The following is a 71522-nucleotide window of genomic DNA, read 5'->3' on the forward strand; positions in this document are numbered from 1 at the left end:
AACAGTTCGCTAACAACGTGCCGGGACCGTAATAAAAACGTCACAACTTTGGCCAAATACTTCAAAATTGATGACTGAATGCTATGACAGAATCCCAAATCACACTAATTTGATATCTTGTTTATCAGCCATATTTTTGTAATGTTCTACTTTTTTAAAAGCACCCAGTTTTGTTTTGGATGATTTCCCTGTTAGCGAAAATGCTAACAAAAGTGCTGGGACCATGTCTTTGAATCCCATCTCGTATGTCAACTCACTCATTTTGATACTTTGTCAAATTCAATGTATGACCTTTTTACAACTTAATTTGATTCATTTGCTACTTTTGAGCATTTTTTTGAAATCTTGAGAGTATTTAGTTGCCGGTTAGCATCAATGCTAACACAAATGCTCTCTGTCGTCTACATGAGGCTCGCCATCTTGTCCCTCAGTCCGCTAATGAAAGACTTGTGTCCTGCTGATGTATTTATAAACACTATTAAAGATGGACGGGATGTTTTTTGTGCTCTTTTAAACAGAAATGTAACCGTGAAACCCGGCTATCGCTACACGGATCAGCCGTGACATAATATAGACTCCCATGTTGCACAACTTTCTCTTTGTTTTAAAGACATTTCCGTATTGCTATTATTTTAATGGTGATGTAACATCCTTTTTGATGGCCTTTTAACTGGAATGCTTGACTGGCATGTCCCATTTTATTGTTTGTGTGTGTGTGTGTGTGTGTGTGTGTGTGTGTATGTGTGTATTGTACAGAGATTTTGTAAATAGTAATAATGATCTATTCGACACCAGCAAGCGATCCCGTCGAGTCGCTCGTTTGAATGATGAATTCCAAACATGTTCGCAAAGTAAGTTGACCACACGCTTTTGTTGGTGGAGATTTGACGACCTTTTTATGAGGTTATTTCCTGAACTGTAATTGAAAAAAAATGTGATCTCTGGTGTAAGATATTCAATTAAAAGTTCATTTTAGTGATTTTTTTGGAGTATGAAGACTTATTTAAAGTGTTGACTTATTTAAAGTTGTTGTTTTTAACTTGTAAAAAAAAAAAAAAAAGTTAACCACGCTACATCAAATTCAAGCTTCTTCCTCTGACAATTATTAGTACGCCATTATGGAATATGGTAAATTAATGTACGGTTCATAGACGACTATGAGGATGAGTAAAACGAAACAACAGGAGTAATATATAACATATATAACAATCTAAATAATCATGTATTATGTATTTATAATAGTTTAACAAGGATACAGAAACGCTACAGCCAAAGTCAGAGGAATGAAAGTCACTTAATTTCTTAGGTCCAAGAGGTTGATCATTAATATTCAAACAAAATTTGAACTTTGAGTGTTTAAACAATGTGAAAAAAGTGTACAAAATGTATGGTGAGGGGGTTTACATCCTTTAAACATAACAATTGCAAACATATGTGTCTAGACATGTCTAGACATTATCAAACCTGCCATTGTGTTCTGCGGTCTGATTGGCTGTAGACCATTGTCAATCAATCGCCTTCAGTGCACCACTGTTGTGTTTCCTCTTGAGTGCTAGGACGCCGTTATGGGATACCGTAAAGGAATACGTGGTTCATGAAGGACTATGAGTATGAGTAGAACGTTACAACAGCAGCAATATATAATACATATATAAATTGTGGAACCTATCCCTGCTATAAAGGATGGAATACTGTACTTAAGTGAATTTTGTCGTGTCACATTTGCACTTTAGACCAGTTTCAGCGCATATAAGACTCTGGCTTCCGGAAGAATGAAACGTATATCTGTCTGTCCATTCACTTTGAGCATTCAATTTTAAATTAAATATGAATCAAGTTTATTTGTAGTTCTTAAAATAATGGAACTATTTTTACTACTGACATTTTTAGCCTGGTGACCAGTCCAGGGTGTACCCCACCCTGTGCCTGAAAGTCAGCTGGGATAGGCTCCAGCATACTTGCGACCCTAGTGAGGATAAGCGCCATAGAATATATACTGTATATCCTAATATCTAGTGTTTATCTTGTATTTGTATTTCCTTCAGTATAGATTTGGGCATATTTTAAGCTCTGTCAACCAGTTTCAGGATACAGTTTAATAACTGTACACTAGTACTATTAGATATTACGTTGGGGTGGTTGTGTAATTGGCAATTTTAACACTCCATGTACCATTGGACCAAGCTGTTGAATGGGTCATAGTCTCCATAGTACACACTAAAATATGAATACAATATAATAAAATAAAATTTTTAAAAAAGACGAATAAAAAGAATACAAGGAACAGTATTCCAATATCATGACATGTTAAAGTCTTTCATCATGCCTGGAACATGTCACGTATAAAATGAGGGAACTCACTTCCCAGGTCCGTGTGACGCTTTCCCCTGTGGTGTGTGTGTGTATGGGGGGGGGGGGAGAAGGGATTCTCCTCCCCCCTTCCTCACTCCCTCAGCTCATTTATGTTGTTTGCTGACCCACATGTGTTGCAGATCGAGCACCTTCAGGGTGTTGACGGAAGGCGCTGCAACAGGAACAGTAGACCGGCTTAGGAGACATGGCCAGGTGACACCACAAACAGGTGAGTATTTTTTGTTTTATTATTACAATAATAACAATTCTTATTAGTAGTATCTGCTTTATCACTGTAATGCTAGGATGTTTTTTTATTGCTTTTAATTTTTTTTTTTTTTAAACATAAAAAAATATGTGGGCAAGCATTTTTGGCGACAGAGGCAAGGAAAAACTCTCTTTAAGGAAAAAACTGGAGAGAACCAATACATATTTTTTTGTTTGAAATGCACTATTTCAAAGACTTTTCTGTCTTTAATTTATTTTAATGTAAACATGCTATATATGTGTTTTTTTTTTAAATCATTGTGATGCCGCCATGTCGTCCAGCAGGCATTCTGACGGGCAACATCTGTGCAAACAGGGGTGTTCATTTAGCCTTTTTTTTTTTTGCTGCTGTCATTCAAACTTTACGACATTTTGCTTTTGCCTCAATAACCTCTTGTGGCGAGCAACAGATGACAAAGCAAAAAGGGGAAAGAAAAAAAAAAACATAGACCTTTGACCCTGCTGCTGGAGTTTCATCTACACACGCTTACATGTGTTTTTGTACACTTGTTAGTGGCTTTAAGTACATTTAGTTTTCGTTAAAGCAGGGGGGGGTCACTGCCCTCCCTGACCTTCTTATCAACACACACACACATGCGGACACATGCACGTGTGCGCTACCTGTTTGTCCAGGTTCTGGGAGCCCATCATGCATGATGGACTCGCTCTAAAATGAGAGTGGCTAGCTTTGAATGCAAACAGTGCACAGCTGGTGGGCTTTTTTTTTTTTTTTTTGCAAATGTAAACAACACAAACTTTAATTCATTTAAAGGGCATGAGTGCAGGAGGTGGAGCTTCCTCAGCTAATTAACATATCACCCAGACACCACCATTTTACCGGAACATTTCTGTTTATCTTCTAGAACATTATACTATAAAAACAAGGCCTCTTTCACACAGAGATCCTGTCAAACTTGTGCACCAGAGCAAAGATTGTCCACCAATTCCGAGACTAAAGTAGCCTTTCTGACAGAGAACCAACAAAATAGGTTGCCATAACAGTAACTCATCTGTGCATTTCACACAGAATCCAGATAATTTTCACCAGTTAGTCAGTCAGTCTCTTGACGTATAAAATACCTGTCAAAGTGACACACTTTGTGACAGGTTCTACTGGGTTTGAAGAAAACCTCTTCAATATTCCAGGAGGTTGTAACAGTGGTGGGACCTTTTGTGAAAGTGTATCCAGCTATTTCAGGACCTAGGTGTGAAGTTTAACGCCTGACGTTAGTATCACTGCTGTAGCAGAGGCAGGACAGTATAGCCTGTGTTGCCTTTTCTCCTTCAGAATTGTCACACGAGATCCGTAACAGTCAATACTGCATTGATTCATCTTTGCCTTTCACACAGAATACAGCAAAATGGGACCCTGTTGTGAATGTGTGCATATTAAAAATTCTGCAGTCAGAATATTTGATGATACAAGCATCTGGAACAACAGGATGAGAGAACAGGCATTTTGGGGTTAAAGTAGGCCCACCATGTTTTTTTTTGGATAGTATCAGTGTTGTAACAAAGGCGGGACACAGTTCTGGGACTGACATGTCACATTTCAACACCTGAGACCCATATTGTACAGTATTACCACATTCCGGCAAAATGCTGCAACATCATCCATAACAGTAAATACCTCCATTAACACATCTGTGCATTTCACACAGAATCTAAGAAAGTCGCACATTGAGAACCCTGGAACCAAACATTAAATGCATGAGGCGTAACATATTGTTTTCAATGTTTAATTTCAACCCGGCGGGAGAATTGAGTGGGGTACGCTTTCACACAGAATCCAGAAAACTCTCATCCCCTTAAATCTTATTCTCCTGTGCTGTTTTGCTGCTTTGCTGAGTATTTTATACTCCACATAGGCTCCACATATGCCATTCACTTATCTGATTGCGGGACTCTGACAGTGCACACACATTTACGGCCTGTTCTGGGTTCTGTGTGAAATGCGTTTCTTATGCACCTTTTTTGCTGAATTTTTGTGTGGAAAAAATATGTACACATTGATGAAGTGTGTTTCTACTGTGGATATGCAATTTATTTATTTGAATATGCAATTTTCTATATAATATGCAATCTTTTTATCAAGTTTAAGTGCTTCAGTTTGGATTTTTGAAGTAACAAAGTCAAAGAATCCCTGCTGTAAACAATGATAAGACTAGCGTCAGGTGTTCAGTTAAGAAAAAGAGTTATTGAGCGTGTTTTTTCAGATGGAAATAAGCAGGCGGAGGAACGCGGTGTCAAGCTTTGCATTGCCTACAGTCACGTGTCTCATTCTTTATTGACAGCCCATTGTGTTTGTATCGGTCACAAACAGGCAAATTGCCGTCACTGAGAACTTTATCCTGTTCGGGCTTGTTGCTCAGCTGGTGGACACGCTGTTGCATAAGCACAGGTCACATGACTGACGCAACTTGTGTATGCATACGGTATATTGTTACAGTGATAAGAGTAAACAACACCTTGACCTCTGTGGCCTGTCTGGCAGCGGCTGTATCAGATATTATACACCTACAACAAGATAATAACGCTTATTCTAAGTGTTTAGAAAAAAAGCGCTGGGGTCTTTTATTAGCACTCTGTCAAAAAGCTTTATTTGTGGCTGTAGGCAACTTCCCAATGTAATTTTCTTCAATGAACTCCATCCTTACTGCTCTTTACGGGTATTACAACATTGGTTCTGTTACTGCTGTGTCTCATGCACTCCAAATCATTATTAAAGTTTAAAAAAATAAGTGGTTATATTTCGCATTTTCGGAAATATCAGATGCTTCCAATTAACACCCTGTTTTCACTTTTAAGTAATGAAATCAACTTAAGTTGCATGGTGTCTTTGAACGCAACCCCTCATTGGTCATATTAATGTTCTGCTATTGTTTTTAAAGAGACTAGTTTTGGGCAAATAGTTTTTCAAACGTGTGTGTGTGTGTGTGTGTGTGTGTGTGGCATCTTTTGGGTTGACTTAATGCATGGGTGGTGTTTTTTAAAATATATACTTATAACATAAGGGTTTAAATACATATAACTTGTACAATACATAGCGGCTATATAACAACATATAACGTCTATATATGGTATATTTAAAAATTGTAATATAGAAGTGGCACCTGGATCCTTGGATTGACGGATGACTTAAAATTGTTCCCGACTTGACTCCCAAATGACTGCAATCTGCTGGTGTGTGTTTCTCATCAGTCCAAGAGGAAGAGGAGGAGAGAAGCTCACAACTTCATGGAGCCAATCCACTTCCTTCTGACTCAACAAAGCTGCTGTATGTTTAGACTACAGTGAGCTCTTCTGACCTGCACCTGAAGCATAAGGCGGTGGGGGCTGCAAAAGGAGGGAGGGGCACCACCGATGCTTGCTGATCGGCTGGAACCACAAATTTCATCATGCAGGAGAAGATGGAGAAAGGCAAGAGGACGCCCGAGGTCAACGCCCCTCCAGAGGGTGGCTGGGGCTGGATGATCGTGTTTGGCTGCTTCCTCGCCACCATCTGCACACGGGCTGTCACCAGGTGTGTATAGTCTGTACTTGACCACACAATATGAAAATGAGTGTGTGTGTGTGTTTCACGTTCGTTTAATCCACAAGTTCTCAAATGCTGTCAACCTGGGCCCCACGTTTTCCAACAGTCAATTCAATCCCAGACATTTTTCAAAAGCCGTCCCTTAGTTTATGGCGTCCACTGCCCAGTCAGATGTCCGTCCCGTGTAGCCGTGTGACACGGCAAGATGCCTTTTCACTTCCTGGTTGCTGCAGAGTATGGATTTCTATTGGATAAAATGCATGCCAACCACTTATAAAACAAACTTCTGCCACTGTGTGGCCGTTTCTTCGGCTTAAAACTGCACCAAACTTGATCTCTTCTATTGTGCAGTTGCATCATCTCCTCTTTGCGCACAAAAAATGTAAACATAAGGGACGCATAAATACGTCTTTGCTAGTGATTCCACTAAATAATTACACTAAATAAGATGTGTATCGGCTGCACAGTGATTGAGTGGTTAGCACACAGGCCTCACAGCTAGGAGACCGGAGTTCAATTCCACCCTCGGCCATCTCTGAGTAGAGCTTGCATGTTCTCCCCGGGTACTCCGGTTTCCTCCCACATTCCAAAAACATGCTAGGTTAATTAGCGACTCCATAGGTATGAATGTGAGTGTGAATGGTTGTTTGTCTATATGTGCCCTGTGATTGGCTGGCAACCAGTTCAGGGTGTACCCCGCCTCTCGCCCGAAGACAGCTGGGATAGGCTCCAGCACCCCTCTGCGACCCTCATGAGGATAAGTGGTAGAAAATGAATGAATGAAGTTTATTTGCAGTTCTTAACATAATGGAATTATTTTTACTACTGACATTTTTAGCCCGTGTTTGTCTATATGTGCCCTGTGATTGGCTGTCCACCAGTTCAAGGTGTACCCCGCCTCTCTCCCAAAAACAGCTGGGATAGGCTCCAGCACCCCCCACGACCCTCGTGAGGATAAGCGGTAGAAAATGGATGAATGAATGAATGAATGAAGATGTGTATCAAGGAAGATGATATACCCACGGTGATGACAGTTTTGCTTCCAAATAAAAAAACTTGGACATTGGTACTATATTACATAACTTAATGTAATTTTCTGTCTGCGACCCACCCAGGATAGAGCTGTAACCCACTTTTGGGTCCCGACCCACCAGGTAACAATGAGTCTTTTAGTCTACAATAACAACAAGTCTAGATGTGTGTCTGTGTTTCCCACATTGCATAGTCTGCACCTGTTAACCCCACACTGCGGAAAAGACAAGGAAAGGTGTGTGTGCACGGTAAGAGTAATTAAGACAACGATGTGTGTCTTTGGAATCCAACGTGACATAGACAAGAATACATGTGTTCCAAAGTCGCCATCATTATTATTCCTATTAAAACAGCCAAGCGGGAGATGTTTCAAAACAACAAGAAACTGCTGACAAGTGAAGAGCCAACATGTATATGGTACAGTGACAATGTCGTACAGTTTCAAAACGTTGCTCAGTTGGTCAGCTCATGTTAAAGACAAAGATAAAGGAGTGAATGAGTGTCAGATGTGAGGTGATAAAAGAATGAGAGGAGGTGTTTATCACCCCAGACTGGGAAGTGGACGCCATAAGGTTGGAATTATATAAGTGCGGTTACGCAAGGCTCAAGATGTAAGAAATGCACTTCATGACCTGACACTCTGTCCAATCAAAACATGTCACACTGTATATACTGTACATGGACTGTCAATTCTGATGTATAAGCCACACCCACTAAATTTTGAAGAAAAAACAGATTTATACATATTGTGTGGCACACAGGCAGCTCTTTATTTGACAGGAGCCAATCATGATATATGATAAATAAATAAAGCTCACGATGAGCTTGTCAATCCATTGGAAATTACAAGCGGCCATTACTCAATTTAACAGTCTGACTCCATTTTACAAAACATTAAATTCATCACACAGCAACCCATAAGGTATACCAGAGGGAGGCTGACGACATTGCAGCACTCCAACCTTTTGAGATTTGTTGTGTGATGAGGTTAGTGTTGTTAGTGAAGTGTTCTTAGTACGATGACGCCATGAGTCAGATTGTTATGTTGTCATACTGTTATATGCATACATATAATGACTTCCTGTGTTTTCCACTGGGTTAACAAGCGCCATGCAAATGCACCCATAGATCCTGATTCGCTCATGCCAAAATAAGAGCTATTGTTCCCTCAGTGACGTGCGAGCAGCACAGTATTTAAACAATCAATAGCCATTATGGCTAATGTAGCCATTAATTAGCTGTACCGCTATATAAGCCGCAAAAAGTTGTAGCATATACATTTTCATTTATGGTACTTATATTTTCATCTATTTTATGGTCACCACAAGTTAAAATGTTTTTTCCTCCTATGCAGATGCTTTTCCGTGTTCTTTGTGGAACTCCAGCTGCACTTTGAGAGGGATTATTCCACCACGGCTTGGATCAACAGTCTCATAGATTGCACTACCATGTTCTGTGGTAAGCCCACCCCCCATGCTATAGTACAATAAAGTACTATAAGTACTATAAATTTGCATATGTTGGTAGGTCTGCATTAAAATGAAAGCCTATGGTGTGTCCCCGACAGTTCCCCGCGTCCCCTCCAGGGGGTCCCGCCCCACTATTTGAGAAGCACTGCTTTAAAGCAATGACTTAAGTGGGGTAAATAAGACTATATGTTTTCCAGCTCCTCTGGGCAGTTTCCTCGCCAAACGTCTCTCATGCAGAGTGACGGTGATGCTCGGCGGGTTCTTGTCTTCTGTCGGTCTCATCCTCAGCTGCTTTGCCACCAGCCTGGAACACCTCTACGCCACTCTTGGGGTCCTCTCAGGTGTGTTGATATCAGTTCATTGATTCTGGACCCGAAAACGATAACGGTACAATGCATGGAAACAAGCATCGATACTGGACTGTGAGCGATGCAATGCATCAAGATTTGATACGAGTTTAATGATGCTGTACTGTACAGTATATTGATATTTGGTACCAAAAGTGATACAATACTAATACATCACAAAATCAATATGGGTTACTGGTGTATTGATACCATACTATAATGTGAGCAGTTACTGTACAACAAAATATTGATACGGCCATTTATTTTCAGGCATAGGCTTTGCTCTCAGCTACACGCCCCCCATCGCCATGGTAGGGAGGTACTTCAATGAGAAGAAAGCCATGGCCTATGGCATCGCCCTGTCTGGTATCATCTCATGTTCTTTTCTCCCGTACTGTCATTCCTATCAACATGCCACTTATGTTCCTCCTCGATATCCAAGGCACCGGCATCGGCACTTTCATCCTGGCCCCGGTGGCACAGCTGCTCATAGATCAGTACTCCTGGAGAGGAGCCATGCTCGTCCTGGGGGCCTTTGTGTCAAACTTGTGTGTTTGTGGCGCTTTGATGAGGCCCGTGCCGCCCACCCCTGGTCAAAGGTCAGATCTCTGCTGCTTTTTAAAGGCTTGAATGTGTGATACGGCAAATCAGCATATCAATATTTGGAACTGGTGTGCCGATACAGGACAGAAAGCAAGAACGATACGTCAATTTATCACAATATTATCATAATATTCATGCTGGGTACTGGTTTGTTGCGTGACATAACATTGTTGTAATTAGTGTATTGATACTGTACTGTGAATGGGTAATGATCAGTGATGTGAATAATGTCGTTTAAAATAACATTACTAACGTCAAAATAGCGTTATTAACGCCGTTACTTTTTTCAGTAACGGGTAATCTAACTAATTACTTTTACTGTCAGCATAACGCCGTTACCATTTTCGACACCCCGTTACTGCACGTTACTAAAAATAAAACTATATCACCGACTTAGTCTGAAGCGCTGCGAGAGTGTGAGTGTTTACAAGTGAGGGGGTGGGATAACCACATAAGCAATGAGGATTGGCTCAGCTTTTAGTAAAATTGCTTCTTCAGCCAATCAGAGGACTTAAGTGGGCGGGTGTTTTAGGCACATAAGCAATGAGGATTGGCTAAGGTTCAGTAAAATTACGTCTTCGGCCAATCAGAGAACTTGACTGGGCGGGTGTTTAGACCACATAAGCAATGAGGATTGGCTAAGGTTTATTAAAATTACGTCTTCGGCCAATCAGAGAACTTAGGTGGGCGGGTGTTTTAGAGCACGTCCAAAGTCAGAGGAAGTAGATACAGCATAGAGAGATGAGTGAGGAGGACTCTAGTGAGAAGACAGCGTTTGCTAAATGGAGGTACAGACACTACTTTAACCTCGTTGATGTCAAGGGTAAAATGTACATTATGTCCCCGAAAAAAAACTTTGTCCACGTTTTGTGTGAGCAACTCAAACCCACAGAAACACCTGTCGACTGCAATAAATGCACACCTCTGTAATGGTACCCGTAACTCAGTTACTTTTTTTGAGAACTAGTAACTATAACTAATTACTTTTTTAAAGTAACGTGCCCAACACTGATAATGATAAAACACGATATTGATATTTGACACTGATGTATTGATACTACTACTAAAAACACAAAATACTGTAACACAATACCAAAGCCTCATGCTTATAATGGCGTATTGATACAAAATGTCTGCCATAGCAAAACAATACATCCACATATTGACATTTGATATCTTTGTATTGATACTGTGCTGTGAGCAACAACGTTAAGAGCAAACGTTAGTTCATGTACAAAACTATATTTCCTTTGTGCTTTCCCATTTCCAAGGACAGGGGAGAGCAATGTGGACAAAGGTGACGCCAAAGAAGACCCATGCAGTCATTGCGAAGAGTCATTGGAAATCGGCAGCATCGGCTACACCCAGTATCCACTCATATCCAATGGAGCGCTCCAAAGCTGTGACCTTCAGAAAAACCAACAAGTACCGGGAAATATGGGGATGCTGCCAAGCAAGCCCTGTGCCAGGTTGACGAACATGAAGCTAGGAGGATGCATTTTATCCAGCGACAAGCTAAAAGCGGCAGTGCTTGTTGAGATGCAAGTCTCAGACACTAAGCCAGCCAATCGAGCGCAGGGCTTGGTAGAGAGCAATAACCTCAACAACAAGATTGTCCGCACAAAGAGTGAAGACGGCAAAACCACAAATTGGGATGAAGAAGTTGTCCCGCTTACTGAACCTTCAGCAAACACCAAAACCTCATCACCAGGTTGTTGTTACTGCCTCCAGCCAGGGCAAGACTTTGGCTTCCTTCTTATTCCTGACTTCATCATTTGGGCGGTGTGCTTCCTGTTTATGGCATACGCCTGCAGCGCACCGATGGTTTACCTGGTTCCTTACGCCATCAGTAAAGGGGTGGAGAACAAACAGGCCGCTTTTCTTGTGTCCATATTTGGAATCAGCGTCATCGTGGGAAACATCACCTTTGGGTGGATCACGGACAGGAAGTAAGTAGAAGTTAGGGTACAGCTATTGTTTTACAGAGAGGTAATGATAGAACCCCTTTCGCTGCAGGTGCCTGAACAAGAATCGGATGCTAAGCTTCATGCTCATGTTAGCAGTGGAGGGCATCAGCTGTTTATTCGTCCCCATCCTGCAATCCTTCACCCCGCTAGTGGTGTTTGCAGTCGTCTACGGCTACGTCGAAGGTGCATACGTGGCACTCATTCCCGTGGTGACCTCTGATGTGGTGAGCCCAGACGACCTCAACTCTGCCCTGGGCGTGGTCTACTTCCTGCACAGCATCCCTTACCTTATCAGCCCACCAATCGGCGGTAAGACATTTGTTTGCAAAACTGTGTGATAAAATCTTAACCGACATTCTTTCGCTCTGTCTCCAGGTTGGTTAGTCGACGTGACGCAAAACTATACGGGGACCTTCTTCCTCAGCGCTGCTTCCTTTATATGCAGCGCAGCAATTCTAGCCACCACCATGGTGGTCAGACACTCCTGGAAGACAAACATGTCTTCTCCCAAACATGTTGTTGTTGAATGTCAACAAGGCATTATCTGATGCTGCACAATGCTTATTTATGTTTTAAATATATATGTAATATATATATTTTCTTTATGGTACCCTGTCATTTCTATTTGGATTCATGTCTTATGAATATGTAAGAAATAAACGATATGACTAAACATGTGTTACATTATCTATTGTACGTATAATGTCTTGTTTTCGGCATTATTAAACCTTATATTATGACGTAATTTTTTTTATTAATTATAATACAGTATAATACTGTATAGTACATTTCACTAGAATCATTCATTTTATTTATGAAATCCCAAATCAAGGCACAATTTGTATATTGTCACAATAGCGTAACAATAGCATGAAGTGCTTGTAGTTGTCTTCTTGTACAGAAGAGGGCAGTGTACAGCCAAAGGCACTGTTTAGCGAACAAGTTGGGCTTCAACGAAGATCGTCTATTAACAAGCTACTGTTGACTTTGAGCAAAATAGAAGCCGCTGTAGATGCGCCTTCTTGGCACATGGAAAACATGTACAAGAGAGAGCTCTAACTGAATTCCAAGAGCGATTTGGGTGGTTGATGATGGCCGATGCTTGCGAATCTGCTCAGTTCAACAACATCAATAGATGGATCGACGTCAACAACTAAAGGTATATACATTAATATGTTATAATTAATGTCAGTTTCTTGTGTGGCTACTAGTAATACGCTCTAGTTTGTAGCGCGATAGTAACCGGCTAACCTAGCTAGATAGCTAACGTTAGCTAATCTCCCTGCAAAACGAAAATTAGCTAGTTTCCGTGTGTTTTATGTTTTCTGTTAAAGTCTTAACTTCACAACAATTAGTCTCCTTTTTTACTGTCCTGTTTTTGATGGATTCACATTCAGGGCACCTGTGACACCTGTCATTCTAGAGCTACGTAATAATCCTTATCCACTTAATATTAGCATGGTTTGTTATTGAGCTTGTAGTTAGCTGTCCTAAATAATTAGGAAAAACAACAATATTGTTCCCACTAATAGCCTGGTAATGTGTTGGTAACCATCAGTAGTTTTATTTTCCAATCTATTAACTCTGTATGTAACTTTTATCCTCCTTAAAGTGAATGAAGTCTTCAAGTAGAAGCAATGGAGCCAGACATTCTGCCCTATCAGCACTCATCAGCTCCCCCTCCATTGGACGATGACATGGGGGAGGCAGGATCAGAGGAGGATGAGTTCAGGGGATTTGTATTTGACCTTCCCGCTTCCACCGAGCCACCGTTCCTCAAGTCCAGCTTTAATCTCCAAACTGAACACTCCAGCAGGGAGACTGAGGAAGGAGGGCGGCCATCTTTGGACCTATGCACCACCAACGGTTTCTGCGGCTCTGCAGAGGAAACGGGCTTCGCTGACTTCTCTGTGTTTACAGAGCAGGCGGCTCACCCGTGGTGCTGCGGCTTCGCTCCACTGGGTGGCGCTGCAGTGGGCACGAAGCCCTCCAGCAGTTTGAGAGAAAGTCGCCAAGTCGTTATGGACGCCGAGCCCAGATCCCGTTGCGCATGTACGCCTCACCAAACATCTCAGGACAAAACCAAGAAGTTGCAGAAGGAACACATTCTTAACAAGTCCACCACAGAAGACCTGGACTCCTTCTGCGATGATGTCTCCTTTGAGGGTACGTCTGAGGACTTGGAACCAAACGTGTCCTCTCTCGCTTCCCAGGGGGATCAGACCGGTGATGAAGACGAGTCTCTGTTTGAGTGGGACACGTATTGTCACCGTGGCGACCAAGCTGCATCTCAGGGAACCTGCGCTACCTCCCACGTGTCCTCGAAGTTCAACGATGAAAGGTTTGACAACTGCGTTGATGGAGAGACCCCGGGTCTCCCACCGAGTGACAGCTTTGCAGATTTCTGTTCGGCAGTCCCACAGGAGGATGGCGGCAGGATGTGGGTGGAGTTTAAAGACACTCAGATGAAGCTTGTAGAACAAGTCAGCAGCCTCCAGGTGGTCACGGACCTTGAGGAAGACCATAGCTAAGCAGAACATGTCATATGATAACTTTTTTTTTTTTTTTTACCTTGTCCATCAGCTCTTACAGGTTTCTTTCCCAGCGGAGGCGGTCCCACCTGAGGAGGAGAACGTGCCCAGTCTGGGTGCTCTGCTTCATCCTCAGGAGGAGGAGAAGAAGACCACAATTCAGAGGTACTCAAAAATCACCATATATTTTTGAGCCCTCACATTTCAGCAAACAGTTGATCTTACCAAGGGTAAACGTTTTTTTGGAACCTATATTGTACTACTATACAAGCTTTGCATGGACTACTCTTTTTTATATAGTATTATGGCTTTTACAGGTTGCTGAAATTCTGATGCTTTCTATCAATAGATACACTTTACAATCTGGTTCATTATTTCATCAGGGTTCAACGAGGCTTATGGCGACCCCATCAGGACATCCACGGTGCTGCAGGCCTCATGTTTCAGTGGGGAGCTTCCCATGCTAACAGGACACTCCTGAGGTGTCTCGGTGTCAACACGAAGGACACTGTGAGTTTATCAATGTGTTTTTGATTTATTTATATATAATTACAAATATTATCCTATTGGGCGGCACGGTGGTCGAGTGGTTAGCGCGCAGACCTCACAGCTAGGAGACCAGGGTTCAATTCCACCCTCGGCCATCTCTGTGTGGAGTTTGCATGTTCTCCCCGTGCATGCGTGGGTTTTCTCCGGTTTCCGCCCACATTCCAAAAACATGCTAGGTTAATTGGCAACTCCAAATTGTCCATTAACTCAAAATTGCCTTTTCACTTCCTGGTTGCTGCAGAGTATGGATTTCTATTGGATAAAATACATAATACAAAATACAAAAAAAAAATTCTGCCACTTTGTGGTCGTTTCTTCGGCTTAAAACTGCACCAAACTTGATCTCTTCTATTGTGGAGTTGCATCATCTCCTCTTTGCGCACAAAAAATGTAAACTTAAAGTACGCATATATATGTCTTTGGCAGCGATCAAAATTACACTAAATAAGATGTGTATTGGCTGCACAGTGATTGAGTGGGTAGCACACAGGCCTCACAGCTAGGAGATCGGAGTTCAATTCCACCCTCGGCCATCTCTGTGTAGAGCTTGCATGTTCTCATTGGGTATTCCGGTTTCCTCCCACATTCCAAAAACATGCTAGGTTAATTGGCGACTCCAAATTGTCCATAGGTATGAATGTGAGTGTGAATGGTTGTTTGTCTATATGTGCCCTGTGATTGGCTGGCCACCAGTCCAGGGTGTACCCCGCCTCTCGCCCAAAGACAGCTGGGATAGGCTCCAGCACCCAGCAAAAAGCGGTAGAAAATGAATTATCCATTTATTTTAACATTGTTCTTTTAGCAGCTGGGCCCCATCAAGGACTGTTACCCAGGACAAACACCAGCGACCAACTCCGGAGCCCAAACACACACTTAATGAATTCAATGCAAGTATGTTCAACCTCACCTTTCAGAGCACGACTCTAATATGAATATTAAAAGTTCATATATTTTTTTTCTAACATCAGCTCATCACCAGCCTGTTGGATGAGAGTCCTCAGTTCTCAGGGCGGTCCGTCTCCTGCTTTGGGGTCAATTCAACCTGCCACGCAGTACGTGGACTCTTCTAATGAGTGCTATACCTTGTTAGTTTGTGCTCTACCCTCTGTAGGATGTGTTTTCTCCTTCCGAGTATTCACTCTGTGTACTCGCTTCCAGGCAATGGATGAGAAACGTATTTTTGAAAAACCACAATCCCAAAATGTGCAGTCAAAACAATCAACGACCTTTATGAGTAAAACACTGTGCCCACCTACCAACGCTCCCACTTCTGAAGCTCATTTGCACTTTTATCTTTTGTGTCATCTTATTTTATTTATGTATTAATAAGACTTCTATATTTATTAACTATTACAGTATTTATTCACTTGGCTGTCGACTGAAACATCAACTGCATGAGCTTAACTCACTTTAATCAGTGTAGTACTTGTCATTTAGTGTTTCCATACAAATCTGTGCCTTTATGCCACCAGTTATCAACTATAAAAAGTATTTCACTCATAGATTTATTCATTTTTTCATAACCCGATATTCAAATTAGGTATTATTCCTTTTGAAACATCTTCAGGTTTACCGCTGGAATCCAAATGAATGCACTGCTGTAAGGTGTTATATGCTTGTAAATACCACAATAAACCAGATACATGATCCTTATGACTTGTTATGCATTTTTATTTTTACTTTTGAAAGGTGACAATACAAGAGACATGCATTTTCACATAATCAAAAGGCAAATTAACTCAATTTACTGGTCATCTATATTCCTAACCTCACCTGGGCGGCTCTACAGAGGGGCAAGGGGAGGGCAACGTCCCCCTAAATAAATGGCTTGAAAACTCAGCAATAAAAAAGCACAAGACAGCTCCACAAATCTCAACCTGGTCTCTCTACATACTTAGGAACCTCTGCACTATAATCATTAACGTTATCTCAGGTTGTTGCTCTTTTTGACCCGTTCGGGTTACCGTATTTTCAGTAACTGTAATGCGGAAGTGAGGCATATAATAACAAATAAATCAAAACACGTTTGTGTGTGCTATTGTGCATCATTAATCTGCACATGTATATCAACATTTTATGCAAATGCTTCAACTCAAGGTTTTTTTTGTCGCTTTTTGACAAGTTACTCCTTGACGGGGTGAATATACACAATACAGCTTGTTGTTGTTTGTGTCGCCATTCGTTATTTGGGGATTAAACTCTTGACTTCCACATTTAGTTAGTCATGCTGTGATGTTGTGTCTCGCTGTGTCTCTCTCGGGATCGCATACTGACAAACGGAAAAAAAACACACCCACACCGGATGACCACCCTTCTTTTCCTCCGCCTCTCGTCCGGGCTGTCGTGTCTTCCTTCCGGCTTGCAGAAGAAAGTTGCGGGGAGGTTCAGAGGCAACAGGGCTTAGACAGAATGGACAGCCAGGGAAGGAAAGTGGTGGTATGCGACAACGGGACCGGGGTGAGTCTTTAACGGCGTGTTAGGTTTCATACTCACCTTGTTTTAGTCGTCGTCTGCTGGCCAAGAAACAGGAAGTGGGATCTGCTTATGCTAGCGTCAACTGGGCGTGTTGCTAGCTGGCGAGTTAGCTAGCTAATGTTCATTCATCCAGACCTGGCACGGGAAAAGGCGCTTTGATGCGTCGCGGTCGTTTTCACACAAACTGGACACACTTCTTTAGATACAGTGACCCACTATTGCTTAACAAAGTGAAACAATTACACACGGGAAGTTTAACACCACTTGGGTGACTGTTGATAGCATGCTAACTAGCTAGCCTGCTAGCTTACAGCTGTCTGGTGTTTTCCGACTGACTGCTGTGCTCTTTCATGTTCCAACGTCATGGCTACGCTGTCTTGTAACGCTTACAGTGCCTTTTATGTATTTAAAAAATAAATTCGATTTATGATGAAGATTTAACACTCAATGTGATTGTAGTTATATGTAGGCCGTACCAGGTCAATTGTAGTTTAATCATTTTTCCATCCAGCTACTGACTTCCTGTTGTTAGAACTGCTGACTCAGGCGTTGTGATTATTTTTACATTTTGTGCATATAATTTCTCCACTAGGGTATTTTTCTTGGTGATGCGAGACGTGTCTACAAAGCCACCAGGAAGTGGCAGACACGCCGCATTGTCGCCTGTTCCACACTAGTCTTATTAGCATTAGCACGTATTAGTACCGTACACATTATAGTGTTGTATATGAACATGTGCAAGCAATAAATACTGTAGATGACCAGCTACTTTTGTTGTGCCACATACATTGCAGGCCTTTGCAGGAATGTCATTGCACATACACATTTTTTTTGTCAAGAGCGACTTCCTCTCTCAAAACAGGAAGTTGGCTCAGCAAGATGATGCTGTCTCACACAAGCACACAGAACGTGTCACCCTTTCACCTTTAGAGGAGTCTTTATTCAGCTATCTTAATAGTCAAGTTTCCCATAGGAAATGGAAATAGCCTGTTCCGGGGTCAAACTGTGGCCACCATATATGAACTTCATAAACTGCAAGTCACACAAACTATATTGGTAAATGCCATACAATTGTAAATAGAAGTGAACCAGTATTAATGGTATGAAATTGTCCATGTTATGATAATCAAGATGCATATGTTGACTCTGGATATTTCAATGTAAGTCACATTACTTACTGTCTATATTCATCTTTAATCACCAAAAGGCACCAAATGATGGTCCTGTTTTTTTGTGTTTTCAAGTTTTGTGCCACTTTTGTGCAGCATATTTTACACGATGTCCAAATTGTTGTCCACCTGAGAGGTAATGTATTATATTACACTCGCCGTCCACATCATTAGGCACAACTGACCCATGTAATTAGATTATTAATACACAAATTTGTCCTTTACAATGATAATAATGCTCAATTTTCAAGTTACTTCTATATGTTTACATTCTATCCAGCAGGTGTGTAACTTCTGCTTTGTATGAAATGTCTTCATCGCTGTTGTTGTTGTAATTTTAGTTTGTCAAGTGCGGCTATGCTGGCTCCAACTTCCCAGAGCACATCTTTCCCGCCCTCGTTGGCAGGCCCATCATCCGCTCCACGGCCAAAGTGGGAAACATTGAGATCAAGGTACAAAACGTCTACATTTATTTACAGTATTTTTGTAAAATACAAACACACTGTATTAGGGCTGCAGATATGAAATATTTTAGTAATAATTTCTTTTGCGTGATTGTATAACATAGATTTTTGCTTTGTTAAAAGCAATAATAAATACACATGAATAAGTAAAACATTTCATTAAACAAATGACCAATTTGTTTAATTTTTTGAGATGAACCGTTTTATTTCTTAAAATTACTTTCTACATAGTAACTAACTATTTTCTTGGGGCTAATGGGCTGGATAAGGTTTCTATGTAGGCAAATGTATCCATCTAAGATGGTTGCTGGTTGTGTGTTTATAAACCCTAAACTTAAAGGGGAGCTGCACTTTTTTTTGGAATTTTGCCCATCATTCACAATCCTACAGGGGAAACATGAGCATATATTTCTTTCCCTTTTCTGCAAATTATTGCACGAGAAAACAAGTTTATATCAGCTTGCTAGCAACGGGTGTTTGACGGTAAAGCCCTCACAAAGAAAACAAAAAATGGCAACACTTCCATTTATATAACTGACCTGTATATTAACCGAGTTACGAGTTACTATATTTATGGCGGAATAATGCAACGCCTCGCTTGAGCTGTGTTGCCAAAAGTCGGCCCCTTAACCATCGTAACTGACGTTAGCTGCCTCGTTGGCATCAACTGACGCCGGTGTTCCCTTGTACAGTTTTTGCATTAGTCTGTTTTTCTGTCTAACAGATGAATTTGTCTTTTTTACAATAGATATTTCAAAATAACACATTTTAGAGCTGTAATGATAATACAGTGAAACTGTGATATTTTTGGCCAAGGTTATCATGCCGTCAGAGTCAATGTCTTGCGCCTTTCTATGCGTTCTCAATATTGAAAAAGTAATAATAAGTAAGGCGCTGTGTCAGTTGAAAAATGTGCTTTATTGGCCTAGCTAGTGATCCAGTGACAGGTGGGGGCTGAAGTCCACAAACACGATCCTTGCATGGGTCCCTGGGGAGTCGAGGTGTTGCAGGATGTAGTGCAGTCGCACATCCGCCCAACCTTTTTACCCTGTAGGCAAACTGCAGGGGACCCGTGATGGCCTTCAGGTGGATTTCATGACCGCAGACGTCAGGGCCACGGGTTTATAGTCATTTAATCCTGAGGTGGAGGCTTTCTTGGGGACTGGGATGATGGTGGAGCGTTTGAAGCAGGACGGCACTTCACACAGCTCCACTGAAGGGTTGAAGGTTCAGGTGAAGATGGGGTCAGTTGGTCCTGGATCTTTTGTTTCTGAAACATCTGATGCACATAACCTTCAAAGATCTCCAATGCCGGCAGGGGGTCAGGGGAAACTGGCCGGGGGTTAGTTCTTCTGTGTTAGCTCCTACAATAAAAATGTCACTGTAGCTTGGTTAATATGCGGGTCAGTTTATGTCAATGGAGTACAATCTTTTCCCTTTTTTGAGGTTTTTATAGAGGGCTTTATAGGTGTAATAGGTGCTTCTCATTATGTGCATGGTTAACTGCTTTGTGCTCGCGGGTTTTCTCTATTTAGAACGTACAGGTGTGAACGTTTTTAAGGAGAAACCATTGTAATGAGCTAGCCACACATTTGACAGCAGTCATGAATCCAGCACCGCACAATCATCTCTAATGTCATTGATTTGCACTACGTCAATTCTTCGCTCCATTCCTGGTGTCTGTGGGGATGCTGCAACATCCAAAGTGTGTTGTTGCTGTCTAGCCTGAAATGTTTCCACGCCTTTTTTATGCTACACCGTCTTTTTTCGTATTGTTTTCCTTCCTTTTCTTCATCATTAATGGTCAATATTAGAAAGTAAAGTTGGAGCAGTTTTTGCCGGGGCTATCCATGTCAGCTCCCTCTTGCCGTTTCCAAATCTTTTTTTTTTTTTTTTTACTGCTACTGCATTCATAGATACATGTACGCCTTCCTCTTCCTCCATGTTTTGTTGTTCCACGCTGAAGTAGAAATCCCGCAAGATGGTAAGTAATGATGGCGTGTGCTCTCTTCTTGCCTGCCATGACGGCTTGTTTGGATTTCAATGCCTTTGTTTTCTTTTAGGAGTTTTACTCACACGTAAAAATCCATTGTTGCCTGCTTTTGAGTGTTTTGAGGGTTCACAAAATAAACACCTCGCCACTATCATGGGATAAAAGCCATTAATCACTAACCTTTTTTTTTAATGTCCTTGAAGGATTGTTTGAATTTGTAGCCTCTGATGTTCTTGCATCACACGGCTTTCATCCAAAGTTAAATGTATGAGGGAGTGCCAGACTGACGTTACGCTACGTTATGTTTTTGCTGTTAATCTTCCACAATTCCGGCCATGTGAGACAACCACCGGACATAAGTTTTTAAAAATGCAATAAAAATCAAAACTTTACACACAACCTCTTTGATGCAACACATGTGTTTTATCAATGATGTCTTTGATATTTCCCATAACTTCAAACACATCTAGATGTCATGCTGTCTAGTATAAAGCACTTAAGTACACATTGTTTAGTCGAAACACAAAGAAAACAATTATCATTGATATTTAGAATACAATTTCTATACTGTTTGCTTATTATATTTGTACCCACCAACATATGTACTTCAAGAGAATACAAACGTTTTTGCAGTTGTTCCAATTTTAATCGAATAGAATGGTTGTAGCCCAGCAGTGCACCGCATTTTCACTGCATCGCTTCAGTCCATTCCACACAATAAACTGAGTTCTTAGCAATGAACTGGTTATATTTCAACATAACAGAATGCCCAACAAAAGAACATGCGCAGGAACACATAGTGTATAAGTAACAGGTGGCCCTATAGATGCCTGATGGCGTAAAAAGCAAATGAGTAAATATTAGTCTTTTATCTTGTAGAAGAGGTGAACCTAAAAACAGATGTCTCCAGTTTAACCGCCACATTTCCCCCCCCCCTTTTTACCTTTTGTCTTTCCTTATTGAGACCACATGGACGCCACATTAATGCCAAAAGCGCACAGGATGAAGCCATAAAATGACCGCCGGCCCGTCTTGTCGGCTTTTTGATGTCTCCTAACGGAATGTTGAGACTGTGCCGTGCGCTGAGTTTACATTGCACACAGCTGAGTCCTGGCGCTTAAACCGCCAGTGTAACCCGAGGGGGAACATGAGTGCATGCGGGTTTGCGGTGCATGCTGGGTAACGCAGTTTCAAAAGCTGCGTTTGAAAGATGAGTTAATGGTATAGTAGTTTAACATACTCACTGCTCGACTGGTTAATGAGTTAGGAATTCAAACTGCTGCTCTGAAGTGTTCACGTGTGTGTCGATGTCACCAGGACCTGATGGTGGGCGACGAGGCCAGCGAGCTGCGCTCCATGCTGGAGGTCAACTACCCCATGGAGAACGGCATTGTGAGGAACTGGGACGACATGAAGCACCTGTGGGACTACACCTTCGGTCCGGAAAAGCTCAACATCGATTCCCGCAATTGCAAGATTCTGCTGACCGAGCCCCCCATGAATCCCACCAAGAACAGGGAGAAAATCATAGAGGTACAGAAGTAAACTTTTCATTTATTTATTAATAGCTGCTCTTTATATCTGAAGTGTTGTAGATCCCACGGTGGCCTTAATACTGCATTTTAGACTACATCGAGGTGCTAGGGGACGCTATGACGGCTTACTCCTCCCCGTCTAAATCCTCCTGCGTAGCGTAATGTGCAGTGGACGTCCAGCCCCCCTTCACGAATGCCGACTTCTCACATTTCGGATCAATATTTGCAATAAAAGTGACAGTTAGTGACTGTAACACATCGATTAGTTCCCGCTCTAATAAAAGTCTCCATCTGTCTTTAATTGCCATTGTTTGCTCGCGACGGAAGAAACTAACAAGCTAATACATAGTCGGCAATGGCCGTGGTTTCTAAGAAAAACACCATCCAGACAAAGAAATGTAAAATACATAACAGGATCAAGATGGTGTTGAATGGGACGGTGTAGTGACTAAGCAGAAGCATAATGCCTACCGGGAACGCACCATTGGGGCACCAGTCTTTTGCTTTAAAGGGGTCCCTGAAACGATTCAACTTTTGCTTTTGCTCGTCGACTTGGTTCAGTATATTTTTTCATTGTGTTGTATGTTTGTTTTCCAAACGATGAAGGTTTAAGACAACAACGGACGAAGCAGGTACCGAGAACGAGAAATGGATGGACGCCCACCTTGAGTTCTGTTCTTTGCAGTGATCAGTTCACATGTCTTAAGGCTTAAGGCACTATTTCATCCCGACCCAAACTATTGACACATTGCTCAAATCTTCATTATAATCACTGGAAACATCTCTGTGTTTTACATGTTTGTTTACCTGAGCAATAGTATCCCGATGGCATCAGTTACAGAAGTGAGGCTCAAGTGCGAGAGCTAGTTTGTCATGGCTGGCAACATTAACTGTCTCGGACTGTGTGTGTTCTCTGAGAAGCACTATTGTGCACTTTATCCACTTTTCATACACACCCTAACTCTGCATTTGTCCAATGGAAACGATGCAATGTATGACATACCTCAATGCAGCATTAAGGAGCGGGACAGGTGGATACAAACATTAGTATCGCTAGCGTAGTTGAGCAAAGTGCTAGCTAGCATTAGCCAAATGCTATGTTAGCCCATTTGTTGAAGATAGCAAACAAAGCTTTGTGTTTAATGACGCGGTGGTTGTATACATGCTGCACGCCTCTCTAGCACGAAGTTGCAAAAAGATGTAATTTCAAACGTGCACAAACATATCCATTTTTTGGGGTTTGGCACTCATAAACAGTAAATAGAAACACACATTTCTATAAGAGCATCAAGAAAAAGGAACTTATGCATAGTAGGTCATCTTTTAAGTAACATTTTGCTCATGTTTTGCAGGTGATGTTCGAGACTTACCAGTTTGCAGGAGTCTACATCGCCATTCAAGCCGTGCTGACGCTCTACGCTCAAGGTGGGGCCTCAGGGTTAATTAAAAGTATTTAACAAGCACATATCAGACTTAATTAGCACACCTCGTGAGATGAAGTATTTTGGGGGGTTGAAAAGCATGCACAATTTAGAGTCTGTGTGTGTGTGTGTGTGTGTGAACAGGCCTTCTGACAGGCGTGGTGGTAGACTCTGGCGATGGCGTGACCCACATTTGCCCAGTGTATGAAGGCTTCAGCCTGCCCCACCTGACCAGACGCCTGGATATTGCGGGCCGGGACATTACCCGCTACCTCATCAAGGTGTCTAATGAAACTTTCAAACTTAACAAAACTAAATCTATGGTTATCGTCATCTTCGTAATGATGATTTTTACTGTGCGATTACGTCTGAAAGCTGACTTTTTCGGGCTGCCGTGTTTTGTGCAGTTGCTGCTGCTGAGAGGCTACGCCTTCAACCACTCTGCAGACTTTGAGACGGTGCGCATGATGAAGGAGAAGCTGTGCTATGTGGGCTACAACATCGAGCAAGAGCAGAAGCTGGCGCTGGAGACCACCGTGCTGGTGGAGTCCTACACGGTAAAAAGCCTCACACTGTGGAGCTACTGTTGGTACCTGGTAGATAATAGTGATGAACCACATGCAAGTCTCTGGAGGACGCTTCTATGTGTTGTGGTGTCATTTTGAGGCGACTTTTTTGAGGCTTTTCAAAAATTAAATAATGTCAAATAATAAATTATTTAAAAAAATGCTAAACTCAAGCTTTTAACTTGGTTTGACAGCACAGAGACCATCTAAAATATTTATTTCTGCTAATAAACAGGGCCATTAATGTGTAAATGTGTTTAACTGGGTTTTTATGCACTGGTTTATACCAACAGCATATTTGTAGCCTGCTGGGGATTTTTGGTGTTTCTAAAATCACTAGCGCCATGCAACGATGACATGGGTCCTTATGCCCAAGTCCAAACCGGTCCACATTTGCATTTGAAAATAAGATACATTTTCCCAGCAAATAAGGGAAGTTTTGGGATTGGAGTGAGGGGGGGTGAGAGGCTCATTTTCCCTTGAAAGTTAAAATACAGACAATTAATAAAACTGGAGGGCGTCAATGATGGACAAAATGAGTTTCCTGCGGAAAACAGGAGGGTTGATGGGTAATGAAGTATAAATCGACGGTGTTTGTTAGCGACCGGTGCTACTGACCGACTTCACATTCAAACATCTGGTTTGAAGGGTGGGGGGCGGGGCTTCTTCACTCTCCTTGCTTTTCTTTCCGACCCCCCCCCCCAACCCATTTTTTCCCTCACATGCGGAGAGAACCACAGAACCCAAACGCAGCTTCCCGCTGTCTGCGTCACTTGCACGCCTTGGCGAGCTGCTGTTGTGTCTCTGAGCTCACTGTGACCGTGTATGTTTGGGTTCATGCTGGCGCGCTAGCGTAAGCGACCGTGCGAAACAAGGAGGGCAATGTGAGTGCGGCCACGGGGCCTTGGACCGAGTGTGATATCATTTCCTGTGCAGCCACTTTGCGGCCGTGGCGGGGCTCCACTTCCTCTTGGTGCTAACGTCTGAATGAAGCCTTTCTATACTCGCACACGCGCATGCTGTCATGCTTTAACTCACATGTTGAACAAAATGCCTCCTTCAAGCTGACATTCTTTTTATCTCGTGCTTTAAACCCAACTGTTTTTCCCCCCTTCCCTTTTCATCTCCAACCTCCCACATATCTCCAGCTGCCAGATGGCCGTGTGATCAAGGTGGGCGGAGAGCGCTTTGAGGCCCCGGAGGCTCTGTTCCAGCCCCACCTCATCAACGTGGAGGGCGTAGGCGTGGCCGAGCTTCTCTTCAACACCATCCAAGCGGCCGACATCGACACCAGGTGAGCGCCATGCCATGTCTGGCCCCCGAATGTTCAGCCTGCAAACATGCTGGAATAGAAAACATCAAGTCTCCTTCTTTGCCTGTCATGATGTCCAGGCCTGAGTTCTACAAACACATTGTGCTCTCGGGCGGTTCCACCATGTATCCGGGTCTACCCTCAAGGCTGGAGAGGGAACTTAAGCAGCTTTACCTGGAGCGTGTGCTGAAGGGAGATGTGGACAAGCTCTCGGTGAGAAACCAAAGCAGAATATCAGCTTACCTGGTCTTATTGCAAATGTTTGATTGGTACAATATGTCATTTAAATCAATTAAGTCTGTAGTATTAGTTTTCCCATCACCAATCATCTTCCCTTACCTGCTCATTAAGACCCATTTGTCAGAAAACACAATACAGTACATTGGATGTGCTTCAGAGTGGTGGTAATGTACCACATTGCCACTAGGTGGTGCTAGTGGTATTATATTGTTTTTGTTTTTGTTTTTTTTTTCCCCACAAAATGGCAAATTTAGTGTTTATGTGGTCATCAAGAGGTTTTGTTCAGCTGTCAAGACCTTTGCTATGATGGGACTCAATTTTAAGTTGTCTCATTTAGGGTTGGACCTCATTACAGCAAACACAAATTAACCAAATTACAGTTCCAAGGTCAAACACAACCTCCTTTGTGTTTTTTGAAACACTTTCCCCCCCATAGGGAATAACAGTAATAAAAATAATCTGTTCCAGGGTCAAACAGGCACTGTTTTAAAGTGATATTTTAACATGCTTGGCGTCATACAAAGGGTAGAAGTTGAGCACTGTGAATTGATGACTAAGTCCGAATGCAAAAAATTGCTGTGCATGCAACACTTCATGTGGTGTTCTTCTCTGAACACTCATAGTAGAATCTGGTCCATAAGTGGTGCAAAAAAAGCAAAAGAAAACCCAAATTGCAATGTGAAGAATTAGTTTTTCGGTAAGTCTCCTGCGTGGCAGCAATTCAAACAACAAAGATTTGCGGGACTTTTGTGCAAAATGGCTTCCAATGAAGAAGCACTGCCTGGGCGACTCCATGTTGGGCTCTCGTATCTTTGGGGCTGAGGTTGGCGAGGTGGTCAAAAAGGTCCTCAGTGCTGGGGTTGGGGATGACATCCTGCCCCAGGTGGTGGAGGAGTTTAAGAACACGAGATCGACAGGTGGATTAGTGCGGTGGACTAGTCAATCTACTGTATGTTCCATCCTCACCTCACCTGTGGTTATGATCTTCGAGTGGTGACCACAAGCACAAGATCTCGGCTACAAGCAGATGAAATGAGTTTTCTCCATTGGGTTGCTGAGCTTGTCTCCCTTAGAGATGAGATGTTAGAAGGACTGTCATCAGGGAGAAACTCGGAGGAGCCAGTTGAGGTGGCTCGGGCATCTGGTCAGAATGCATCCCTGCACATCCGACCGGTAGGAGAAAACCCAAACACACTGGGAAGACCATGTCTTTCAACTGGCCTGGGAATACCTCGGGATCCGCTTGAAGTAGCTGGAAAGAGGGAAGTCTGGGTTTCCCCGCTTTGGCCTTGGATAAGCAGAAGATGGATGGATAGTGTAGGCAAATTCACAATTTAGTGACTTCAGGCGCCTGTACAAAGAATATTCAAGATGGCAGACAGTGGTGACTCTTTCAGCTTTCTACAAATGCTCCAAGAAAACATCCCCAGAAGGGAAATGTAACCATTAAAACCATTTAAAGGCGCCCCATTCAGTCCGTCTGATCTTCCACATGTTTGTCGTGCCCGCTTGCTTGACTCTAGGCAGCCATGTTTAGTCACACACGGGCCTCCTCTATTAAAACATGAATTAACTTGCACGCTTATAATCCCAGCCTCTTAAGATTTTTATGCAGCTTTTTTTCTACATGAGAAAGTATTTCAACCCCCCCACCATCTGACTATCAGCTCCACACAGACGACATGGCGGAGTGCTGGTGAACACAGAAGAACGTTTAGTGACTAATGAGCCAGATATTTTTCTCCTGAGTCTGCGGATATTTTTGTTAGCTCGTAAACAACTTGCCCATGTCGCGCTTTGTGTGTGTTTGGCTTATCGGGCCCCCAAATGTCAAATCATGTCCAAATGTCCTGTTTTATAGTATTTTTCACTATTTTAAATAAGTGTCAGAAGTACCACAATAGTGGATTTGGAAAATGTTTTGTCTAAAATATTGACTTGATGCTGGAATTTAGACAATTTGACAGTTCCTTTAGTAAACCCGACTGGCAACATGCTGTTAATGTGCAATGTACTGTATGTTCACTGTTTATGACGCAGTGTCTTTTAGTCCACTTTCATACTGTATACACAACTCTACAATTGTCCAGGATGGGAAAAAAATCATCAAACTTACAGAATTATTTTGCCCGTTACCCACAATCCTTATGTAAGACATTAACACGTCGCTTGTGTGTGCGTTCTAAAGATATAAAAACAGACTTGGCTAAGAATCTTCTTCATGGAAAACACTTTAAAAAAACTTCCAAAAATCACTTCATTTGCATTTCATTTGCATAAGATGCAAGCTACAGCAAAATTTGTATTCATTCATTTTCTACCGCTTTTCCTCACGAGGGTCATGGGGGGTGCTGGAGCCTATCCCAGCTGTCTTCGGGCGAGAGGCGGGGTACACCCTGGACTGGTGGCCAGCCAATCACAGGGCACATATAGACAAACAACCATTCACACTCACATTCATACCTATGGACAATTTGGAGTCGCTAATTAACCTAGCATGTTTTTGGAATGCGGAGTACCCGGAGAGAACATGCAAACTCCACACAGAGATGGCCAAGAGTGGAATTAAACCCTGGTCTCCTAGCTGCGAGGTCTGCGCGCTAACCACTCATCCACTGTGTAGCCCCCAATTTTTTATTGTTATTATTATTCTTAACATTGTTACGCAGATCGAGCTGCGTTACTGGCGCATTGGCACCTTGACGCACCACAGCGGCTAGCGACTACCGCTAACGCTACTGCTGCGTAGGCCTCTGTTTCAATGTTGTTATGAACAAAATCAGTGCGACAGTTCTGGTAAATGGTCCAAAATGCGACAAAATACTAAAAGTATTAGATGTAACACTAAAAATATTAGATGTTATCATGAATGTGTACCTGTTACCGCATGGATAGAGAACCATAAAACCTTGTTGGAGCTTTTAGGAGGTGTCTTTCAGCGGTCTTTGTAGACGTACAGTAGGTGTGTTACATGCGGTCCCTTTTTATCTGTTTTTATATCTTTAGAACGCACAAAAGAGACAGTGTTGTACGTACCGTATATATACATCCTGCTAGGGGTGGTGTCACGTACATGAGGAAGTAGGGTTTTCTTTCATATCATGAAAGACTCAACTTCAAAAGTGAGGGATTTTTCCTCACACTCGGCGCTCATTAAGAGGCTCGAGGACAGGGGTGGGCAAACTATGGCTCCCGGGGGCTACATCGGCACCCGCCAGATGCTTTCAAAGTATTTCATGTAAAATCCACAAGCTGGCAACATGACTTGGAAGTAGTCAGTCAGTCTGAGGAAACTTTTGATGGTTTAAGTAGCTTCTCACAAGTCAACACATACTGTATGTTCTTTGTAGGCTTCTTATGGAATATGTGGAGAAATAAAAGCTCAAGAAAAAGCAGATTTAACACTGATGCTGTGAAATTTGTCCACAAGGAAGCGGTGGAGGAACACTTCTTAGTTAGTCATGATGTGAACTTCCTGTTCTTCCTGTCCCTTCACCGTCTCTTTTTTTTTTTTTTAGAAATTTAAGATCCGCATCGAGGACCCTCCCAGGCGAAAGCACATGGTCTTCCTGGGCGGGGCTGTACTGGCCGACATCATGAAGGACAAGGACAACTTCTGGCTGACCCGCGAGGAGTACCAGGAGAAGGGTGTCCGTGTGCTGCAAAAACTCGGCGTCACCGTCAGATAAAGCGCCTGACACACAGACACACACACACATACATAACATGATCGCACAGCGCAAAAGACACACACACACATACACAATTCCCCCCTCATAAGAGAATATATCTATTTATCCTTCTTCTCTTTGGGCTTGTGGTGCTCCTCAAACATCAGAGGACATCCAGCCATCACCTTTGTGCTTTCCTTTTCCTCCTCTCCTGGGTCACTTTCCATATTTTCCACACTTCCATCTTTGCACCGCCCCCCCCCCCTTCAGAGTTAGTCAGAAACAATGAATCAGCATCAAAAATGGGGACGGGGATCAGCATCAAAGTCTAGAAGCGCCTTGTACCTTGTACACGTCTTTGATATCACAATCAAGGTCCACCTCCAAAACACTTGCAAGCTCTCAGCATCCGTCAGCGACAGCTAATCACATTTTTACGGTTTTTATAAGCCACTTTTTCCTTTTCTGGGAGAGGGATTTCATTTTTTTTTGTTGAATTTGTTGCATATATGATTTGATTTCCTTTTGTTGCTGTGCACTACTACCATTGTAAATGGAGTGTATTGTGGTAACAGAAGTTCCTCCATGTTTTTATGAAGACTTAATTCCTTAAAGGGGCACAAAAAAACAAGAAGAAATAAAAGAAGAAGAAACCCCCCCCTGAAACTTGATATGGGTTTGTGTGATGGTACTTTCCGGTGTGGGGATGTTTGTTCCGCCTTTTCAGCTGATCAAACCTAATAATGTCTGTTGTGTTTTCTCCAAAATGTGGCCAGTCACAGAAGGGCAGTTTGATTGGAAAATGGCGGCCACCCAAACTCGAGAGATTTAAGTTGTCCAGTCTTTCAGTCCCCTCAGCAGGCCGACATGATGAATACTGGAGGCACTTCATTTTTTTTTTTGTTTTTTTATTTTAATTTTGGAGTAAATGTTTATATTTTTCTTTTCCTCTTTCCGTGGACGTCTTATCCAGTGCCAAGTGCAGTTTGTTGTTAACTGGAGCTCATCTTTTATGTCTCGCTCTTTTTTTTTTGTCACTTTTTGTTTTTATTTTGTTGTTCATAGCATAACTGCCTAACGCTGATTTAAATAAAAGTGATTTATAAGGACGCTTGGGTTCGTCGCTTCTGTCGGGACTTTTAAATGAAGATTTTGGCAGCCTGGTCTCACACTGTTGTGCGAATGCAGTGTTAAATGTTTTTGTTTTGTGCTATTTTCATGGATTTAGATTTCCGGTCAAGATGCTTGGTAAAATATGCCACCAAAAACGGGGGTATTTAGCAATCTGAACCTATCACGTCACCTCCTGCTTGTCCTTAGGAAGAATAAGTATCAGAGGTCCCGCAATTGAACTTTTTCTACGACGGACCACAAACTAAAAAAAAAGTTATACACTATATACTTCTTGTGGATCTCATCTTTCTGATATCGGTTAAAAGTGATTTATTAGTAAGAACGTCTGCTCTTTTCTTATTTTCCAAATGTTTCAACTTCTTGTAATTCTAATATTTTTGTCCAAAAATTACAACTTTGTTTGATTTCATGTCTCATTTTACGACTTGACATTTATTTTTAATGTTTCAACTTTTTACTACCATAACGACATTTTTTTATTTCAGAATATTCTAAGTTTATTTTTGTAAAATTGCAACATTTTCCTTATTAGAATACTTTTTTATTCCCCTAAAATTTTCTGTTTTTTTTTTAACATTTTCCAACTAAATCAACTTTATCCATATAAATGTTCTTTTCATAATTATGAATTTATTGTCATATTTTGACTTTATTAACATAACTTTTTCCAAAAATTGACAAATTTATGACAGGTATTCTACTCAGCCGTTTTAGGGCACATTTTCCTATTTAAATGATGTATACTCGTACTGGTCACACACTGCTACGGGGCGGCAGTCCTTTTTGATGTCAGTGTCGACCAAATGTGAATTTACACATTTGAATGCCAGTGAACTGTTTTTATTAGCTGAAGAACCTTGAACGCACGTTTATGATTTAAAACAGTAAATAGACTCATGAGAATGTGGAGGAACCTCCTCACACTTGTCACACATTGCTGTGGGATGGTAGTTAAGTAGTTATTTAAATTATCCACAAAAAAATTGAAATAATCTGAAGCATGTGGAAGAACCATAAACAGCCTCATACAAGATGGCAGGCCACTCCGCTACCATGAGTTGTTTTTATTTACTTACAAGGAGCATTGCAATAAAGAAATAATCCACCACAGTCTTATTTTAAGCGAGACGACTGAAGTGAAGAAGTTTCAAGGTAAATGGATAAGGGAAATAAAATGGATCAGTGGCAGAGAGGACTGGCGCCACCGGAGGAAGGGGCTCTCTTTCCGCGCCTGAAATAAATTATTTTAAAAAAAATGTCTTGTTTCATTTTAATCCCTGGACTCCCTCCACTTCCCCTCCGACCCTGAACTCTTACCTCCGAGGGCCCGTTTGAAGTTCCTCTCTGGACACAATCTAGAGGAAGTTACATTAAAAGGGAAGGTCATTTGCTCCAGATCTGTTTATATTATGTGATTTATATTTGTATATATTGTAATTCAGGGACATTTCACCCCAAGAGACAAAGACATTTTTGCTCTGAGACCAAATGTTTTAACTTTTCATGAACTCTTGAGAGGCTGCATGGTTTTGACTTTACAGGAGTTTTACAGACAAGACTTTTAGTCTTTTAGAAAGAATCTTGCCAGCCTGGGAGAACAAATGTGAATGAATGAGCGTGAAAAACAGGCTTGTAGTGTCCACACATTGAAAAACAAAAAAGCCCAAACATTCAAGTAAAGCGAGAGAGGAGAAACACTTTTTTTGACTGCAAATTCCATGTGTGAATAAAGCTCATGACACACTCCAAAAGCTCTTTTGGATTGTTTTTTTTTTGGAGCTTTCTTTTTTTTTAGGACTTCCACTATTTGCCCGTTTGTTTTAAATTTTTATTTTCACAATTGCCTGGCTTTCAATGACAATCAAAACTCTGACCATAAGACGCCACCCTTGCATTTAAGTGCTTGAAATACTGTATACTTAGTTATACTTAAGTTATTTTTCAACATTTGCTAAGCCATTTCCGTTACGGTGACGTCATGACCCATGACGAACGCGATTGGTTTAAAATAATCAATTAGCCAGCCTTTTTTTGTAGCTCAGAAAGCAATAAAAGCTCCATTATCGGGTAAAAGTTTGTGTTTTTAAATGTACTACACAGCAAAAAGTAAAAAAAAACAAGTAATTTCAAATTTTGTTCCTGGTTATTCAATGACGTCATTGACAGCTGGTTATTAATTGGTTGTAACGGGTCACATGACTTTTTGTCGGCGAACGCCGGAAACGTCAAAGTTGTAATGACTGTCTAGCCAAGTAGTTTAAAACAAAAACACGTTCATTCACCCGTTCCGAATGTGACAACAAGTGTAACTAAAGTATTTATTTGCACAAGTTTTAAAGATGTGGAAAAACCGTTCTTTGGACGAACAATGACGTCAACTTTAACCCGAAGACACCTAACCACAAATCCCTGGTAAGTGAATAGGCCTCAAAATGGCTGCCGAGCAAACAATTCAAATGGATCTTTTGTCGACGAAAACACCACTTTCAAATGTGTTATGTCATTAATAACTTATTAACAGAGAAAATGCATAATAGTAGACACAATTTGGCTGGCTATTAATGCGCTGTACATAGGCCACTGTTCTTGCATGAATACTTGGTAGCAATTAACATTAGCATTAACAACACTAATGCTTTAACACTCATTGGCAATTGTTGCTATGTATACATTACTCTATTATATTACTGGTACTATGATGGGATGTAATGTACTATTGTTGCTCTGTTGGTTTGGGTTGTTGTGATTATGTCGTTTTTGTGGTTGCAACTTGAACAAATGTCCCACCTGTTGCATGTAGGCTAATAAAAAAAGCTAACAATTCGAAATAGGATTCGAAATGCACTTTGCTATATGCTTGTAAATGTTTGGTTGTATTCCTATATGTTTTAACTTCAAATCAACCTGCAAAAACATGCAAGTGTTTCCAAAGCTTGCGTATGCACATATGAGACAAGCGACTCTCCCGGCCTGCCTATCTTTGGACATAAGAGCTCAGCAAGCAGGCAGCCATTCCCTTCAAGTGTGCTGGGAAGTGAGCTGCTGCTGCTGCTGCTGCTGCTGCTGCTGCGCACCGTGTGCTCGCAGAGGGGCCATGCTGACCCCATTACCAGAGCAGATATCTTAAATGTTTGCACATGTGGACCGTGATGCTGTTTGCAGTCGCTGAGCCGCTTAGCAAAGGCCCACCAAAAGCCCCGCGGGACCGTCCTTTTCTTCTCTTTTTCTCTCCAGAGCCCCCCCTCCCTTTCGGCATCATTATCGCCCACATGCTTTTCCAGAGACATCCTGAGCGAAACAGCCCTCGATGGCTATCACATGTTCCTGCTGAGGAGGGGAGGCAGCTGGTGGGAGGGTGGGTGTTTGGATGCAACAAAAGATGGCGATTGTTCAGATAGAAACTTTAAATCCTGAGTCTGGAACCTGGCCTGAAAACCTTTACCCCCAATAGGTTTATAGTATTTTATAACCTATCACGTCACCTCCTGCTTGTCCTGAGGAAGAATAAGTATCAGAGGTCCCGCAATTGGGGTGTCTGAACTTTTTCTACTACCGACCACATACAAAAAAAATGAAGTTATACAGTATATACTTCTTGTGGATCTCATCTTTGTGATATCGGTTAAAAGTGAATTATTAGTAAGAACTTTGGTCTGCTCTTTTCTTATTTTCCAAATGTTTCAACTTCCTGTAATTCTAATATTTTTGTCCAAAAATTACAACTTTGTTTGATTTTGTGTCTCATTTTACGACTTGACATTTATTTTTAATGTTTCAACTTTTTGCTACCATAATGACATTATTGTTTTTCAGAATATTCTAAGTTAATTCTAGTAAAATTGCAAAATTTTCCTCATTAGAATACTTTTTATTCTCACTAAAATTAGTTTTTTCACCATTTCTGTTGTTTTTTTATATTTTCCAACTAAATCAACTTTATTCATATAAATGTTTATTCTCATATTTTGACTTTAACATCACTTTTTCCACAAATTGACACATTTATTCTAAAATTGTTTTTCAGAATATTCCAAGTTTATTCTCATAAAATTGCAACATTTTCCTCATTAGAATACTTTTTATTCCCCCTAAAATTAGTTTTTTCACCCTGTTTCTGTTTTTTAAATTTTTTAAAAAATCAACTTTATTCATATAAATGTTTTTCTCATAATTATGAATTTATTCTCATATTTTGACTTCATTAACATAACCTTTTCCACAAATTGACAAATTTATTCTAAAATTATTTTCCCTCATAATATTACATTATGTGGTGTGAAATTAGCAACACTAGCTTAGCTATGTGGAGCAAACAAGTGGGGGAAGTGAGAGTTTTCTCATGTTTGGCACTCATACGTCGCTGTTGGAATATCATTAAAAAGTACAAGTACCTTTTAGCTAATGTTTCGGTCCAGTTCAGCTCACAATAGTTCAGTATTTGCAGGATAAGTGTGAGGAAAACAAGTCCCGGAGAAGCTCCAAATGCTAAAAGCAGGACACCATAATTGGCCCAGCAAAGTACCAGCAAATCGTAGTATTTGAAGAAATAAAAACATGAATCTCTTTCTAAATTACATAGTAAATGTGAGATAGTATAGTTTGGTAATGACAATCACCAGACTGACGTGTGCGTTCAAAGTTTTCTCTCTTTTATTGGAGGCGGAAGGCAAAGACACGCATTTCACTTCAGTTTTCTCACAGACCTCCCGCCCCTCCCACCACTTGCTATCTACAAAGTACTTTCTGTTCCTTCTCAAAAGCAAGAGCTACATCCATCGTACATGTTAGAAACAGTTATTAAAAAAAATAGAAATAAAAATGTACAACATACACTTGATATATATAATATAATTTTTGCTCTTATTTTATTTTTACAGAGGTAAAAATACTAAGCGTAGTAAAAAATGGGTCTAATTCAATACAGGGAGTCTTTTTTTTTGTATTAATTTAAATACACAACAAAGAGAGGTTCAGGCACTTGTAAATTGGCTCTGAATGGACACACAAACAGCGGATGGAGGGAACAAAAAAAAGACACTTTGCACTCTGATTGTCTTTCTCGCTGATACATGACACCGCTGAAGTCGACGGGAGTCAACTGGATGTAACGCCATCTTCACTTCATCCCCACAGACACGGTGGATGCAGGATCAGGAGACGGGAAGAGGGTTGTGGTGTCAACACACTCACACACACACACGCCAGAGACGTACACAAAGTGGCACACAGGACAGGATGTGTGAGACGGATGCAACCAGAGAAGGAAAAAGGACATCCTCAGGCATTCTGGATTTTGACTACAGTAAGTGACATTTCCTTGGCACAACAATCAGGTTGGGAGGTTTGTTTACCGGACTTCAGCTGTCCGTTAAAAGAAATGTTTTGTCTTTTTCAAAAGGGATTCTATAAATGTTTTTTTTTTTATATATACAAATATAGGTATGTAGAATCATTCACAGTTCCATGAAACGGTTTTTGTACTTTGACATTATGAACCACAATCTGATGTCAAAGGAACTATGCTGGAGTATTTGTTTTAGGGCCAAGAATAACAACATGAAGCTAGCTTCCTTTAGCTAGCATGGTTGTTTGGATTTAGGTGAGATACTTTGTTGTTGTTGTCCGAAATCCAACGCCTGTGGTGCGTGCAATCATGTCTATACTTAACGCAAAGAAAAACAATGCTGACACTTTATTTATATGTCGCGACCTGGTGACTGTTGGGCCATCCGGACCTAAATCTCCACTAGACTTGGCTTTGAACTTAGAAGCCGATTGTACGTCGCAGGTGAGTCTTATTTTTATGCATAAAAATAGTTCCGACCAAGTTTACACGACTGATTGCTTTTAGCGGTAACCATGCTATAACCAAATGACATCTTCATTTGGGGGGGTAGGGAGGTGACGTTTGGTGCGTCACATGCTCTGGATCGTTAAGGCAAGACTGGCAGCGACGCTAACGATGACATGTCCTGGCGAAAAGAATGTGTTGAAATCCCAACAGGAATTCAGAGAATGGCAAGGTTCCAGATTTTGGTGATGATTTGAGGCACCGTCTGGAATAATAATCCCAAAAGAGCATGGCGGAACCGTCTCGTTTTTGAGTGAACCACACATCAGCATCTTTTTTTTTTTGTTGCTAAATAAATAGGGTTTTTAAAAATGAAAATCTTTGGGATGTTTAATTAGGTAGATGTCAATGGCGCTTGACTCATACGTGAACTTTACTTGGTTCGTCCATTCACTCACGCATGCAAAGAAGTTTAGTGTCTTCATTCAAAGCGGGACAGGATACTGGAATAGGAACAAAGATAGAACCAAGAGAAAAATATTCAAGTTCTTTGATACCAAGTCAGTGTACAAAGTATAAAGTACCTGCATATGTGATACATATAGGTTCAGCTATAAAACAAAACTAACAAAAAAGGCCCCCTGAAAAAGAGTGTGCGCTCTTTCTCTTGCCAAAAAACGGAGCACTAATATGGCCGCGAGAAGAGACGAGAGAACTGTCTGCCATTAGGGGGAGCTTATCTTCCCAGGCCACTTACAAAATGCACCAACTGTTTGTAAAAATTTTTTTTTTGGCTTATTTCAGTTTCAGGAATTTGTAGAGAAACAAAAGCGGCAGAGGGAGCCATGGCCCCTCCATTTTCGTCCCCCCTGTCTTTCCCTGTGCTTGCGTTGGGTTATGTTTTTTTTTTTCAGTTCCTCCAAGGAGCTTCTGAACTAGGCGGCTCAGCTCAGGGCCTTGTGTCGGCCTCCGCAACAGCCACAAGCCAGCCCTGCGCGGTGGCAGGCGTGGAGTGGCGGGTAAAGGCAGAGGCAGGGTGCCACCAGGGACAAGCCCAGCAGTGCTAACCAGCGTGTGCCCAATCTTCCACCCTCGCCCCCATCGCAGGTGCAAGGATCAGAGTAGTCCCCTTCTGGGTCGGACATGCAGTGGTAGAGCATGGTGTCGGCCAGCCACATGCAGCTGACTCGCTGGATGCACCCTCGCACCGGGTCTGGAGCATCCTGGCACCGGCCCCTCCTGTTTTCTGAGATATAAAAGGCTGCGCCACAGTGCTCGCAGTGAGCGCGCTCCAGCCCATCCACCTTGCGTCCCTTCCCGCCGTTAGTGGACGGAGAGGAGCTTGGCAGGAAGGAACGAGGCTGGGTGGAGACCACAGGGAATCCTTGGCGGTACGACCCTCCGTGGCCCTTACTCGGGAAGGGTCCAAGGGCTGGGTCAGAGTCTGAGGGTGACAGGGCCGGCGCCAGGGGATACGTGTAGTCGTGCTTCTGTGCCTCTGTTTTGGCAAAATGCACATAGGATTCGGAGTCTTCCACTTGGATGAACTTGTCGCGCACGGTGGCGTGGCGGTAGTCCTCGTAGCCAGTGAGCCAGGAGCGATCTGATGGCCGCATATGCATACGATCGCCGGCTCGCTCCCAGATGCGCTCACGTGGGTTGATGCGGACGATTTCCTCATCCTCTTGGAAGGTGACATGGGGAAGCCGAGACAGAGGCTAGAGGATGACAGAATCCAACGTGAACACAACCGGACAACAATTGAACGCACAACGAAGGGCTCTATCAAGACCAAACAGACCTGGTCCAATAAGTAGTTGTCTGAGAGCCGATACGTGTCGTGGAGGTTGTGACGATATCCCAGCATGCACCTGTGTCTCTGCGGAAGAGGCGAGGACTCGAGTGGCTGCAGGCAGCTCTCCAGCTTCTGAGAGGAGTTGGACGAGCTGTCGGTGGCATTCTGGGGACGACAAAGAAAACACAGGATGCGTCTGAGAGCCGCGTTGTCATTGGACACAACAAACGGTCGCTAAGAGGAGACGCTGCTATTGGACAAACAAAAACAGGAAACATTGGCTCCACTCAGATTGGGGAAAAACAGGAAAGGAGAGCTTTGTTTTTCAGCCGTTGGCTTCCTCAATTGGAGTGGGTGCAAAGTCGAACTCCATATGCCGTCAAACTTTAGCATACTGTCTAAAGATTTTAGGGACCATCGTATCTAGCCATCTTTTGTAAATTCCTTTGTATCTTGAGTATTTCTGGATAAAATAGTTGCCATGGCTATAGAGTCAAAGGGTGCTGTGTATTTCTCATTCTTAGACTCCTATTAGTCCCTAAAACTGTTCCACGTCTGTCCACAAGTCTTTGTTCACCTGACAAAGCTCATTTTCAGCTGAGTGGAGGGGTGATGGAGTCAAAACAACAGGAACAAACATCAGATTAAAGGGGCAAATCTTTTTAAAACAGCCAAAGAAAATTTACTTTACAAAAGCTTTGGCTGGGATTAGCACTTGCTAACACCCCGTTCTCTGGGGGATTTGCTTCATGCTAGAAGCTCTGTAGGAAATTCCCTAAGACAGGCGTCACCAACCTGCAGGTGGCAGCCTGAAAAACATTCAGACCAGATAGAAAATAAATTGCACACCTAAATGATAATTGAATTGTTATTTTTCTGAATAACTTTATATATTTTTAGCTTTTTTTGGTACCTCCCATGACGAGCATTCTTAGCTAGCTCAAACTAAGTCGTTTTCTCTCGGTAGAACGCACAAAAAAGGAAATTAAATATATGTTTCACATATTGATTGTGAATCATGACTGCAAAATTCCTAAGAAATTGCAGTTTTTCTTTCAGCGTTGACACGATCACAAGTTAAGTTCACGTTCTTGTTCTCAATGCTACCACCATTGAAGCTCAAGTCATTGCACCTTGTGCACGCGTGTCACCCGTATCCTGTCCCCTTTCCACTTAAAGGCTCTCAGGGCGCCGCTCCAAGTCAAATCTTGGCCAGACACCACACACAGTCTGGCCACGGAGTGCTCGGTCAGATCGATTTCAGACTGACACACACTGGAGGTCAGCCTCTGCTGTCGGTGTAGCGGGGCCTCGCAGTGTCCCAGCTGATGGGCACATGTTTGTGGATTGTGTTTGGTTTGGCAGGATTACATTTGGATGTCTTTGTAAGGCCATTTGATGACTTATTAATGTAGGAATATAAAGTAGCAGGATGTGTCTGACGTACTACACCATGAAAAAGTATTTTGGCTAGCTAAGACTGTTGCATAATACTGTACATATGTAGTCAAATGTTTTCCGTCCAATGTTGAGATTGTTTTTTTTGTTTTTTTAAATCTTGGTTAATAGTTTGACATTAACAAAAGAGCAGAATCTAAAATTTAAGGTTAGGTCAGCATTTCTAAGGTTCAACATAGATCATCTCAACATTTTCTGGAATCTTTGTGGAACTGTTTCTACTGCATGTGCGTTATTGGGCAAGATACTAAACAGAACTCGCTGTAAAAACATTTACCATAAAATATTTTCATGAAAATTTATGTAACAACACTGACCTTCAGCAAAGCTAATTAGGATAAGCAACAAATCCTATGCCTCATGAAAAATTTGAGAGGCAAAAATGTCAGGCTCTGTAGTTTCTGCAGAAATCTTACTATCTAACCAAATCTAACCAAAACAAATGGTATTTATGACAAACTATGCTGAGGTAACATGGGCAATTAGGTACTCAGATTCCACCTCTCTCGTTTGACTGGTACATCACACCAATTCTGGAGTCCAGAATTAACAATTAACAGTTAAAACCTCCTGTCTTCAAAGCAATGTTTCATTCATTAGATAATGTCTTAGTCATTGTGCCTTATTCACCCCAAGCATGATCACATGGACCAACTGTTCACCTCTTGCGCTTAGACCCTGCTCATCCGGCCCACTGAGAGGCCCCAAACCAACTCTATGAATTATTTGCCAGATTTATATGACCCAGATATGTGTGTGTGTGTCTGCTGAAGCTATACCCGTTATATCCTGGCTGCTCCCCACATGGATACTGCCACGCTGAGAATTTCCCCCTGCTTTTTTACAAAGCCCTTGTGGAGCAGTCAGCCAAAAATAACAAAACATACTGCCTCTGCTGCAGGCTCCGCCCCCCTGGAGAAGACATTACCAGGAGTTGGGAGGAGGAGCTGAGGCTACTCTGGCCTCCAAGGCTGAGACTAATTCAAAACAGGATCAGGACTCCCAACGAGCTCCAACTTTGCACAAGCAGTCGGAGTCAAGTAAAAATCGGAAATGAGAGGAGAGTTGATATTTCTGGACATCCTCCGTCTGTGTGTTTAAGGTTGGACGTTTTCAAGTTATTTTCCGACACAAAACTTCAACAAGCCCTCCTGGGATGAGCCCAGAATTGCCCCAATAAGCATCCACTCCCCCCGTTGTGAGCGAGCCAAAATAGAGACAGCGAGAGGAGACGTTCCGAAGGGAGCGCTTGGGTTATGTTTAGGTTTGTCCAACGAGGAATAATTTAGGAAAGTATGTCCATCCTTGCCTTCCCCCTCTCGCTCAATGTCCACCTCCTAGTCCCACCATAACTGTAAATCTGCTGCAGCATTTTGCGCCAACCGCGGCTGCACGCCTGGCGAGCCCTGCCGCCACGCCGCTAACTTTGGAGGAGGCCATTAACAAGGGCTAAAAGGAACGGCGGCACCATGTAGGCCGTGCTTGTGTCAAACTTGGCAGTCGGACGGCGGACACAAGTCACAGGAGATAGGACAAAGTGGAATGACTGATTTGAGGCAGGGAAAAAATTGATTATTTGGCCCTTAGCATGAAAGTTGTGGCGGTTCATAAACCGCACTTGCATAGTTCCCATCTAAATTTGTTGTTTTTATTTTTGACATTTTACTGATTATCCACCCTCGTTTATTAATTGGTTCCATACGTGAAAACTGAATGTCCGCAAATCAGGATTCAATATTAATAAACTGAATATTTTCACTCCTATTAGAGCCCTGTAGACACTGAATAAGACAATATAGTCACCGTTACACTTCTATTATTTTATGGGTACACCACATTGCACAGGCTACGGGATCACTGCAGGGACATAAGAGATGGCTGCTGCTAGCAGAGCGAGCTGCCAAGCTAACTAGTAAACCTGCAATGTATTCATTCTAAGCTTCAGAAAAGGTTTCAAACTGAGTAGGGAAGAATGACAATGCACAAAGCCAAAAATGTACCACTTCCACACCAAGAGTGAGGATAACTTTTTCCCCCGTACTTTTTCATGACGGACATATCATGCCTGACTTCATGCACCGTTGACGTAATGTAATCTAACATAATGTCTCATCAATGTAACTGGACTGATGCCTAGTGAGCAGAATACTATGTGACTTGTCTTTCACTATTTTTGACATAATAGACCATAATCAACCACAAAACAAGAATAATTTATTAGTTCATTCATTTTTTAAAGAAGAGTGAGGGAACCAGGGGCGGCACGGTGGTCGAGTGGTTAGCGCGCAGACATCACAGCAAGGAGACCAGGGTTCAATTCCACCCTCGGCCTTCTCTGTGTGGCGTTTTCATGTTCTCCCCGTGCATGCGTGGGTTTTCTCCGGGTACTCTGGTTTCCTCCCACATTCCAAAAAATATGCTAGGTTAATTAGCGATTCCAAATTGTCCATAGGTATGAATGTGAGTGTGAATGGTTGTTTGTCTATATGTGCCCTGTGATTGGCTGGCAACCAGTCCAGGGTGTACCCCGCCTCTCGCCCGAAGACAGCTGGGATAGGCTCCAGCACCCCCCATGACCCTCGTGAGGAAAAGCGGTAGAAAATGAATGAATGAATGAATGAGTGAGGGAACCACGTTCCATGTTTGCTTCCAAAGTAGCTCCTTTGCTGTTGTCAATGTACCAAGAAACAGAAAGTGAGCCAAGAGCTGACTGTCACTAGACTGCTTTCACATAAGACTTGGCTCGGAACCTCAGGCTCGTCTACCTCTGAAACAGGTAAAGATTTAGGGTTTGATGCAGTACATTTCAAAATTTGAAATGATTTGCAATAACTGTCATTATACGGTAAATATAAAAGACAGGTGTAAAGTGAATGCACATCAGTACATGTGTGTCCCTCAAATTTTGGCACTTAAAGGACTTATGTTAATGTTCCCGTTGATTGATTGTTTTCATCATGATGGAGGACATGTCTTTTGAATGCCCATCCCTAGTTTTCCTGCACATGTGAAAACACTTGCGAGGCCCGTGACAGCACCGTAGCCTCCCTCCGCCTCTCAGTGTGTTTGTGTACGTCTCTGCGGTGGCGATACACTCCCAGCAGAACACCTATTAGTCTTGGCCATCACAGACAGCCAGAGTCAAAAGATGAACCACGAGGCACTTCCTCTCGTAAATCAGCGGGCCCCGCACTAAGCTGGGAAACAGCTGCAAGCCGCTCGTTTGGTTGCTGCTCTTTTTAAGCCTGGAGGGAGGGCGGGGTAGGCCGGGGGGTGGTGAGGTGGGGTGGGGGGGTCACCAGGAGAGAGGGAGGCGGTAGGATACAGGAAGTAACCTTTTGACCTCGCCTGCTGCTTCTGGTGTCTGGTTACAAGGGAGGCAGGGAGGAGGTGGGGGAGGGGTCCCGGCTGAAGCACACAAACTTTTTTTTTTGCATTCAAACAGCTCTTGTGTTTTGAAGATGGAGCTAGTGCAGCCGCCATTTGGATGACAGAGACACGCTTACTGTAAAAACGTCGTCGTCGCCCAGCTCGCCTTCGTTCTGGAGTGCTGTAGAGGAGGTTGTTGAACCTATGGAGAAGAAAGAAAAGCATTAATGCAGAAAAAGTAGCTTGTCAGCACCATGTGGTTGTCTTTAGGTTGCCTAGAGCTGTGTTCAAAGCTTAGCTAGTCCAACTGTTAAATATATTGAGTTACTTTCCAGGTATTTCACATTGAGGCGCATGGCCATTTCAATAACGGGAAGTAAAAATGGAAGGAAATATGGATTCTTCTTTCCGACTTCCCCGGTCTGACCCAGAAGCAATGACAGACAATGACCTGATCCGTGGGCTCAGTAAGGTTAGGGACCGCTAGTCTAGACTCCTATGTACCTTCTGCCAGGTCCTCAATGGCTTTCCGCACCCCTCTGTCGAAAGCCCTTGCATCAGCCGGACCCTGAAAGGACAGTCCACACCTACGGTCCTCTACCTTCCAGTGGTGAAAGGTGGGCGTAGCTATGGTGTACACCAAGTCCTTCCTCAGTGGGCAGTCCAGGATCACCTGTCAATCACAGGCACATCAGTCAGTCATTCGTTTTCCTTCAAAAGAAGTGCTCACGGCGGCCGGTGTCACCTGTTTATCCCGCAGCCGCTCCCCTCTGATGAGGAACTGCGAGCTGCCAGAGGACGGCAGCGGGGGCAGCTCGGCAGGTCGGAGTCGGCACACCCCCACCCTGCTGAGAGCGCTCCCGTCCTGGGCCAGCCAGCCTCCACTCGAGTCGTCTCGCGTCATCACCACCGCTTTCACACGCACGATGTAGCTGTCACTGGGCACAAGGGGGACAACGGTGAGACCGTTAAGAGTGACATCTTCCAAGAAAAAGACCCTTCATCCTATCCACGCACATTTCTACATCTTTTTACTGCCCGGTTTAGTTTGCCGAGTCCACCACACTTCATCACAGAGCTTTCGCACATTGGCAGAATGTTTGAGGGCGTCCACAGTCACGACTTTGCCTCGTCCTCGCTCTGATGGAGGTGGGAGGTGTTGTAAGCACACGTACAGTACATCTACCTCTAGAGGCGACAATTTTTTATTATTTTAAGCACATAATACCGACACTGCTTTTACTTGAATGCATTTCCCATAATCTCTAAGTCAAGACATACTCCGACACTGCTTTTACTTGAATGCATTTCCCATAATCTCTAAGTCAAGACATACTCTATACATTTGTTTAATACTGTCTATTGACTGAAAAACATGTTTCACAACATTGTACCTTTATCGAGCATCTTCCTTAGGAGTAATCATGTACTTGCGCACTATATGCCCCTGAAAGTCAGGTGTCAAAATTAGCATTAAAAAGGCCAAAATGCTCCAACACGCATCAAGTGAGCAAATGGCACACATTTTTTGGAATAAAAACATGTACATTTAATTGATATAAGTCAATTAATTTTCAAGATAAGAAACTAAAGACAGCCTCTATGTCCTGTAGCCCCTTAAGCTGTGACATCATCATGAGACATCCAGTCGGAATATTCAGTGTCACTCAAGAATTTCAAACACATTTTTGTTTTGTGGGGAGAATGCCAAGAGTTGAAAAAGTTATGAATAAGTGGACAAAAAACCAGTGCCATCAAAGTGGCCGTTGTTATGCTCGCCGCATTTCAATGATGATTGCTTTGAGGAAGTTTGCAGTGTTGACAAAAAGCTGGGATACAACATATGACAATGAGCTGTGACTTGCATAAAATATCCATCTACAAGACTCCCTGTTCACAAGACGAGACAATACACCAGCTTGGGTCTGTGAGACGACATTTTAACTTTACTTTTGAAAGACTTATAGAATATTGCATCTACTACTACAAAGATTTACTAGTAAATATAGTACTACTAAAATTTCTACTCCCTCACACTCTTCTGCACTAGTGTATGCTGAGGAATATGACTGACAAAAGGTCTCACTCCATTCCTGCTGTTGTTCTATGGAACAAACGCAGCAATGTGCTGAAACCAACGCACAGAGTGCAACTCTATGATTGTGATTTTTATTTAAGTGAAATGTTTGCTAAAAGATGTTTAAATGTTTATCTCTTTTTAAAAGTTCTTGACATTCCGATTACCATGTAAAGTTTATTGCTTTTGATATGGTGTACTCATTGTTATGCCATATATGATCATTACATTAATGAAAAATAGTCTCAAAATAATGTTGGCAATAATATTGTTTAATATGCAATCATTTGTAGGACAATTGCAAAATGTATTATGACAGATCCTAGTAGCTATACACATTACTTTAAATGTGTTTTAATAAGTGAGTGAGGCACAATTATATAGCGCCTTTCAAAGGACCCTCTTATAATGCCCATTCATGGTATCTGGGTATTTTGGGTATTGCTAAGATATGTTGCTCTTCAGTTCAGGCACAGTATTTCTTTGGTGTTCAGTCTTGGAGTCTCGGCATTTAGAGCGAAAATTAAATCATATGCAAACCAGATCAGCCAAAATGGAGCTGCTGTTTGACACAGAGGAGGAAGAACCTGGCGACAGTTTAGTCTACAAAGACCCAACAATGCGGGACAAAAGAATCGTCGTGCTCCAACATGACAGTCGCCGCCCTAAAGAGGGGACACAATAAGCCCGATCCACGACGCTGATCTGACAATAACAGGAAAGACTCCTCCTCCACCTCTGTGTCTTTTGAAAATGTACATACAAACCCTGTGGGTGTATGTGTGGTGTGGACTGTTTGTCTGTCGTCATGCAGTCGGCCAGCCTGTCATTCAGTCACTTTTATGAATGTGCGTGGGAGGGAGGGAGCCGCTCGACTGGTTTTGCCACCTGTGCTGCGTATGTGTGTGCACGCTCGTGTGTGTGTGTGTGAAACGTCAAATCCGCAGCACTGTCTGTAAGCTAATTATATAACACCACTTCTCCTCCACCTCCCTGTCTCTCTTTCTATCCTTATCCCTCGCTCGCCCACACACACACACAGACATCTGTATTTCCATTCTCATTCGTTGACATATACAGTAGCATTCCCGGGCCCTAAACCTTAACTGACCCTTTGTCATAATACACAATATAAGTGGCTTCTGACTGCTACAATGCACCAACAAGGTATTGGGTGTCTTTGTCGGATTTTGTGTTTGGATTTACTTTTAAGTGCATTTGTATCAATCGTTTAAACAAATGTCATTGTAAAATTTGATACCGACACACTGGAGATGTAAGGGTGTAGTTTACAGTTTGATTTGTCCTGTCAAAGCCACCTGTACAGACACACACAGGTGAAGCTAAACAGTTTTAGGCATAAAAAAAGTGTTAATTGTTTTGGCTTCCTGGTTAATGTGTCAGTTTAGTTTGTACGATGTGACATTTTATTGTCTTTTCATGAAATGACTTTCTTCTGGCTTCTAATTGGCTAAAACTGCATCATATTTTGGGTCATAGTGCAACTTGGGTTGGGTGGACAAAGTATAGCAAGGGTCTCCAGCAGGTAGCTCATGAGCCACCGGTAGATCACCAGTCAAATGTTTGCAATACCATCACCCAGTGCTCAGTCAAGTCGACCTAGTGTGTCTACCTCTGCCTTCAGTACGTTCTCTAACACAACCACTTTAAAGGCAATATTTATCTTTTTCAATTATTCCCATTTTCCATAGTTGCTTAATGTATGGTGACGTAAGACTTATATTTCAGTATATATGTGGTGAACACATGCTGCTTACTAACAGATAGCGATTTAAGAAATGTGCGAATGATGAATGAATGTGTGAACTACATTGTTTGACACCCGTTGTGGTTGCCGGTGCAAAATCCACAATCCAAAGAGGCAACTAAAAATGCACGTCATGGGATGCACCTTTTTCGTCTGAATGAAGTCTGGGGGAAAAAAAATTTCCAAGCCAACTTCCATTTACGTCATGTGACCTGCCTATTAACCAGGCTACAGCGACATTGCTATTGTTGTTGTTAAAATTGTTACATAGAAGAACTACTTTACTGGTGTAGTGACACCTCGCCACATCGCATCGGCGAGGTACTAGCTGGCTTCACCATACACTCGCTCACAGACATAGTCACCAAGAAAATAAAGGAACAGAATTTGCACAACGTTTGCGGGCGTTGTAAAATACTTGTTTGCATTAACAAGTGGTAAAACACACTTAGCTGTGTCGTGCACACACAGCTGCACTAGCATGCTCTGTTAAACTAAGCTAACCCTACAAGCTTCCATTCACACGCCGTGGAGCCTATCTCAGTTGTCTTTGGGCGAGAGGCGGGGTACAACCGGGACTGGTCGCCAGCCAATCACAGGGCACATATAGACAAACAACCATTCACACTCACATTCATACCTATGGACAATTTGGAGTCGCCAATTAACCTAGCATGTTTTTGGAATGTGGGAGGAAACCGGAGTACCCGGAGAAAACCCACGCATGCACGGGGAGAACATGCAAACTCCACACAGAGGTGGCCGAGGGTGGAATTGAACCCTGGTCTCCTAGCTGTGAGGTCTGCGCGCTAACCACTCGACCGCCGTGCAGCCTGAAGTCTACTATATTGGGTAAAAATGTAAAGGTAACTTGGGGGCTCTAATAACACTACCAAACATGTATCGCTAACAGGTTTTTCTATGCCATAACGCAATGACGAAAATATTCCATTTATAACAGGAGTCCTCCTTTGCGGAGGGATTACTGTACAAGACGTGTACTCCCCTGCACATAGGCAGGCCACCCACATGCAGAAATATCACCAAATCCTGGACTCCATATAAGCACAGTAGCTCCAACGTACACAATAGCGGCTATCGGTCCTCAGATGTGAAATAAGTCACATTTTGGACGGTCCTCTGACCCATGTTTAGGGCGCCCCTCCTTCGCCCCCATCTTCTGACAGGGCCTATAATCTGTGGTTGGAACACACAGAGGGCTACAAGCAGCGGTCAGGCGCTACTTTGATACACATGGGGGAGGACGTATGTTCTGGATTGAGCGTACACACTCCCAGACTTACATATACTGTACATGGGCACTGGCACATTCAGTGGTGGTGACTCTAATTTGGTCCAGACGAATATAGTGTGAGAATACACTGCTGGAATCACCAATGTAAAATGAGTCTTCTGCAAGATGCATTTCGACAACTTTTAAAGTATTGTTAAGTCAGGCTTTTCCAATACTTGACAATTTTTTCAGAGTACATTTAGGTTACAGATACTAGTCAACCGCTAATTAGTTTGGATTTTTCAAATTTCTGATAGGAAATAAAGGGAAACAGAAATAATCTGGGGTCAATCTTGACATTATGATAACGGTTAAAGGTTAAGGTAATATGGTTAATAAGGTTAAAGGTATTATGTGCACACATGCCTGACTTATCTTATTTTTTAATTGTCACACAAGTGTAAAAATAGGCTAACCACTGTAAAACAAAGACATGAATGTTGATAAGTGACAGCATGTACAATGATTGCAGACTCTTAGTAAGTCCTTAACTTTATGTTCGTCATTTTCTTGTGTTCCGTTTCCCTTGTTGCACCTTCGTTTGGAGTGAAGGAACATCAAACTGTGCTCAGAATTAACTCGTACTTACGAGGAGTGTCATGAGATTAAAATGACAATACATTTAATATGGAAGTGGCAGAGTGCGAGGCAGAATTTAACCCACACATTAAGTGCTTTAGGTAAACATTGAGATCCTATCTGAACTCGGTGCTCGTCCAGGACAGACTGGACGTGTGACTTTTTATCATCGCAGTTCAACACCTACAACCATGGTAATGTCCAAGTTGTAGTATTTATGATCAAAGTTGCTTAAGATTTATCAGATCAGATTTGATTATGTAAAATTCTAACATTTTTCTTTGATTTCCTTTATTTTTTTTAATTGAAGAATGACACTGTTTAATATTTCAGTTCAACTGTGACTCATTCACAGCCTTGCTGATAAGAGCCGGGGCAATTAATGAATCACATCCTCTTCTAATTACATCAGCATCCAGCCATTGGTCGAAGGTCGGTAGGTGTGTTTGCTTGGCCTCTTGGTACAATGCTATTGAATACAGCGAGAATTGTATGCATAATTACACATGCCTGATATGTGCTGGCATACACAACCCGCATGCTAACAGATTAGCACGCAATCAAACATCATTTCTGTGTATATAAAAAGCGCCGCAACAGTGCTGGGCAGTCAGGTAACATCCAACACATGTATGATGATAATCATAAAAAAAAGGCTAGTCATGTGATAAAGGCAGCTATACTTCCGAAGATAAGGACAAACAGGGCCACTCCTTTTACCTAATCAACACAACCAGACACGGACACAAAATGGCACACAGTCCGTGACATTGAGCACACCCACAAATGCAATTTGCTGAATATTTCTTTGAATTGTGCCTTTGATGTGCTCACATTGCATCGCATGGCATGAAATTGACATGCATGCGCTAATTTAAAAGTTTTAAAACATAAGGCACATGCTGCATGTCATGTTGAAAAAATTCAGAAGCGTTTGTTTTGGGTGGGGATTTTTTTTGGGCATTTACAATATTTACATCTTTGGACTCTAGCAAACCACAGTGAGAGCCATTATCCGAAATGTAAAAAAAAATGGTGGTAAACAATGGTAAACCTTCCCAGGTGGCCTGCCCACTAAAATGACTATAAGAACACAGCAACAACTCATCCAAAAGGTTACAAAAGACCCCACAAGAACATCAAAGGAACCGCAGGCCTCACTTAAGCCCAATGTTCATGACTCCACCATAGAGTCATAGAGAAAGACACTCTGCAAAAACGGCCTGCATGGCAAAGTTCCAAGACAAAACACTGCTGAACAAAAAGAACATTAAGGCTCCTCTCAATTTTGCTAGAAAAAAAATATTGACGATCCCCAAGACCTTTGCAAAATGGTCTGACGAGAGAAAACTTTAACTTTTCTGAAGGTGACCTGCAGTCCAGAAAAAGAATATCATATCAGCAGTAAAATAAAAAAAATATGGTGGTGGTAGTGTGATGGTGTGGAGTAGTTTTGCTGCTTCAGGACCTGGAAAACTTGCTCTGATAAATGGAACCATGAATTCTGTAACAAAAATTCCTAAAGGAGAATGTCCGGCCATCTGTTGGTGATCTCAAGCTGAAACCAACTAGGGTTCTTGCCTCTGAATGGCTGAAGGAAAACAAAACGAAGACTTTGGATTGGCGTAGTCAAAGTCCTGTCCTCAACCCTATTGAGATGCTGTGGGATGACCGGGGGCAATCACTTAGTCACATAGACTCATTTAGGTTTGGAATTTTCATTTAAAAACAAAATCCTTCTGTGTCATTGACTAATATTTACATTTGTTTGATGATCTGAAGTGCGACAAGAAATAAGAACTCAGGAAGGGGGCAAACTTTTTTTCACTCAACGATTGCTCGCAGTCTATCATTCCAAATGATAAAGAATCTGTTTTTACTGAGTAGAAAGGCGATTTACGATAACCTAATGCATTCTGAGGAATCACAGCTGTATATGCAACACAGCCGTTAAAAAGGAAGCGTTCATCAAAACCCACTCTATTCCCAGTGGCTAGTGCAAACAGGAAAAACAACCCCAAGGAGAAGCCACTTCATCCCCAGCTATTGACACACTGTTGCCTCCCGAGGGGGCGTTTGATCGGCTTTCTGCCAGTCGGCCAGGGGGTTATATGGAACACTCGCATGTTACAGGAAGCGCAAGGTGACAAGCGGCGGCGAGGTCAGCACCAGTTGGATACGTTTGTGTGGCCAACATCCGGCAGTGCCCTCATTGAATGACGTCGTAAAACAAAACACTGCTATATGTGCAGATGATTCAAGGGGCCTTTCAGATAAAGCAAATAGGACTCAGTCATTCCTAAAGTCTGCAACTGCTCCAAGATGGAAAATAAGCTGATTTTTTTCTAAACCTCTTAGAGGCGACTAAGGCCAAGCCAGACACTATAATGCTTCATATCCTCTCACACCCCCTACTACTTTAGGTCCGACGATTGTTTTTAAGTACAACTAATAAAGGTTAATGGTCTGTAATACCAAGAACAAAAACCATAGGAAGATAAGTTTCCCTCTATCTAGAGGCTAACAACAGAGAACACGCAACAACAACAACAATGGTGGACTATAGTCCATTGTGCTTATGCGTCCCCATTAAAAAGTACACTTACCATACTGCCAAAACATCCGGAAAATACGTACTACTCACATTAACCAGAATCACAGCTGAACACTATTCCAATGACTATTTAGGATAAGACCTCTACTGGCTTTCCGTTCATGCTACTGCATATATATATATATATATATAGTATATATATATATTTTTTTTTTTCTCATTTAAATATAACCTTAATTTGCTCCTAACATTCTTGTGCTTGATTGGTTATAGAGTGTTGTTTGCATAAATTGTCAGATGTCTGTGCTTTCGCCAGCAATAGGACAGCCTATGGTGTTGCTCCGGGACAACCGACAGAAATGCTTTAACAGTCTCTGAGGCAGATCCTGCTTCTGAACATGTAACCTTCTGAATATTTACGGCCATTAAATAACCCACTGTAATTCTCTTTTTTTCATTTATTTTCTTGTGTGTGCACTACATAGATACTGCACTTTCTGCTCGGCATTAAGATTCGGATCGAAAATAAATATGCCTATTTGTCTTTTGGATAAATTCTGAGGGGAAATGATTGTTCAGAACCACTCAGCACATGAGACACACATTGCAGTTAGCGTGAACCTGCATGCTACTTTTACAGTATTCATGTCAATCATCATGCTAGCGAGGTGTCAAAAGAACTGGTTAGAGAGGAAGTCAAATGCTCGGAGACGAATCAATAGCAGCCGCCTAATATGGTTAGTTAAACACCACAAAGTCAAGCTATTATTATTACAATCCTGGTTGCTCTGTCAGCTGATGGGCAGGATTCTTTAATGAGAAACAGGAAAAAAAAGGGACAAACAATCAGACTCCATTGTTTGGTCTTCAGCTATAAACAGCTCAGGCTATTATATAAAAGGTCTGATGAGTGCAACACAGGAAACACAGTTAACAAGGATCTGTTCCACATGATAGTGTGTGTACGTATATACATGCTGGGGGATAACCATGGTTTATTTATCTACATAGTTTATGGTTGATTGGAATGTGCTACTGTGGTTAATTGTGTGTATCTTTCAATGATTTCCTGATTTTTGTTTTTTAAAGGCGACCTATTTTTTTACACTTTCCTAACCTATAAATATAGTTACAATGGTGTATTCTTGTGCTTCTCTGTTTTACGGTGTTAAATCAAATTTTATATTTAGCACAGATGCAGCACCTATAGTTGGTTAATTGAAAGCATCTGACGGCAGAAAACCATTTGATTTAATGGTTGATCGTGACCGAGGGACATGGGTCCGCTGTATGATGTTGCTAGCATTATAGCTGATAAGCTACAATTTATGTTGCGAGTACCTGACCTGCATCCAGAGCCTTAGGCAAGCTTTAACTCAATCACTCATACATCCTAAACAGGAAGCGCCCTACGTTGTGATCTGACCCCCAGCGATCAATACGAGGTCAGTTCCATTCACTGGTCAATAGAATAGAATGCAAAAAGCAGCAACGACACATTACATCTGAAATCAGGGTTATTTCACAAAGACAAAAATACTTTTGTTTTGTGCGTTCATTGAATAACAACCATTGAACTGAAATGGGCTGTTCATTAGCTGATCAAAAGTTTAAGACTATAGCTAAAATAATCGGTTTGGGCATGCTTGATGCCGGTGTTTCCACAACGCTAGTGGAATGTTGCTTCAGGTGGTGAAGGTGGCTTCACAGACGGCATCCATTGTCTGGAACTGATGCCAATTTTTGTAAACTTTCGTTACCATCCATCCCCAAATGGATTTAGTTCGGGGGAACATATTGAACATTGTCAACTGCAGTGTTGTCTTTCTGAAAAACCCTGTCATTACCGCACAGATGAGGGCCTTCAGTCATATGGAATGCCGCCTTACAACATCTCCACATAGCCAACCACTGTTTGATGCCCATGCACAAACTAAAGCTCCATTTTCCAATTAAAGAAAAGGCACCCCAGATCATGATGGTGCTCCATCAGGACCATTAAGGCTACATTTTTTTCTCACCAGAGAAAACCTTCTTTCACCTTTCAAGGTCCCATGTTGTTGCTGTTATAGAAATTCCAAACGTTAATTTAGTGGCGCTGAAGGACAAGACCTTTTGAAGATGTTTTTAGTTCTTCAATCCATTCTCTCGCAGATGCAGTCTGATGGTTATTGGACTGCACTCAGTACCAGTAACGACCTTTATTTGGGCCTAGGGTGGTCCTGTGTCGTGATGGACAGCCAATCGCATCCTCCGGCTTATGTCTATAACCCTAAGGATGTTATACAAGGCCTTGCTTACTCAGCCCAACAATTCAAAGCGTTTTTGCCTTTGCCATCAAGAGATCATGACAGTGTGCATACCTAACAGAGAATGACATTGATTCCACATTTTTGGCTTTGACAGGCTGCGGTCTTAAACTTTTGATGGAAACCATTTCACTTTAGTGCTTGTTTGCAAGAAATTGCTTACTCAGAATTTTGTATCACTCCCATTTCTTCTTCTTGCATTTTGAAGCTCTACATGGAACCTCCTTAAGACAAAACAGGTCAAATTCTTTCAACTGTTCTTAAAATGTTGACCAGAGGAATACAGGACAATTTTAGCGAGGGAACATGCGGACCCGATGTGACCACCAGTGCCTTGTGTTTTCAGGGATGGACTGCATGTCTGTGTTAAACCCACCGGTGTAATTTAGTATCTCAAGTTCATTACTGACAAATATAATAAGAATCAAAGATGAAATTATATAGCTAACAATAAATATTACAGTCCATCCATATGCGCTAGGATTAATCCCTACTACATTTACAGTAGCCTTAGGGGTCCATCAAACATTTGGCCAGTGACTTTACACTTTATGTTGTGTTAGTTCTTAAGTCGCCTATCAATGTCTGCTCTGAAATGTAAGTACCAGACAGCAGTTGTTTATTTTGAAAGTTGCTAATCCCACCGCCTTTCTTATTATAGCTATTATAATACGGAGATTTGAATAGATATAATTGTGTTGTATCCATGTATGAGGAGGAGATATAAGTGGCCATTTAAATTTAGAAAAAGGTATTTTCTCTGACATTTACATACTGTACATGAACATAAACTTCAGTGCCCCCCCCCCCGCATAGGCTTCAGTTTGTTTCTCTCCATTGGCTCCCGGGATGTTTTAGAATACAGTCCTGTTTGTCTTCAAGGCCATCAGTGGTTTACTTGGCCAAGTTTTTAAGTGTTCCTCGATGAAGAAGGGCTCCGTGCTCATGTGAGCACACAACTCTAGAAAACATGAGTACAAGCTACAAAAAAAAATGTGTATGATCGTACTTTTGTTGCCTTTGCCCCCAAGCTTTGGAACTAGAGTTTGTCACAGGGGTATCGGTTTTTAAATATCATTTTAAAAATAATTTATTCAGAATGCCTTTTGACACGTGATCACTGTACTGTATGTACATATATTTTTATTTTATTCATTGTTGTTATATTTTATCATTTTTTATTCTTGTCAAGCACCTTGGACACCATTGGAATGTTGAAAGGTGCTATATACTGTAAATATACTTTGATTTGATGAACAAGTAGACAAGCGAGAGCACTCACCATGGAAATGCTTAATAAAGTCTCAAATTCGAGCTTTATTTATGGATATCGGGTGTAGACACAGTAGTTTAAACAGATGCCGTTAAATATGAGAGTTTAAACATTTGGTTATGGCCAGCTAGTGTGTGTGTGTTTTTTTTAGCTAACCTCGATTTTTGCTTATCATATTTAAGAATACAACCCACAAATACTGAGTTCTGTTTGTATATGGGGAGGAGGATACTGTTATGAATGGATATTTGCACTTCTAAATGACCATTTTCTCCGTTTACTGGCATGAACAGTCTACCTAACCCATGTTTGTGCTAATCGTGTTTTAGCACAGTGCTACAAACCGGAAGTCCACTTCCTAGCCCCCTTGTGTTTGACCAGTTGGGGGGCGTCGGCGGTCCCTAATCGTCTCCATCGGCCCCCGTATTGGCGAGTGCGGCCAACAGGCATGAATGAAGACAGAGCCGGAAGGTTAGAGGGCTTTTCATGAATGAGCCAGCGTCACGCCGCCGCTGTGCAAACACCCCCTCCACCCCCTCTCTCTATTGCCTGTAAGTTCCCACCACCGTGTATGCTAGCAGAGAACACGACGGCTAACTGCCAGCATACTAAACATAAAAACCAGGCGTACTAAAAAGCTAACATCATTGTGTGTTTAAATAACATATATTCAGTAAAAATGATTACGGTTAGTGTTTAAAATAGTATCCTGTTAGCTTGCTAGCACGAGAACGCACAGGCTAGCGTGTACAAACGCAAGCCACTTCCTCCTCCGCTTAACTTTACTTTATCCATAAATGCTAATTAATGCTAGCTTCGTGGGGTCGACTATGAAAGAAACATTATCAGAGCATTCATAACGTTTTTTTATGAATGGAGCCGAGCGACAGGCTATGCAAATGAGGTGCGATTGAGAAGGACATGGCGGATATCTCATATCCTGTGAGACTTCCCCTTTCAGTTGCACACACACACAAGCGATACGAGAACAGGCGATGGGATTGTAGTTTTTTTGTGGTGTTTCTTGTCGCAGAATTGGCATAGAGTGTTTGCAAACATGGGGCCTTGTAGGCTGACTGGGATCCGTTCAGAAAATGCTTCTGATCCACCCACGCTTCTTCTTCTTCTCCCCCTACCACCTTCTCTCCGTTAATCCGAAAACCAAGACGGTCCTCCTATTTATCTATCTACGCATACAATCACAACAACTATGTATTTATGTCAGTTTCAACCAATGCATCAGGAAAAAGACGGTGCCTGAAAAACCAAAAAGTAGTCGCCTCCAAGTTGTCAAGGGAAAGCCACAAGAAGGGGGCAAGGAGGGAGGGTTGCACGCGATCTTTGAAGTACTTACTCGTTAGGGTGTGTTTCTTCTATCATTTTCTCTCTTCACCTCAGGTCACGTAGCAGCACGGCGTATTCATTGTTTGGCCTCGTCATCGTCCATTAATCCCACATAAGAAAAATCCTCTGCTGGAAGTCTTTTTGTGTGCTTGTGTATGTGCAATGTGTTTATGTGCGTTATGTGTGTGTGTCTGTGTGTGGCGGAACCTCCGTCGCCCCCCTCCTCCTCCCCCAACTGCTTTTGGATTGCAAATGCAGAACCCCCCACTTCTTCCTCCTTCCACCACCTTCTTCTTCCCAATCCTCCAACTTGGACCTAGTGGTCCATGGCCGTGAAGCAGCCAGCAGGTAAACGTGTAGTCCAACCCCCCCTCGTTCCTCCTCCCCCCAGGTGGTGGTGTCTTTCTTTTGTCAAAATGTCCTCGGAAAAAAAAAAAAGAAGACACTGATACGACTGCAGCTCCGGTTGTGCGTGAGAAAGCGCGTCGTTGTCGCCGTGGGGTGGCCCCGCTAGAGCCCCATCTCCTCTCTCGCTGCTACTCCATGTTGGATTGCAGAAAGCCCGAGCTGCTCCAACCATGCCGGAGGGAGGGAGCGAGGGAGGGAGGGAGAGTAGGAGGGAGGGCGGAAGCAGTGACGTAGGTCTACATTTTGGTGGCGGGGCTGCAAGCCACATGGGGGCCCTAATACATGCCCCCCCCATCAGCCATGCAACTTAGCAAGTATTTTCTTGTTCATAGTTGCAACTTTTATATACCAATTCTTTATTGAACATGTTCATACTGTAGTATATAATAACCATGCATGTCTATATTTGATCATTCTTTTGTGTGCTAATATGTTTGGTTCACATACTTATTGCTATATAATTATATCAGGTGCAAATAATTGCTATGCACTATATGCGACTGCTACCACTAATTATGTACTATATTATTTTTATACCAACTGTTGTTTGTTTCTTGGCAGAATGAAACAAAAGTACTACTACATAGGACCACAGCTACGTACTACAGCAGAATCTTACAATTCAGGTACATGTACGTGCACACAAAAGTTCAGAGAATTGACCGCCAGTTAAACTTATTACTATTACTATACCGTATTCTGTACTATTACTATATTACTATTATAAATAATAATAATTTAACATATCTTTTACACTGTTTACTTGTTTTTACTCCATTTTTCTATAGAGTGTCTGAGTATTTTAAATAGCGCTATACAAATAAAATGTATTATTATTATTAGTTGATACCAAACACAACTAATGTATAAGTGTTCTTTTTTAAAAAAAATAATAATACACAGGCTGTAAACCATAAAAACATATACACCGTTACTCACCATGCATGTCCTCCATAGTTAGGCTAGTGGTTAACTTCTTTTTACGCTTGTGAATGACCGGGTTTTAGGTCATGAGATGCGCGAGGCTCATCTCTGACACAAAGTCACGTCTTTTTTCTGCTTTCTGCATCCGTCGTTAGTGTGCTTCGACGGTGCTTTGTTGTTTTGACGCATTCATATAAAGTTTTTGTTACACTTGTTTGACAGTTGACGATGATGGTAGTTTTACCTTGGAACTGATTATTTTTAATTCCATAAAAAATGGCATCCTGCTAGTGATTGCGTTGTTGCATCATCGGGTTCCAATGTGTAGGAAATAACACCACGTAAAACTCTGTTCGCCTTTCATTGTAGTCACAAGCAGTTCCAAACTCCAAAAGCAGGACTGATCACAGATTAAAAGTCAATGATCGCCTTAATCCTCTTAACCTTTTTATAGTATTTATGTTGAAACAATCTCTTAGGATTGATCTCTTTAGCACCTTTTTGATGTTTTCAAGTGTGAGCAAGTTAGACATTAACCTTCTCCTTATTAGTGCTGACACTTGTTTTGTTCTTAACCGCCCACAAACAGTTACCAGGATCATTTTCCAGGAGGGCTCAATCTGTGGACAAATACTCAAACAGTATTCAAGCAACTAATTGTGATGTTGCAGCGCCCCCTGTCGATGACCGTGGATGTTTAAACGCTCCAGATGTGACATATTACTTTTGCCTCTTTGGAAATAAGTCAGCTTTTTAAAAGAAAACATATTGTTGATGGTGAAACATCATATGATAAAAATAAAAATATGTTATTGGTCCAACACAAGACAAGATAAATGTAGGTAAATAACTGTAAACATTGTATGTACGGCACTGTATGGAAGAAGTACTGGACAGTATGTGTGGTTGAGTAATTAATACAGAACCTACACTGCCACCCTGTGGATCACATGCATATAGCTAAACTCCACTATGCTACTGTATTATTATTATTATTATTATGGATAACTCTATATTGCACCAGGGAAGGAAAGGGATGAGCCAAAACCTCTCAAAATATTTTTTGAAGCCCTTGTTTCATGTTTTTTGTTTAAAATTTCATACAGAAACCCGCTTATGAAATATCCAGAAAACCTGTACCATCAAGTTGTATCCACATCACTATCATTAGTATTTACAATATACTATAAACCTTGCATGGTTTAGGTCAGCGTGTGTTGTTTTTGTATCCCTGCGCTGTCCAAATATTTGGTTTATATTTTTTATATACTCTATGCAACAGAATTGTCCCCCCCCCCATGGTGGCAAAGAAGGGTCATTCATCCAAAAAGCCTCTTGAGTATATAAACACTTAATGAGTCCAAACTCAGAGTGGCAGCCTCCCATTCATCATCAACCAGAGTAAACAGCACAACGTGTTTTGCTCTTTCCCGTAGCACAATATCACATTACACCACTGCCGCAGCAGGGACACTCCGTTATTAAGTTTAGCATTTAGCATGTCTTAACTCAACCAGATGGGATTTACTTTGTAATCATTAGTACATTTTTATCCACAGAAGGTGAGCATAGAACATGAAGTATAATCAATAAAAAGGCTATAATTTCAGAATATTGTATCTTTAAATGTTTTGACTGCAAAGTCAGTGACCCACAGATAATAATAGGTACTAGTAATAGTAGTAATAGTTAGATAGCTTTTCGCTGGAATGAATGGAATACAAAAATAATCTGTTACAGGGTCAAACTGTCACCATTATATGATGTTTATTAATATCTGTGTGTAAAAATAAGGACAACCACAGGTGGTATTAAGATAGAAACATGCTTTGTCATAGCTTTATTGGCGGAGGTGTGAAACAAATTTGTGTCCTCGTGCATATGATGTTTAACATTTGTTGTCACGCAAGTGTAAAAAGAAGTTAACCTCTGGAGGCTTTCTGTGTATACAGACTGCCACAACATACTACTGTCTACACAGCATTAAAATGTACACACAGTGACTTCCTGCTCAGTGCAAAATAAGCAACCTAAAAAAACATGGCATTAACCTCGATTCTACAGATTCTATTTTATTATTTTAGACTGTTAGCCACAGAAAGACAGATTTGTGCATATACCTAAGCATTATTGTCACGGTCAAAACATAAATAGAAATTACTGCTGGTGCTCTGTTGGATATGTGTATAAAATATTGTAATGTCGGTGGAATGACAATGAAGCAGCATAAATTAGCGATTCACTAGCATTGACAAAACAGCACTACGTACAGTAAGACACACCACACTTAGCAATACTTGGCAACTCTTAAGTAGCAGGGATACGCCACTGCCCCCTGCAGACCAACCCCTGAATCACAGCTCTACCACACACAATAATTATATATCGTATGAAAACAATGAATAAAAACATGCCATCTTCTGGGATAAGTGTTGCATAAAAAGCCAAAGAATAAGCACAACTCACTCACGTACTTAGGGTTGCGGGGGTATGCTGGAACCTATGCCAGCTGACTTCAGATGAGAGGAAGGGTCTGGTCGCCAGCCAATCCTAGATGCAGACTTTTTTTTTGTACAATTTCAGAATTTTTTTTCTTGCAATTTTGGTTAATTCTGACAATTGGTAAGTGAAACATTTAAGTGAAATACTTCAAATGTTCCTACAAATACTTTTATGTAACTGTTAGAGGCCCTGTCACACCACATTGAAGTCCTACAGAGACCCAATTTGTCTGTAATTCAAAACACACTGTGCTACTCCCTCATAGCAAAGACCCCCCCCGGCCCCCCACAACCACCCTGTGAACCAGAAAACATTCATCAGTCCTGACTCCCTGACCTTTCTCCAGTCTGAGCACCCCTTTAGACTCCACCTCCAGCCAATCAGAATCCAAGCAGACAGCGTCTCTCTGTCTGTAACTTTTGTACACGTATGAAAGCCTGCTTTCCCTTCACCCCCCCCTCCCCAAAACATGCCCCCCTCACCTTTTAAAAACCAACAGTGGCTCTGCCCTGCACACACTAATGACCCCCAACAACACACACACACACACACACACCCCTCCCGCTCTATCACAACACTCCACATCCAGGTGATAAATGAGGTCGCCCCAGTGTGTGGTATCGGGTCAGAGGTCACCCTAACAGTTCTTGTGGGGTTTGAGGGCAACTTAATGTCAGTGGGGCCTGGGGGTTACCAGCTTGGTCGCATCTTATTCCTTGCATCACTAGGGTCATCCAACAGGGGGAGACAGAGACTCACATTATACTCTATGCTGCCAAGACTCACATTCACATTCACCAAACAGAAGGAACATGTGATTTCATTATTAATTAAAGAACACATGTAAAATATGTTTTCCTGATTAACTATGTGAAAAATGTATGATTAATTAATTAATTATGATTTAAAACCGGAGTTGATGCACAGGAAGAACATGCAAACTCCACACATGTTGCAGGGGCACCCCTGATGAATGAAGACCCTAGTCTGCGTTGTAATGACTGGCTTTTTCAATGCTGCAGATCACAATGCCTAATGCAGTTTTTCAAGTTCTGCAGTTCTCCTGCATGTTCCCCTAATATAAATGTAACTCAGAACATTTGGGGATGGATGGCAAGGGAAGTTTACAAAAAAAAGTCCCAAACAGTAGAAATCATTCACAAAGTCACCTTCACCAGTTGAGCTATGGTCTTGAACGTTTGATCAGTTGATGACCAGCCTATTTCAGTTTAATGGTTGTCTGCAATTACTGAAACTTTTATTGTCTCACTCCCATTTCATCTTTTTGCATTTTGAATCTCGACTTAGAACTTTCTCAGGAGTCAACAGTGCAACATTTCTCAACTGGTCTTAAAATCTTAAGTATATTTTGAGTACCGGTATATTTAAGTTAAACAGAAGATATGAAGAACTGGGTAGACATCAAAGTCTCTAACACTGAACAAACGCTCACAAGTTAAATCCTTTTGACGTCTGCAGGAAATGGATCTCAGTCCATGTCCTCTCAAGTGATATAGCAACATGATTGTGTGTGTGTGTGTTTGGGTTGAAGGTCAGCACTAAGGTCATCAGTGTTTAGTCTGTGATATACATATATATTTTTGCCAGAGTGGCGACTCCAGTTTTGTGTTGGCATTGGTTAAGATTTATCACGACTACTTCTAAAGTACAACTTTATTTTAACTACGTGTATACATAAACTGTATATGCGGTGTAGTGAATGAAGTGATAACACCCTAAACACAATTGTAAGCATTCTTTAGATATAGTATTTGAAATTCAGCACTACAAAAACAGAACACAATGAACCACAGCAATTGCATGCTATTTCAAGCTTATATCCAAACACCAGCAACAGAACCAGTCCAGTAATGGTTCTGCTGTGGGAGCCAGACTACATCTCTGTCGCCAAGTCCAGGCTCCAGCCCCCCCCCCCCCCCCCTCTGTGTGCGTGTGATGGCAATTTTCTAAAGAATCCACACCACTTCTTTTAAGAAACACCACTGACCACCGCGCAACACACACAGAGCTGTCACTTGCAATTAGAGCCCATGCAAGAGTATGATGTACAGTCGTGTCAGATGGCTAACAAGGATGAGGAAGGGGGGCAAATGGTCCCTCTTTTTTTTTTTTTGTTTATTGCATTTGTTTGTACTCTCACTCAAACAGCCCAGAGAGTCGGGCTCAAGATGTTGTTAAATGAATTTGGATAGATCCGTCCATGGATTCGCTTCTGTCCAGTTCATTACTTTGGTACCACATCTTCTGCTACCATCAGTGTTATTTGTGTTGGCGGAGCATGTTTTGCAATAAAACTATCTTAGGTGGTTGGAAGCATGTTTGGTAATCTATGATTAGGTTAGTTAGCATGTTGAACAACACATCTGTTTGGAACACTGCTATTGCTATGCTATTATACCTTTGATTAATCAGTCTATCGGTTGTTTCTGGACAATTGTTGTAAGGTCTTCTCCATCTTGGTTGCTGTTGGAAGAAGGCGATATCACATTAAAGTGGTTCGGTGTTTTTTTGTTGTTGTTGTTTTTAACAGACTTTATCATGTTTAGTTGTTAATCCAATTGTTAGATCTCATCTGTGGACGGTAGGATGGTGGTTAGCATATCTGTCTCATGGTAAGGATATCCGAGTTTGAATCAGTGTAGGAACATCTCCATGTGGAGTTGACCATGCGTGAGTTTTGGCAGGTACTCAGCTTCCTGTCCTTGCTAAATACAAGGATGAAGAGTCTTGAACCAGTCATGATGTGCTATATATATATCACTATATTGACACTTACTATGGTACCCATTATGTCATTGTATGGTCATATCACCTCGTACTTCGGTACATGACAACCCCCCCCCCAAAAAATTTTTTTTTAACTATATTAGGAAAGCAGGAAGTGAACAAATGTAACAGTTACTGATTGTAAAAGTACCAGATGGAGGGGTAGGATTTAATAAGCTTTGCTTCTTCCTACTCCTTTTGGACATGTGGAACTGTGAACCGATTATGTGATGCATTCAATTGTAATCTAATGCTTGTTCAAATGAAATAAAAGCATTACCATTACATTGCAAGACCATGTTAGGTTAATTGGAAACTCTGAATTGTCCATAGGTGTGATCCTGTGATGGACTTGTGACCAGTCCAGGGTGAACTCCTCCTGTCAGCTGGGATAGGCTCCAACTTAATACCAACCCTAATGAAGGTAAGCAGTATCCCCAGTGTACTTCAATTATCACACTAGTGCAAGTAAAAATGTATCATAGACATGCAGAATTAAATACTGCGTGTCTACGACCCGTTACACTTTCACCTTTTCGTCAACAGCGACAAAGTTCTGTTTGGGCTTGACCGGCCAATCATTGCCAGTCCGCCTTTCTCTTTTATTTGTTTTCCTTTAATACATTCTAAAGGCCCACAGTGCGTGTATCGTTCAGGGTGCACATGAGAAGTTCCAAACATTTGCAATTGCTCATGACAGATCTGACATAAACAGCCTCTCATCTCTGTCTAAAGCTGGCTGTAAACAAATCCACTGGTGATCAACCAAGCTGACTTAATCTCCCTGTTAGATTTCCAAACAAACCCCAGCCTAGCACACACAGACCTGCATGAGAACACACACACACACACACACACACACACACACACACACACATGCGCATACACACATTGTAATTCACACAAATGCCTCACAGATCTCACACAGCCGTCAGCAGAGGTTTCCGAGATGAGATGTTCGGCATCAACTATCAAAGCCAACAAGAGGGGAAACAGTCTTTAAAAAAAACAAAAAAAAACAGGGAATCTACAGTATGTGTGTGCCAATAGACCCCCCGCCCCCCACTTCTTTAAACCATCCCCTTTGTTGGCGAGTTGCTCCAGGAGAGCGTGTTGATGGAGCCACATCGATGTTCAGATTAGGGCACGCATCCGTGATCAAGTGCTCAAACACTAGATAAGAGTGGCAGAAAACACCCTTTAATCCTGAACACCCCACCCTTCACCCTCCCACCGCTGACACCTGCCCTCAGGCAGAAGACACAACACACAGCCGTTAAAGAGCAGCACCAAGCACCGCGTTTGAGTCTAATCTCGGATGGGTAGGCTCATGTCACATTGGAAATATCAAACAGACAACTAGAATGGATGTGGTTGAAGCGCAGACCGTGATTCTTTATCCGTATGTTAGCATGCGGCAGGCGGGCTGGGGGGACCGTACCATCCTTTAATCTGGGGCATTAAGAGAATTGGTTGTTATTGATAAACTATTTTATATAAAATGGATTTTAAATAGGGTGGTCTAGTGGTTAGCACGCAGACCTCACAGCTAGGAGACCAGGGTTCAATTCCACTCTCGGCCATCTCTGTGTGGAGTTTGCATGTTCTCCCCGTGCATGCGTGGGTTTTCTCCGGGTACTCCGGTTTCCTCTCACATTCCAAAAACATGCTAGGTTCATTGGTGACTCCAAATTGTCCATAGGTATGAATGTGAGTGTGAATGGTTGTTTGTCTATATGTGCCCTGTGATTGGCTGGCCACCAGTCCAGGGTGTACCCCGCTTCTCGCCCGAAGACAGCTGGGATAGGCTCCAGCACCCCCGCGACCCTTGTGAGGAAAAAGCGGTAGAGAATGAATGAATGAATAGATTTAAAATAAAATGACAGCCTCTCCCAGTTAGCTTCCCTATCGGAACAAAAGATAACCATCCATTCACAAGTTGTATCTGCGGCTCTCGTCGGTCTCTCCTTTTTCATTTTCACCCTCACTTTTGCACCAGTGTGCCACAAAACTGTTGAAATTGGCTGTTAGAATCCCTTTAGCTTTAGCAGCCTGTCAGCCCGAGGTAGATGTGTGAAAAGGTAATATTGTACAAGCTAAGCTCTCATTGTCCCTTTACAACCTTACAACTCCCAACCCCTTTTCCTTTTATTTTCTTTTTTTAACTCCTCATCCGATGATGACTTTGTCCTTGGTCCACGCCGTCCAATGACGACCAAACCGCGACAGTTTCATCACGCAGAGAAAGACAATTCCTGCTAGTAGTTTTACTGATAGCGTTCCAGTCATGCGCTTTGCCCAAAGGGATAGAATGACAGACTATTAAATGGGAGGAAAAATGAAATCATACAATTTTTACGTCCCTCTGGCATTTCTTAATTTGTGTCAATCATCTGTTGATTAAACTGAAGCACTCTCTTACTTTACGTACATCCTTTTTTCGCTCTCAATTTCCATTTTGCATTACATTTTTTTGCCTTTGGTCAGACAATGAAAGTAGACCAAAGCATACTTTTTTTTCCATCTATGTATGTAGACGCCCCGTCATCCTGATCACAGCAGACCTTAAAGAGCTGCTTTGTGGTTGAAGATCTCACCATCAGATGGCTTTTTCATACATGAAAGAGTAATTACTCACTTTAAGTCAACCTATTATGCTAATTTTTGCTGATTTGTATTGAGTTGTGGAGCAGCTACACACGATAACTCAGACAGCTTTCTAGATCTTTCAGATTCTGCACCTCTTTCTGAAGTGTTTCCACAGACTTCCTGCTTCCGACCCAAATGGTCTGTTTAATTTACTCCACCCCAAGCCCTCCTTTAGGCACACCCTTTCCGCTGTGATTTGTCACACTCCCAAGCGCTCCAGAGGACTTCTGGATACATAGGTCCGCGTTTACTGAGTGCAGGCAATTTGTAGCTCACATAAAGAAGTCTGGATTGCATTGACGTCAGCACCTCTCTGTGTTAGATAGCACTCTTCCAAATGTGCAAAACTCATCATTTAACACAAGGAAACAACATTTATAGGTCAGTGGTACAGTCGGGCAAGATATCAGAGAGGTCAACAATCCTAAGTTGGACAGAAAGATTTGGGGAAAAATCCGTACGCCCCAATATCCGACCAGAATAGTCTGTCTCCTGGATCTGCTTCTGTAGCCAAATGAAATGGAACCAACTCCTCCATCTGATACTTTGTACCATTTGATCACTTCCTGCTTTCCTAATATAGTTTAAGTTGTTTTTTTTTTTTTTTAAATGTTATTTTTGACACGTACCGAAGTACGAGGTGATATGACCATACAATGACATAATGGGTACCATAGTAAGTGTCAATATCAATTCAACCAATTCCGGTGGGAAATAATGTATTTTGTAGAATGTTTAACAGCACAAGTCAATTCTGAGTCCTATTGACTCCATATACTCAGTTGTGCTGACATGTCATTACATGTCAGACACGACCCCCCCCCCCCCCCCACTCCTGATATCACCACAACTGTTAATTCTAGTGTGGAGATTAAAAACACCTGTTGATAAACAAGACAATTATACCCCTCAGGCCCTTGGGGAGTGCGGCGTTTTAATCATACGCGCGTCCTCCCGTGTCACGAGGCAACCCGATATATCCCCCGCAGAGTTCTCGCTGATTAACTCGATACTCTCGACTGTTTAAAATTCACTCGACAACTGAGGACAAGCCCATCTCCTGTGAGGAGCGCGCGCATAAAACAAAAAGGCGGCGCTTGGCGTCAGCACAATTAAAGCTCCCTAAATAAAATGCCTGCTCCGCAATGCTTTAGCAACATTTTAATTAGACAAACCGCTTGAAGTGCAGGCTCCTTTTTAGTAAAATAAACAGCCCTGTTTGCCAAGAAAGAGCTCCCACTGGGGGTGGGGTGGGTGGGTGTGGGGGGGGCTTCTAAGTGAGGCTGCTTGGGGCAGGAAATGGAGAGACCCGAGGAGATAATGGGTGTTTGCTTCTTTGAAAGAGATACTGTTGGAACACTTCCTTCGAGCAACTCAAGTACTGTTCCTTTGCCTTGTCTCCTCTTACATACTATGGTCACCTTTTACATCCTTTACTGTTATTGCAAACGATATCATGCAACAAATTTCCCTCACCCGTTCTTGTGCATTTTTTTGTAGTTTGTGATGCCCGGTTTTCCTTTTTATTTTGTTTTTAATGGTTTTATTTCATTTGAACATGCATCAGATTACAATTGAATGCATCACATAATCAGTTCACAGTTCCACATGTCCAAAAGGAGTAGGAAGAAGCAAAGCTTATTAAGTCCTACCCTTCCATCTGGTACTTTTACAATCAGTAACTGTTACATTTGTTCACTTCCTGCTTTCCTAATATAGTTTAAGTTTTAATTTTTTTTTTAAATTTTATTTTTGACATGTACCGAAGTACGAGGTGATATGACCATACAATGACATAATGGGTACCATAGTAAGTGTCAATATAGTGATATATATATATATATAGTATTTAGCAAACATCAACTGCTTGTATTGTTTCTTGAATTGGCTCATCGTTGTGCATTGTTTGACGGTCTTACTCGATCCATTCCGTAGTTTGATTCCACATACTGAAATGCTATGGCTTTTTAACGTAGTCCTAGCATATAATAGTTTTTTCAAATTGGTGTTATACAACCACCATTTTCAGTTCTAACTATGGCTGTCAATCAATTAAAATATTAAGTCATGATTCATCGTATTGTCCTAACTTGTAATTAATAGCAATTAATTGCAGATTGAATCTTTTTGATATACCTATCAATGTGAGACTGCACAATAGGTGTACGTTATGCAGCTTTTGCTTATTACACACAAAATGGACCTCATTGGACAACAAGTCTACATTGGTAACGTAAATTCCCTTGCAAGCCTTTACTGCCATCTCACTGAGTGCTATGTGTGCTTGCTCACTTCCGCCTGTGTCCCCACATACTGACACAAGCTCCCCAAATATCTCTCTCTGGCTATGCCTGCCATTTGAGACTCGGCGCACTCCGCCGACAACTCAACTCACAGCGACAAAACTTTTTTCTTGTTGACACAGCTAAGGACATGTTTTTAATGCATAGTTTCTGGATTCTGCTCGCCATCATGGTGGCCAAACCCGCGCAGGGCATAATATCGAAGTGGATTTCCAATCGGCACTCCAGTCATAGCTCATACTGCTACAGAGAACTTCCAATGTTCGCAGATTCATGTGGTGAATCACTCTTCGGAATTTAAGTGAAAATAATGAGAACATTTGACCAGAACCGGCTAAAGTAATCCTGAATAACCTATACCTACTGTTTGCAGTTCATGTTTTGACAGCTCCTCCACCAGATAGGTGGCTCTCTGCTGCTCTTCCATGGAAAGTTGTGTGCTGCAGTGAAATGCATGTGTGTAGAAACTGCGGCTACCTTGAACTAATGTTCTGCACCATAGAGCCGCGACTCTATGTCGTGGGGGTGGCCACTGGGGTCGCCGTACGTGACCAAGGGTGGCATAGTCAATGGGAAAGCGTTGAATTTCTACTCAATGACCAATTCTTGGAAATAATCTGTTGTGGAATGCTATGAGTTAATATCTAAATTAGTACAAAATTATGATGTTTGAGTCCCCATCTGAATGATGTCACATGCTCAGGTCAGTAAGCATTAGGTTTGTTTTTGTCCCAAAAGGACTTCCATCATAATTGATGTCACAGAAAACTTGAATGCACCACATTACATTTATTATCTATCTTATTTTTACACTTGTATGACAGTTAAAAGAGCCTCAATGATTAATATTAAGTTTTTATGGAGGTGATCTGAAGTCTACCAGTCCCACTGTGAATAGAACTTTTGTTTAATCCTGTTTTCCCTTAGCTTGACTTCCAATTCCTTGAATTATTTATCAGCCTAATGCTGGTCTTGATTCATTTTATTGTCTGGTTGCTTTTCTATTATTAATCATATTGGCTAATGCATTATGTTCACACTCTTGATGTATTGTTTTTGGCCACCGCCTCCACGGTGGCCTATATGAAATTAACTTTAGCTTGTTTTTTCACCGGTCGTTGGACATCCTGGGAGAGTCTAAATTATTGCAAATATGCTTTTTGACTAGGACTCTCCTACTGGAATGACTGAGTTCTCATTGTGGCCTCTGGAGGGCAGTCTAACCCTCCATTTGGATGCGTTTAGTTGCCCTCTGAGAGATGGAGAAAGGTACTTTGGCCTCCTTTATGTGTTATGTGACCATTCCTCGTAAATTTGGATAATCGACAAGGGTTAGTTGCTGAGTCAGCAACATAAAACTAAATAAGTTTTTCGTATTTGCTGCAATCTTAATGGTGATTGGATCATTTCGAGCCTTTTTACATTTAGTTTGTAAAGAGTTGAAATTTTACGCCACTCACACAAACACTTCATCTCTCTTTGCTGTCAAAAGAAACAATAGCGTATGCAACTTTAGGTCCATTTCCCCGTTTGAAAGTTTAAGCCCCGCAACCGATCTGCTCCTTGGTATTTATTTAAAACCGGTGTCATTGTTGAGTTGTGTTGACTCTGTCATGGCAGAGAAAACTTTCCTCTGCTGTCTTGTCAGCGCTCAGCGTATCTTCTGCTGCTGCTGCTACTATTTACGGCAACATAGCATCAACCGCCGCGGCGGCCAGATAAACTCTTTTGATGGAACGCAATCTCTGATCTCCTCCCCATGCCTCTTTGGATGGGAATAGGTTTAGACATGGCAATCAAGACCTATTCACGTGAAGGCCACTGACTGATTCTTAGATTATCTCTAAATGTTTATCGGCATCATTCTTTTAAAGGGCTTTATTTTCCAATGTGGACGAAATCAGCTGTTGTTTCGACTTTTCTCAGTCATTTCCGGTGATGGGGGAATTAAGACTAAGTTGGAATGCACAGACTTCCCAGTTATTATTCCTGGGCCCCTATTCGGCCTTCTGAAGTATCATAGGATATTCACTTGTGTCTGTTTTTTATGTCTTTAATCACTTCTGACTTATTTAAGTTTGTCACTTTTTTGGGGATCGACCAAAAACAATATCCCACGCTCTGATATTATCCACTGAGTGACTGCACGGATGGCAGGAAAGGAGGCGGGTCATACAGCAGGCACCCAAACATCACCTCAGCATCATCCCGTGGCAGATATTGTTTTTCGATAGCTCGCTGTGGCGATGGTGAGAGAGAGAAGATGGGGTGTGCGATATTTCGTCAGTCCAAACAGAGTCATAAAGTGCCGCATGGTTAAGCCTGATGAATTAATAACAGGGAGGCAGATGGGTCCCAGGGGCATTGTGGGAGCGCAGCAGCATGGAGAACAGAGTGCGCACACACACACACACACACACACACACACACACACACACACACACACACACACACATATAAGGAAAAAAGTCAAGCACACTAATGCATTTCCTTAAAGTGAGACAAACAGTAAGACAAAGAGACTCATCTCAATCTTGTCGTTTTTAACGTTTTACTTACGTGTGCAGCTCATCAGCACGGCCAACGAATGACGCGGAGGTCAAAACCTCGATGAACGCCCTTTCTAGGTTGCATTTTTGTTTTCCACGCCAACTGTTTTGCTTTTTTGCGTCAGCATTTCATCCAGCATACTCACTAATCACCGTTTGGTTTGTAGTACCAGGCATGTATACCTCTTTATATTCCTCATATAGCGGGGTTCTCGGGTTTAATGATTCTACGGCCGACTCACTTTAATTGCTAAGCTCAATTACAGACGCAGGGGATAGTGATTTATTGTCGGGACGCTCCACTTTTTATCATTTGAATCGCAAATTGGAGACCCAATTAAGTGCTTATTTTTCTCGTTAGACCACCCTGATCCCACACCTGATTGCCTGAACCAGTAGCTGCAGTTACGTTACTGACACAACGGCCACTGGAAGAATCAAGAAGATTCCATAAATCCAGGATGCTCACATCCTCATTTTGGAGTTATAAACAATTTCTCCCGAGAGTGGAAATAAAAATAATCTGTTCTGACTAATTGTCCACTTCAGGGGGCATCGGACACAACTGCAGTGGATGTGTACTGAATGCAGCACTACCTTGACTAAGGTCGTAATTGAGCAGCTTCCCAAAGTTGTGTGATTGCAGATGTGATGACATGCCGCAGCGAGACGCCGGTGGTAATTTACGCCGGGCAGACGGGTCAAGGTTACCATGCAATCTTCTCTTGCGGAGGAGAGAGAGAGCAGCAGGGGTGAGTACATGGTGTCTCTCTTTGACTCTCCCACTCCACAGTGTTGAGATTACAATTTGAAGCCTTTTATCGCTATCACGTAGATTTGCTAAAACGTGTATCATTTCTATTTTAATGCCCTGTAAAGGAATGTCATAACAAAATTCCAAAACCTTTGATGCCATCATGTTCTCCAACCGTTTTCCCTACTGCGCGGCCGCCATCTTCTCCCTTTCCTCCGGTCTTGAACCCCGGCAATGACAAATGAATCCCGTTGGTAACAAAACAAAATATCTATATTTCATTGAGCGGCGGCGAGGGCCGTTTAGAAATGTCACATCGACTCACAAGCTAAAAGGTCTCAGCGCCTTCGTCGTCGGCGTCTCGATCGGCCGAGCTGAATAATTGAGGATATTCTCTCAGCCT

The 71522-nt window shown here is 42.0% G+C and overlaps 4 protein-coding genes and 1 long non-coding RNA gene across 6 annotated transcripts; 4 read left to right on the plus strand and 1 right to left on the minus strand.

The window, feature by feature from the left end:
- Positions 1–2477: 2477 nt before the first annotated feature.
- LOC131108010 (monocarboxylate transporter 12-B-like) lies at positions 2478–12232 on the plus strand. Its single transcript, XM_078787275.1, has 9 exons — positions 2478–2581; positions 5821–6142; positions 8541–8644; positions 8853–8996; positions 9273–9368; positions 9445–9601; positions 10877–11554; positions 11622–11881; positions 11948–12232. Exons 2-9 carry the CDS (start codon positions 6018–6020, stop codon positions 12118–12120), a joined length of 1737 nt encoding a protein of 578 aa, XP_078643401.1. The 5' UTR covers positions 2478–2581; positions 5821–6017; the 3' UTR covers positions 12121–12232.
- Positions 12233–12574: 342 nt separating this feature from the next.
- Positions 12575–16305, plus strand: LOC131107841 (uncharacterized). 2 transcript variants are annotated; one of them, XM_058058235.2, is made up of 6 exons: positions 12575–12731; positions 13185–14070; positions 14156–14268; positions 14487–14613; positions 15455–15543; positions 15621–16305. In XM_058058235.2, exons 2-5 carry the CDS (start codon positions 13210–13212, stop codon positions 15527–15529), a joined length of 1176 nt encoding a protein of 391 aa, XP_057914218.2. In that variant the 5' UTR covers positions 12575–12731; positions 13185–13209; the 3' UTR covers positions 15530–15543; positions 15621–16305. The 2 variants fall into 2 exon arrangements, with proteins under 2 accessions (XP_057914218.2, XP_057914219.2); XM_058058236.2 differs by having other exon boundaries at positions 15458–15543.
- Positions 16306–16942: 637 nt separating this feature from the next.
- actr2b (actin related protein 2b) lies at positions 16943–30607 on the plus strand. Its single transcript, XM_058058234.2, has 9 exons — positions 16943–17109; positions 18638–18748; positions 22071–22286; positions 23641–23713; positions 23854–23990; positions 24117–24266; positions 25424–25569; positions 25668–25800; positions 29346–30607. The coding sequence occupies exons 1-9, from the start codon at positions 17062–17064 to the stop codon at positions 29514–29516; spliced, it is 1185 nt and encodes a 394-aa protein (XP_057914217.1). The 5' UTR covers positions 16943–17061; the 3' UTR covers positions 29517–30607.
- Positions 30608–35812: 5205 nt separating this feature from the next.
- LOC131108007 (uncharacterized) lies at positions 35813–41138 on the plus strand. Its single transcript, XR_013625084.1, has 2 exons — positions 35813–35934; positions 40578–41138. It is a non-coding gene; the product is annotated as an uncharacterized LOC131108007 (long non-coding RNA).
- LOC131108006 (sprouty-related, EVH1 domain-containing protein 2-like) lies at positions 37220–56437 on the minus strand. The gene is made up of 6 exons (XM_058058588.2): positions 56254–56437; positions 43791–43983; positions 43550–43718; positions 43183–43247; positions 38225–38383; positions 37220–38141 (listed from the first exon to the last, which is right to left on the minus strand). The coding sequence occupies exons 1-6, from the start codon at positions 56277–56279 to the stop codon at positions 37368–37370; spliced, it is 1386 nt and encodes a 461-aa protein (XP_057914571.2). The 5' UTR covers positions 56280–56437; the 3' UTR covers positions 37220–37367.
- Positions 56438–71522: the final 15085 nt, after the last annotated feature.

This window comes from Doryrhamphus excisus, linkage group LG20 (genome assembly GCF_037039965.1).
Source record: "Doryrhamphus excisus strain RoL-2023G ecotype Guam linkage group LG20, RoL_Dexc_Guam_v1.1, whole genome shotgun sequence".
NCBI classification, from domain to species: Eukaryota; Metazoa; Chordata; class Actinopteri; order Syngnathiformes; family Syngnathidae; genus Doryrhamphus; species Doryrhamphus excisus.

Excerpts from the sequence above, each read along its gene's own strand:
- LOC131108010 (XM_078787275.1), top strand. The coding sequence starts at position 6,018 with ATGCAGGAGAAGATGGAGAAAGGCAAGAGGACGCCCGAGGTCAACGCC. Across the intron at positions 6,143-8,540 it reads TGCACACGGGCTGTCACCAG|ATGCTTTTCCGTGTTCTTTG; the intron begins GTGTGTATAGTC and ends CCTCCTATGCAG. Across the intron at positions 9,369-9,444 it reads CTATGGCATCGCCCTGTCTG|GCACCGGCATCGGCACTTTC; the intron begins GTATCATCTCAT and ends TCGATATCCAAG.
- LOC131107841 (XM_058058235.2), top strand. The coding sequence starts at position 13,210 with ATGGAGCCAGACATTCTGCCCTATCAGCACTCATCAGCTCCCCCTCCA. Across the intron at positions 14,269-14,486 it reads AAGAAGACCACAATTCAGAG|GGTTCAACGAGGCTTATGGC; the intron begins GTACTCAAAAAT and ends TTATTTCATCAG. Across the intron at positions 14,614-15,454 it reads GTGTCAACACGAAGGACACT|CAGCTGGGCCCCATCAAGGA; the intron begins GTGAGTTTATCA and ends TTGTTCTTTTAG.
- actr2b (XM_058058234.2), top strand. The coding sequence starts at position 17,062 with ATGGACAGCCAGGGAAGGAAAGTGGTGGTATGCGACAACGGGACCGGG. Across the intron at positions 18,749-22,070 it reads TGGGAAACATTGAGATCAAG|GACCTGATGGTGGGCGACGA; the intron begins GTACAAAACGTC and ends CGATGTCACCAG. Across the intron at positions 25,801-29,345 it reads GAGATGTGGACAAGCTCTCG|AAATTTAAGATCCGCATCGA; the intron begins GTGAGAAACCAA and ends TTTTTTTTTTAG.
- LOC131108006 (XM_058058588.2), bottom strand. The coding sequence starts at position 56,279 with ATGATAGAAGAAACACACCCTAACGA. Across the intron at positions 43,984-56,253 it reads GAAGAAACACACCCTAACGA|TGACAGCTACATCGTGCGTG; the intron begins GTAAGTACTTCA and ends CCTTGTGCCCAG. Across the intron at positions 38,384-43,182 it reads GCGACGACGACGTTTTTACA|AATGCCACCGACAGCTCGTC; the intron begins GTAAGCGTGTCT and ends TGTCGTCCCCAG.